Genomic DNA, 72089 nt, shown 5'->3' with positions numbered 1-72089 from the left:
ACCTTCCCGGAGAAGTTTAAAATCGGTGTTCTATACTTACTAAATTATGGGAGAAAGTTCTGGATTGTATAACTATGACTGTTCAGAAAAACAAAACAAAACTAAAAGCAGAGGATATTCTTCTGAATTTGCCTTATTTGGAGCCTTATTTGCCCCTACGGGTTCCCATGGTTGCGCCCGGTGAGAAAACATGGGAGCAGAAAAGACACCTGAGGCTACTGGCTTCAGAGAGAGAAAGATTTATTTTCTGCATGCAGAGGTACTTCGGTGTTTAGATAGCCAAGCAAGTACAAAACTAGTCAATTTTCAGACAGTTCGTATAGACAGTTCTCTGGCTCTGCCTTTTGTACATCCTTGTCCATTTAAGGAACATTTCCTGTTGTACATATAAGGCAAAAGGACATTTAGCCCTGAGTTGGTTCATGCGCACTTCCAGCAAGGCCATCCTATCTGTCACCAGTTCCTCTCTGTGCAAGGTCAGCCTTCTTCTGTTATCTCCAGACTCTTAAGTCATAGCTTGCCAGAAAGAAATACAATGCAGATCAAAGTTCACAGCTTTACATAGAGGTTTCATAAAGAAAAGCTTAACAGAGGCACTTTTATACTTCTGGACTAACAATACATTCAGGTAAATATATACAGGTTAGCTAATTAACCCCTTCCAATATACCTGCTATATGGAAGTTAACAACCGGACAACAAAAATGGATTTTATGAGCTCTAATGGTAGCTAAGAAGCTGATATTGATGAACTGGAAGAGTGAAGATTTGATCTCCTTTAATCGGTGGGTTGATAATATGGTAACACTTGCAACCTACAAACAGTCTGCTTACAGACGTAGACTCTGCTTGGATAAACACGACAATATTTAAACGAATTTATACAAAACGTAAACTATTAGTATTTCTATTAGTACAGTGGACCCTCGGGTTACGTTATCTTCGGGTAACATAACTTTCGGGTTGCGAACGCGGCAAACCCGGAAGTGTATCCTTCTGGGTTTCGCTTTGCCTACATGCACAGAAGCGCTCTGCGCACGCACAGAAGCACTCTTATCACGCCGTGTGTCTACGCAGAAGCAGCGCCTCTACTTGCAGATTTTTCGAAGTACTTACAGACCCCTGGAACGAATTTCATTTGTATCCAAAGGGTCCAGTGTATTAGGATAACAATATCAAATTTATCAAAGAATGTATGGGTTCAGGTGTTTTTGGTATGTATTCATATAATGTTTCCCTCCTTTACACAGTTTTGTGCTTTTTCCTTTTTGTATCACTTTACTGCTTTAGATTTGAATTTATTTTCAATAAAACAATTAATAGGGGGGGAATAAAAATCAGTTCATGAGATTTCCAGAGCACTCCTCCTTGTCACTTCTCCATCAGCTTTCGGTCCATTTAATCTGGGCCTCTCCTCTATACGGCTCCGGCTCCTGTTGTGAGCGATCGGCCTGCTTGAGTGATCTCAGCTTTTCCTGTCACATCACATTTGCATAAAAGAGGACGGATAACCAAATTTGAGCGCACAAATGAAAACGCTAAGCGCCGAACCTGTCACAGTTGTTGTCCAACTAATTGTGAAAAATCTGATTTGCGGGCTTTTGGCTGTTCATCATGCAGGCCCCCTTCTCAAATTTGCCGTGGCGTTGCGCTACTGTACCTGTACCTTTTAAACTGTCTGCATGAACCTCGCGCCCTGGGGATTACTTACCTCTCCTCCCAGCTTTTAATGTCGGCTCATCTACTTGACGAAATTAGGCCACCACAGCAAACAAACACATAATTAAAAGCCTGGTAAGACAACGGCAGTCGCATCTCCCTAAATTGATATTTGCGGTTGTGTGCTGGTGTGTTGAGTGCCCTCCCCTCTCTAATTCTGTGTGGGTTTTTTTATTGTGTTGGCAGAATGTATTTCTACTTGTTGTCATCGTTAAAGTTACTTCCAGGGTTCACATAATTAAACCCTTATTGGTAAATTTACCTGGAAATTCTGAAACCTTCTATCTCAAGTATCTTCTCGGAGATAAGACAAACGTTATTACCCTGGCTGTGTCAAAATTTCTCTCGGAGGTAATAAGAATTAGAAATCAACATCCTCTGGATAAAACCTAGTGGCTGCCTTGGGATGTTTTCTCTGTATTCCTGCTGCATTTTGCTTTAGAAACTGTTTTTGTGGGTCTTTGGACCATAATAAAAAATGTGTGTGATATCACTTCTTACATTCGGTATAGCGGTTTGAGTATTATAGATTAATATTAGTAGATATCCTCATGCCATATGAGTATGGCAGATCATTTTCTTCAAAATGTGTATTTTTTAAAAAAAACACAAACCCAAACCTATATTGGAAATTTCTGACGAATCTCTAAAATTCCTCTGCACTTAACTTGTTTCCCCTTATTGGTTGTTTTAAAGTGGTTTCATTCATTTTGTTGTGTTGTTGGCTCATGCATATCATAGAGACAAAAAGGATCACTTCCAATCTGCCTCTTCCAGCGGTTTTTTTAAAAAAAGGAATTCCTTGCTCAAAATCATCTCATACCATCCAAGCTCTTGTGATCCCTGCCTAAAAAACACATGCTACTAGGTGATATCAGAGCCTGCAAAGTCATGGGGGGTTGGTTGGATTGCTCCAGCCCCAGATTAGTGTTTGGATTATATTGACCCTTGTGTCATTCCTAGGGCTGCCATAAATCTGGAAAATCCCGGACATTGCCGGGATTCGGCTGCTGAAAGTCTCGTCTGGGCGGAAATTTCGGCTGCCGTTTAAAATTTCCAGGGCAACCTGGGCTTATGGCAACCCATTGTGCAAATTAAATGCTCCTGTGCAGGGTAGATGTTCTCATATACACAAAACTCAATGGTCCAGGGCAGGCAGCTTCCGCCATAGGCTCCACTGCCATTGTGATTTACCCCGCCGCCACCATATGCACTGACGTGAGTGCAGCACATCCAGATTCAGGTGCCCCACTTCCGGCAACCGCATTGAGGCAGAGTAGGATGCAAAAAGGCTGAGGCCAGGGGTAGGCAACCTAAGGCCCATGGGCCGGATGCGGCCCAATCGCCTTCTCAATCCGGTCTGCGTACGGTCCGGGAATCAGCGTGTTTTTACATGGTTAGAATGTGTGCTTTTATTTAAAATGCATCTCTGGGTTATTTGTGGGGCATAGGAATTCGTTCATTCCCCCCCCCCCAAAAAATATTTTCTGGCCCCCCACAAGGTCTGAGGGACAGTGGACCGGCCCCCTGCTGAAAAGGTTTGCTGACCCCTGATCTATCCTTTCCTCAGAACTCCACATACTGCCACTTCCGACTGAGTTACAGGGAGCAGTAGGATTTTCCTTTTATAGGGCCTAGCTGTGCCTCTCAAAGTTAACACATGGACTGATGAGACATGCTATTCCTAGAATCCTCCAGGATACATTCATTGCTTTAAGGACTGCTGAATATATTTGTTGACAAAAACCAACCACCACCAATTGGGACAAGTAGTCATTGCATTAAGGTTTGCAAAGATTGGCTCTGACTTGAATCTAATCCCCGCTTCGACAGCTATCTAAACCACCAACTTTTAACCTATTCTTTCTCTTATCTCGCTTGCTCATCTCTGTCTCAGCATTTCTCCCTACCTCCCTAACTGTTCTTCCCAACTGATGTCCTCTCCCTCCACTTACTCTGATGTCTCTGCCATTCAGTCTCCCCTGTTGCTAATCCTTCCCCTGATTCTTCCATTACAACGCTGTGCATCTCTGATCTCGGTAATAGCGTGATGCTTGAAAGGGGACCGAGGTTGGCCCATACTGTTGTATGAAGTCGTGCTTGGAAGTGACACAGCGTTGCTCTGTTGAAACAAGGCAGAATGGGCCCTGCCAGTCATTTGGATGGGAGGCGGCTTGGGAAACGTGTGTTAGCTTCTCGAAATGGCTGAACAGAAATATAAGAGAAAACATATGAAGAAGCTGCTGGTTCATCTAGTCCAGTGTCCTCACCGCAGTCAACCAGATGCCTGTGGGAAACCAGCAAGCAGGATTCGAACACAAGAGCACTCTGCCCTCCCATGGTTTTTAAAGAAGATTGGAAAATGTTTATTGAGTATGGGGGGGGGGATTGTGTACACTTGAAAACGTTGGCAGCATTAAGATAAATTCAACAGTGTAAATAAGTTTTGATGGATGTAATGATGGAATACTGAATGGTTTAGTTTAAAATAAGCAGGGATTTATGCAATGTTAAATGAACCATGGAAAGAGAAGAAGGGAAGCCAGTGATATTTTAAGGTTGTTTAAATGAATAGTCTAAATTGTAAAACAAAATTTAATAAAAATTATATATATATATATAAAATAAAGCCATCCACATTGGTGGCCATCACACCCTTTAGTGGGAGCTAGTTCCATATGTTAACTATAACTTTCAGAATAAATAGCGTTCTATTACACAATCCGTATTTGTTACATATATATACACATCAAAATTGAAGGCGTAAAACAGGTGTGAAGTATACCTTTTATCTACGGCCAATTCAGGGGTTTGACCTGGGCTGGATCTAGACGCATCAGAAAAGCATTTCAGGAAAATGCATTGTAAACCTCAAAGGGGGAAATCCCGTTGGCGAAAGACGGGACTCCACAGCGCCATTTGGCGTCACAGTGTTAGAACACATACAAAACATTTTTTTATTTACTAATGTAGCCAAGTCCCTGGTGTTCTTGGTTCAGTGCAAGAGGAGGAGGTGAACTGCACGGATGTGTGCACTTGCTGCCATGGAAAGGAAGTTGTTTGAGTCAAGATATTGTGGATATGGATAAATTCTTCATGGGATTACATGTGTGAATCCCTACAGTGCACAAAAGCGGACTTGTGCGGTGACAAGAAAGCTCGAGTCCGGGCCCTCTACACAGATCCTGGATCCAGGAATGAATATCTGAATGGCTTTTAAATGCCAGCCGCCGAAAGCTGAAGAATGTTTGCTGCAACACTTTTGAAAAGCACTTAATGCTCTGGTATTGTGCCTTAAGGGATCAGGGAGTTTTGCTGTTAAAAACGCATTGTTTGGCTTTTAAATTTTGAAAAGCGCAAGAGCGGATGACATCCGTTAAGTGTAAGGCTCTGCGTTTTAATCAACACTGAAAAATGAAAGGGGCGGGGAGCAGAACAACAGGTTTTAAGTAGACTCTACACACCAGTGGATTTGCCACATAAGTGTAGCAATTGGTGTTTGTCACACAATATCCAGACTTCATCTTTTTTTTTTAAAAAAGACATTTTATTGCTTTTACAAATAAAAAGTACAAATAAACAGAGATCAATAGAATCATACTGTATGAGGGGATTTTCTGAATCTCAAGACTCCCCACCCTCACCCCATCAAAGGAGTCTTATTTTAAACATCTACAACTGCATATTAGACCGTACCCCAATTTTTATATCGAACCATATTGTCCATAATATTTTTTACACTACAAGTGTGTCAAAATCCTGCTCTTGTTTCTGTCTACTTACAATGGTCTCCTAAATAAGTTATAAATAAGTGTCGGGTTTACGTATAAGCCAGGCATGGCCAAACTTGGCCCTCGCGGTTTTTTGGGGACTACAATTCCCATCATCCCTGACCACTGGTCCTGTTAGCTAGAGATGATGGGAGTTGTAGTCCCAAAACAGCTGGAGGGCCAAATTTGGCCATGCCTAGTATAAGCTAAACAAGCTATAGCTTAGGGCCCCACTCCCTTGGGGCCACTCAAAAAAAAAGGCGAAAAAACTGGATGTACTTTGATAAAATACATATTTTGTTATGTGCAAATGGCTTTTGATACCTATTAGGTCCATAAGTTACTATATAGCATATATTCAACACAAAAAACAGCGACAATTTGTTGTTGACAAAGGACAGCTGGACATATAAAGGGCCCCATTACCTTCAGTAGCTTAGGGCTTCATCAAACCTAAATCCGGCCCTGTAAATAACATAACTTTCCCCCATTTTTTATAAAGTTTTTATCCTCTTGGTTTCTGAGTTTTCCAGTCAGTTTTGCCATCTCAGCATAGTCCATCAGCTTGGACTATGTATGGAACAACAGCCGCTCAGATGTTCTTGGCCCAGAGTTGGAAAGATGACAATGTCCCTACCAGAAAAGAATGGCAAACCAGACTTCATCTTTTAAAAACAAAAAAAAGCATTGGCTTGGATCCCGTGTTGTCCTTTCACAAACACTTCGATCCAGCCGAGGTCAGTTTGTATCGGAATTCGCGAAGATCAAATTCCCCAAGCACCCCCAGACTGGGCAGAAAGAACAGCAGGTCTACACTGGAGTATTTCATTAGATTCATGTATTTCATTGCATTGTTGGGTTGTGGCTTCAGGCAGGCAGAATCTGAGCAGCATGCACAGGTACATCTGCTCATTCCTGGTAAGCTGTGTTAAACAGGAATGCTATGGGCCATGTGGCTCCATGGACCTAGTTTGTGGGCACCAAAGCAAAATGTTTAGGCACCTTGCCCCACTGCCAGACCAGGCAGCCAGGTGAGAGATGATGGAACCTGTAATCCAGAAACATCTAGAGCAGGCTTCCTCAAACTCGGCCCTCCAGAAGTTTTGAGACTACAATTCCCATCATCCCTGACCAATGATCCTGCTAGCTAGGGATCATGGGAGTTGTAGGCCAAAAGCATCTGGAGGGTTGAGTTTCAGGGAGCCTGATCTAGAAGAGGACCCACAGATTCTCCGCCCCACCTTCATATATGTTAACTTACAATGATTGATTTGATCCCCTAGCCCAAGTGCCCTGTATTTTTATTTAACTGATTAGATTTGGACCAGGGCATTTCTATTTTCCCAGTACTTAATTCAGTTTCAATGCTTAATAATAAAAACGGGCATCTATTGTTAATGGTACAAGGGACTGTAGGAGAGAGGCAGCGTTAGAGGAATCTGGTTTCTGCACGATTGCTTTCAAAACTTTTATTTAAGTGACTTTACTTGATTAAAAGAGAGGTGGAATGATCTGTAACTACTGAAATGTTAACAAACCGTCTATTCTAAATGTAGTGTTTCAGAGACTGAAGGGTGAGATCATTTAAGCTGAACGTGCATCTGTTTTTCACCCCAGATGGCCAGTTCTTAATTCCTAAAATGTACAAATTGAGCTTGTGAAGACTCATGATCCTAAGTTTACTTTTAGAGGATTCTATGGTATCTCCCCCCCCCCCCCCGCTCCTTGCCCGGTTGTAAAATTTCTTGATGGAATGTTTGTACAGAGCTGACACAAGGTATGTGTGGAGTCTAACGATCCATTTAATTTTTGAACCAATATTAGTGGGAAACTGTTTTGTGCTGTTCCCCTAGGTCTCAAACACACAGCTCCTTCTTACCCTCCTATTAGACATCTATTGACATTTGATTAACAGCAGTCCTTTTCTCCCGCTTCCATTAGTACCTCTGTGAATTGTGCGGGGATTTTTCTCATTTCCCCTTGTCTACCTGGGCAAATAACCATCCCTCCATTCTCTCCCTCTCCCTATGTTCTCTTGCAGAGCTAGCAAAGCACCCACACACTTGCAATTTGATTTTCTGCAAAGCATGTTAGAACTCTATTCTCCTATAATAAGCTCGAGCCCAGGGGGTCCCCAAACTAAGGCCCAGGGGCCGGATGCGGCCCAATCGCCTTGTAAATGCGGCCCGCGGACAGTCTGGGAATCAGCGTGTTTTTCCATGAGTAGAATATGTCCTTTTATTTAAAATGGATCTCTGGGTTATTTGTGGCACCTGCCTGGTGGTTTTACATGAGTAGAATGTGTGCTTTTATTCAAAATGCATCTTTGGGTTATTTGCGGGGCATAGGAATTTGTTCATATTTTTTTTTCAAAATATAGTCCGGCCCCCCACAAGGTCTGAGGGAAGGTGGACTGGCCCATGGCTGAAAAAGTTTGCTGACCCCTGCTCTAGCATGTGCAAAACTGTTTTGGTTTTTGGGTTTTTTCATGCTTGCTCATCCAGTTATAAAGCGAATTAGGTTTTTTCACTCCTATTAACGCCATAAGAATGCATGGAATTTAGGTTTGTCCTAGAATTTCTGAAGCAGGCATAACATAGGGATTAAAAGCCTGAACGTCTGCATCTAGAGCCACCTCAGTATAGTCATGGGCTCACTGAGTAGCCTTACAGTAGGGCTGCCATACGTGATTTCAAAGGTGGAATTGACGTCCAAGAGAAATTTCCAAAAGGTGGTGCTTTGTCCTGGATCTTAGGCAAGCCAATTGAAAATTTGCCTTTTGTAAAGAAAAGCTCAACAAGTAACCAATTTTTTGGGGGGAGTGTCCTGGTTTTTAGTTTTTGATATATGGCAACCCTACTACAAGTAGCTTCTGCTCATACTAGAGCTCACTTGAATAATCCACACTTTACAAATCCGAATTTCGGTGGTGGGGATGACAACAGAGGGAAAGGCAGGATAGCAAAGGATGAATGGAAGCAAATGAAGTTGCTGGCAGGGTTTCAATTACTAAGCAGTATTTATTCAGAATGCATAAGAAAACATTAGCCTATTAGAATATTTAAATGTTTCACTTAAATACTTGCAGCAGGAAAGATTAAATAAGCAGACGCTTTCTTGTCGGAGTATTCCTTTTAGCAGCGCTCCTCTTCTGACCCGGCTGAATCCCCACCCGAGATCTCGTAGGTTGCTATTTCAGGACCCCCTGTGCCTCACACCTGCCTAGTTTCCTTTTTATATGACCAACCCTGTTTTGTTTTTAAGAAAATATAAATACCTTAAATACCATTGATCTTTAAAGTTGAGAATCCAGATTTTGCCCATGTTTGTATTTGCTCCTGGGAAAGGAGCTATGAAAGTCCAATTAGCGTTTCTACAGATCATTGGTTAAAATGATTTAACCTGCCGTTTCACAACTGAATAAAGCCTCCTAGAGTAATTACACCCATTTTGCTCAATGTTGAGAATAATGAGATTATACGGAACAGATATATCATTGATCAGGCTGTTTAGATATTTGGGATGTTCCTCAAGAACATGTTAGAAAATGTGCCTGCTTTAATTGCCTGTTACACCCAAAATATAAAGGGAGTCGTACTAAACAAACAATAATAAATTGGAAGAAATTAAAATACGAGAGATGGAAATTTACGCCAGTCACAGATATAAGATGGTACAATTATGACCGTTTATAATCAATGGTTCCTTTCCAACCAGGGGCTGTGCCTGCTAGATTTGGAAGAAGCTGTTTGTTTCCTATCGTTGTAAGATAACAAGTATGTGTGTGTGTGTATATGTATATGGCCTTAATATTCTTACAACACTATAAGTAGGGATGTGGTGGGGAGAGTGGAAATAAAATGAAAAAGAAGAAAAAGAGAAAAGTGAGTTGGGCCAAATAAAAAAGAGCAGGTGAAAGGCAGGACACTAGAGGTGGGGAGAGGATGTGGAGAGGCCATGGGTAGTTCCAGGTGCATAAGAACTGAATGGGGACCCAGGTGGCGCTGTGTTCTAAACCACTGAGCCTAGGGCTTGCCGATCAGAAGGTTGGCGGTTTGAATCCCCGCGACAGGGTGGCTCCCATTGCTCAGTCCCTGCTCCTGCCCACCTAGCAGTTCGAAAGCATGCCGAGTGCAAGTAGATAAATAGGTACCGCTCCGGTGGGAAGGTAAACGGCGTTTCCGTGCGCTGCTCTAGTTTGCCAGAAGAGGCTTAGTCATGCTGGCCACAGGACCCGGAAGCTGTCTGTGGACAAATGCCGGCTCCCTCGGCTTATAGAGCGAGATGAGCCGCAACCCCAGAGTCGTCCGCAACTGGACCTAACGTTCAAGGGTACCTTTACCTTTAAGAACTGAATGAAGGGATGAACAAACCAGGTTTTAGATTATTACAGAATTTTTGCAAAGCAGACCATTCTAGGAATGTTTCATATATACCAGAGGTTTTCAAGCTTTGTGGGTCCACGGCTTCCTTGACCAACTCCATTCTTTGTGGGGCTCAGGAGACCAGTTATGTCACCCCTTTCCTGCAGAGCTGGCAGCCTCTCGCCCTTTTTCGAACACCCTCTCTTGTGGAGGGTTCCTTCGGCCTCCTCTCCTCTCCCCTCTCCTTGGGAGTCCTCTGGGCAGCCGCTGCTGCCACCCCTGGTCTCTGAGCTTCCCCCTTGCCCCAAAGAGAGGTGGCTCCTCACACTGCCCCAGAGGGGCCTGGGACTTGTCTGTCCATTCCCAACAGCAAGGGTTGGCGGACTGGCCGGCTGGGCTCCCTCCCTCCGAGGCTGCTTCCGAGGACAATTCAAAGTGTTGGTACTGACCTTTAAAGTCCTAAATGGTTAGGCCCTGTATACCTGAAGGAGCGTCTCCATCCCCATCATTCAGCTCCAAGGGTCTTCTGGCAGTTCCCTCGCTGCTAGAAGTGAAGCTACAGGGAACCAGGCAGGGGGCCTTCTTGGTAGTGGCATCAGATGTCAAGGAGTTGAGTAACTATGCAACCTTTAGAACAGTGTTCCTCAACCTTGTGTCCCCAGATGTTTTTGGCCTACAACTCCCATCATCCCTGACCACTGGTCCTGCTAGCTATGGATGATGGGAGTTGTAGGCCAAAAACATCTGGGGACACAAGGCTGAGGAACACTGCTTAGAAGACATCTGAAGGCAGCCCTATATAGGGAAGCTTGTTAATGTGTAATGTTTTATCATGTTTTCAAATATACTGGAAGCCACCCAGAATAGCTGGGGCACTAATAATCATAATCATAATCATAATCATAATCATAATCATAATAAATATCTTTAACGTTCCGATTAATGTTATCCTCACTTCCTTTCTGGTTGCACATTTTGATCTCAGACTGAAGCTCAACGGAGCCGATTTGAAATCCTTTATCTTTCCTTTCATGGTATGCAACTAAGTGCATTGCTGGGGTTAACCTAAATTGAGCAGTGATAAGTATTACCAAGATTAATTCAAAAAGACAGTAGAGTGGAAAATGCAGTGTTAAAAATCTAAGTGAGAGAAGAAACCACAAAAGGGGGGGGAGGGAAGTCCGATATGTATATGACTCTTAAGATGTGTACTTTGTAAATTCTTGAAAACTGAAAATAAAGCTCATCAAAATCCTTTATCTTTCCCGTATCAGCTTGGTATCTCCCACAAAAGTGCCCCCCGCCCCCGGCAAGGCTCCTTTTCAACCTGATGGCTGCCAGTACCATTTAGCAGAGAGTTACACTTTGCCAACCGTCCCGATTACCAAAGTACAGTAAAACAATAATTAGATAAGGGTAATTTGCATCAATACTATAAAGTTCCGAAGAACAATATCCCAGGTAATTGGTCTTGACCAATGTAAATAATGTGCGGCCTTTTTATTTACATTTGGTTTCTTCCATAAACTGCCTACTGGGTTGCAAGGAAGTTAGAGCCTAGCAAAAAACCGAATCCCCATCTATCAGTATTAATCTCACACTTTACTGAGGTGCTATCCATTTATCTTTCAGACACAAATTAGAAATTCAAGAGTTTTAACAAATGAGCCTGCAAATGTAAACTTATTAGGCCATATATTTTTTACTACACACTGTGCAGTGCCCTCCACAAAGCTGTCCCTTCAGAGAGCGTTTTTCTATTTTGTGTTATTGATGGCAGCTAACTAATCACATTTTTAATGTTGTCTTTGGGGAGGGCTGTTTGAGTGCCTGGGCAAACTAAACTACCCAGAATAAATCTACCTTATTAAATGCTTGAAATTATGTGTCTTTTACGATAAAGAAACTCTCGAGCATTGTTACATTTGCTAACCTGCTTCTTCTCCACCCCCCACCCCCCCAAGAAATCAAAGAGACTTGGATTAATTAAAATAATACATCAAAACTGGGGATTGTACGGAACATGTCTGGGTATGAGGGAACAGGCAAGAAAAAATGGTTAATTGGTCTCTTTATCCCTATTCACACACCACTTCCATCGAAATAGGCTAGCTTTTAAAGGAACTCTTAAAGCTAAACAAAGTAAATCCAGCAAGGAGCCAGATCTATTGAAGATTCGGCGGAAAGAACGGCTACAGAGCATCACCTCCCCAGCAATGTTTGCCTGCTTCACAAAACCACTGTGACCAAATGTACTCCTGAGCTCTTGCACAAAATATCCAGTTTAAGTGAACCTTAAATCATTCCACTGCAGCACCTGAAGTTTATTTCGGATTTCATGAACTAAAACAGATCATGTCTTTGTTGTTGTTGTTTAGTCGTTTAGTTGTGTACGACTCTTCGTGACCCCATGGACCAGAGCACGCCAGGCACTCCTGTCTGCCTCCCGCAGTTTGGTCAGACTCATGTTGGTAGCTTGGAGAGCACTGTCCAACCATCTCGTCCTTTGTCGTCCCCTTCTCCTTGTGCCCTCCATCTTTTCCAGCATCAGGGTCTTTTCCAGGGAGTCTTCTCTTCTCATGAGGTGGCCAAAGTATTGGAGCCTCAGCTTCAGGACCTGTCCTTCCATTGAGCACTCAGGGCTGATTTCCTTCAGAATGGATAGGTTTGATCTTCTTGCAGTCCATGGGACTCTCAAGAGTCTCCCTCCAGCACCATAATTCAAAAGCATCAGTTCTTCGGCGATCGGCCTTCTTTATGGTCCAGCTCTCACTTCCATCCAGTAGTGATGTATGGATGTCTTTACATTTGGTTTAATAGTCATTCCCTCTCCTTGAGGAATTCCGATGGCTGTTGTTCTTATCTGTGAAGTGGGCTGAATGAATTCTCAGCATCTTCTTCAAATTACAGTTCCCAAGATGATGTTGTCATTTATTAAAAACAGTTATACCTTACCTTACTGTTCTGGTTTTTGTTTTTGTTTCTGTTTTTTGTTTAGAAAAACCCAAACAATTAAGCCAACTTGCAATATCAAAATTAAAATAATACAACCTCCACACACAAACACAAACTGGCAGAGCAACCCACCACTTAGCATCACTTGGGGAAACTGCATTGATCAGAGGTGACCTTCCATCCATTCCTGCCATCCGTTGCCTTGGAGGTAATGTTGGTGTGCCAGCTTCCCTTCTGACCACTAGACATGTGGGCAGAAATGCCAGTGGCCAGTCCCAAACTGGGACATTCTGGGGGAAAGGAAGGAGAGGGTCTGAGCCAATTTGGGAACTGTTGGATCCTTGGCCCAGCATTCACCCTGACCCCCTTCTGTCCCGGCTACCGTGTGTGGCACGGCTGCTGATGTGGTGGCTGCCCCATCGCTCTGGTCAGCCCCACTGGGCAGTGAGGACTGGTAGAATTGCACCCAAAACAATAGATAATTACATTGAGAGAATAGGGTTGCCATATTTCAAAAAGTAAAAACCAGGACACCCCAAAAGTTGCTGAATTATTATTATTAATATTAGGAAGACCCCTTGATTGTGGAGCTTTGTTAAGGAACTCCCAAAGTTGTTGAGCTTTTTCTTTACAAAAACTGTGTCCCCCCCACCCTAGTCAATCACATTATGGGGCACACACACACACCATATGAATGGCAATATCCATTAACTTTGGGTGGGCCCTCAAAATTTTATTGGGGGAGGGGGCTAAATTCCCTTCGGCCCCTAGGAGTTGGCTCCTATGTGGCCCTATGAGTAGGGTTGCCATATTTCAAAAAATAAATACGACACCCCAAATTTGAGAGCCAGTGTGGTGTAGTGTTTGAGAGCGGTAGACTCATAATCTGGTGAACTGGGTTCGCGTCTCCGCTCCTCCACATGCAGCTGCTGGGTGACCTTGGGCTAGTCACACTTCTCTGAAGTCTCTCAGCCCCACTCACCTCACAGAGTGTTTGTTGTGGGGGAGGAAGGGAAAGGAGAATGTTAGCCGCTTTGAGACTCCTTTGGGTAGTGATAAAGTGGGATATCAAATCCAAAGTCCTCCTCCTCCTCCTCCTCCTCCTCCTCCTCCTCCTCTTCTTCTTTGGAAAGACCCCAAGATTGTGGGGCTTTTTAAAGGAACCCCCAAAGTTGGTGAGCTTTCTTCTAAAAAAGTGCCAAAAGAAACACAATTTTGACTTGCCTGAGATCCAAGACAAAGTGCCACCTTTCAGAAATCCCCCCAGATGTCAATTCCACCTTTGAAATCCCGGTAATAAGATAAGATTTATTTATTTTCATTGTACAAGTACAAGTACAACATTGTACAAGCGCAACAAAATTGAATGCCATCCCATAAAAACAAGACAAAAAACAACACATTTTCAGCCACACATGCACATACATACACACCCATCACAACTCTCCAAGGTCATATTATCTGGTTACAGCATTTAAGACTGTTACGGCTCTGGGGTAGAAACAATTTTCTGGGGGAAATGGCAGCCCTACCTAGGAGTGAATTTCTAGATGCATTTACCTGTTTTACCCTCACAGATCACTGTGTGCCTTTAGAGAACTGTGGTTTCTTTTTACCACAGGGAGGAATTCTGCTACTCACAACTTTGAAATGAATCTCGAGTAAAATCTTGGGCATTGCCAGCCTTGCTGAAGTTAGATTTTAACTCGGATTCCTAAATTGGAGCCACTAGCTCCCTATCTGTGCCTGTTATAAATTCAGCGTTCTTGTTTTTTCACTCAAATTGCCAATGCAGAGATCTCTATCTGGATCGTGACCCTAGCATTTGGAGAGGGGCTTTAACTCTTTGTCTCCACTATGGTCCTGATCCTGAGCCTCCCCAGCGACAATTTGTTTACAAGCTGTTCTACACTTAATGGTACTGATAGAGGCCAAGCTGAGATCAATGAGACAGAAAAACGTCCCAGGTTCCCTCTTGCAATAAAAGGGATTCATGCAGCACGTTGGCGAAAAATACACACACACACACACACACACAAACACACACACACACACGTACAATTGTTTCAAAAATACTTTAACAACATTTATCAATTTTGTAAACAAGAGACAATTACTAGCAAGATGCCACAAAAACTTGCGAACTACCCAAACTAAAATAAACTTGTGATGACTGATTTAGCTCAGTTCTTACAGATGCTTGGCTCGGTTTTCTGTTTTCTTTATTTTTTAAGTAAGTTCATAAGGATTCCAGAATTAGGTAAGTTCGATGTTGAATTCTGAATCTGATCTCTCAGATTAATTAGAGCCATGGGTATTGATATTTGTGTGTGACACATAAGTGATGTAAGTATTAGCAGTATCGTCTTCATTCTCTCCTTTACCTCCTCACCTCTTTACTAATGTTAAACACCTGTTGAGAAACCTATAATGAGAGCGTGTATTTAAATTTGTAACCAAACAGGGTAACCTTTGCTAAGCAATCCAGTCTCTGAAGCTTAAGCCAAGAATTTGTACCTTCAATGTTATGTAAGTACGTATTTATGGATTTCTGTAGCCAATTGGATTTTTGTATAATGTGTGTTTACTTTGTATCTAATTGAATATGTGGAAGTGTATTAAGTTGATTCTAATAAGATCTTGGTTGAATTGTTATCTGTTAATAATAGCACATGCGTCAAGGCTTCGAGACTAGACCACTGAAGAAGCCCAGAAAACCACCCAGGGAGTGTGCTATTCGCCAACCCCAGCAAGCTGGCCCCATCTGGGGAGAAGCAGCGGCCTCTTAATTACTTGGACTGCTAGGGCGAAACAGGGGTAGAACGCCGGCACACTGTCTTCTGTTCAACTTCAACAGCACCCCATGGCTACTGTGAACAACTTCGAACTTACCTAATTCTGGAATCTTCATGAACTTACCTAAAAAATAAAGAAAACAGAAAACTGAGCCAAGCATCTGTAAGAACTGAGCTAAATCAGTCATCTGATTTAAGACATTTGGAGGACATCTGAAGGCAGCCCTGTTTAGGGAAGCTTTTAATGTGTGATATTTTAATGTACGTATTTGATTTTTGTTGGAAGCCGCCCAGAGTGGCTGGGGAAATCCAGCCAGATGGGCGGGGTACAAATAATAAATATTATTATCTAATGTATATTAATATTTGTTGGAAGCCGCCCAGAGTGGCTGGGGAGACCCAGCTGGATGGGTGGGGTACAAATAAAAAATTATTATTATTATTATTATTATTATTATTATTATTATCACGAGTTTATTTTTGTTTGGGTAGTTCGCAAGTTTTTGTGGCAACTTGCTAGTAATTGTCTCTTGTTTACAAAATTGATAAATGTTGTTGAAGTATTTTGAAACAATTGTACGTGTATATATATATATATATTATATATATATATATATATATATATATATATACCGCCAACGTGCTGCATGAGTCGTATTACTTCTAACAAACAGCACAGGTTGTATTTTTTCTAATATAAAAGGGATTCATGGCAGATTCAGACCATCTGATTTAAAAACGCTCCAACTTTTTCACCAAATGCTTCCTAAGCAGAGAGCTTGCACTCTGCTGTTTTTACAAAAACCCATTCAGCAGCTGCCTCTCTATCCCACGGTAAATATTTTTCTTTAAACGCCTGGGAAAGCACTACCACGGGCAAGGAAGAGGAGTTGTACAGTAGTCATTAACAAATGGAAGAAAATCATAATGATGGCAAAGGGGGGGGGAAATATGGCACTTTAATTTTGCATCTGGAGGCTGCGGCAGACTCCTGAGTAACTGCATCATCTAGCGAGGCAGTTTTGCACATGTCCTTTATGCTTTTTCTCTGCGCGCTAATCTCTAATCTCACGGTTTTGTGTACTTTATGACGTCTTATTTATTGTCTGTGATTACTTTTGTTATGTCCGTAAATATGAAAAAATATAATAATAATCATATTGTAAGCTGCCTTGAGCTTGGTTTGAATTATGGAAAGGCAGCACATAAATAAAATGGTGATGATGGTGTACAGGTATGTATTTGCACAAGCCTAGATAACTCAGTTGGTGAGAGCATGAGGCTGATAACGCCAAGGTTGCAGGTTCGATCCCTGTATGGAACAGCTGCATATTCCTGCCTTGCAGGGGGTTGGACTAGATGATCCTCAGGGAACCTTCCAAATCTCCACTGCTATGATTTTGTGGGTAGTAGGGAACATGCAAAGTGGAATCCCATGGCTGCTTTTAGCATTATGCTTCCATACAGCATGTGGGCAAAAAGCATGCCCATAGTTGTTGTTATGTACTGAGTTGAATAGGATCTAAAATGCAGCAGGCTGATTGGTCCTAGAACAATAGGATTCAGAATGCAGCAGTCTGATTGGTCCTAGAACAATAGGATCCAGAATGCAGCAGTCTGATTGGTCCGCAGGAGCCACCCAATCCAGCTCCAGGTGGAAGTGAATCTGCAACCCAATTGGCATACAGGAGTATCCCGGAATTAGCCAATCACGTGGGGCCCATTGTGTAAATAGTGTATATAAAGCAGACCTGCATTCCTCGCTACAATGAGCTGAATAAAGAGCATGAAATCCACACTTGACTCCGAGTATATTTCAGTTGTTGAGCCTGCATTTCCAGTATACAAAATTTGGATTGGGTGATATATTTACCTACCGTATTGGCCCGAATATAAGCCGAACCCGAAGAGGAGAGTGAGGGAGGAAAAAGACAATACCCAAATATAAGCCGTTCCCTTAAAATTCCGCAGGTACTCACACCGGTTCCGTTTTACCGAAGGTCTGTTTCAGCAGCAATATCACAAAAGCCAATTTTTGCAAGGTCGCGAATAGAAGCTGCACTTTTCATGGTCAGATTGGGAGGTGTCTGTGTGTGGAATTGGCTTATATTCGGGCCAATATGCTAAATAGTCTTTTCTGCTCTCTTGGGATTTTGGCACCTAGAATTCCTAAAAGGAAAGCTTCAGGTTCTTTAGAAAATGTTATTTCAAACATTTAAGCCGCACTTTAACTTTTCACGATCAGAATTTGGAAGGAAAAAAAGCGAGGCTTATATTCAGGCCAATACGGTGTTTTTATTTGCTTCGTATGCCACTCTCATACTGCATTATCCCACGGCATATCCACTTCAGGGACTGCAGCTGGGGTGCCACTGGGAGCACACACAGATACGCAAGATAAATAAAGCCATCAACGTAATTTAAATTCACAACCGCATTAAAACCCAAAGACGTATTTTTTCCGAAATGGCACTCCCCACATAGACAGCTATTGGGTTCGATTTGCGAAGCCCGTGTCGTTTGTTTCCCCTTCTAAATATGAAAAGTTTTTTTAAAAAACCAGTATTAAACATTGCCATTTAGACGGCGCTGGGGGTATGTTTCCAAGCATTAACTATGTATCTGCTTGGAATCGTTTCTCCGACTTTCAAGGGGAATATTCCCAAATTAGGTGCGTCAGGAGGATAGACTAAAATGCTCGCTGATAACACGCCGGCTCTTTTGTTGCCCAAGGGAAATTTCATCTGTCACAATTTGGTTGCACATTTTCGTTGCTTCCTCTGTTTATTTGGCCTTTAGCTTTTTTAAAATCCAAACATGCCAATATTGGTGGGACAGCACACATATTTACAGCCACAACAAGTTGACTGTAAATTGGAGAGCTGGATCCAGTTTAGCTGCTGATTGCTTAAATGGATCCAAGCCTAATTTGGCTATGTTTGAATGAATGGGGGGGGGCAGAATTTTTTCTAAAGCTATGTCTCCCCTCCATTTTTTTAAAAAAGTGATCTGTGCCTTCACCCATTACACCCCATTGCACTGTTTCCCCACAAAAGATGAAACAAAAGGCTCCCCGTTTGTAGGAACAGGGATACACAGGAGATGACTTTCTTGCAAGGACAATTTGGCCAATTTGGCCTCAGTCACTGGGCATAAGATTGAGCATCACCAGGTAGATGCAACACCTGCGTCCCAGGAAAAACGCCAGCAAAAAAAGACCAAACTGATCCCAACTGGTGCCTGGTAAAAACTTACCTTTTCAGACCCTCCAAGTGTCCTGATTCATTCTCTCTCTCTCTCTCTCATCCTTAAAATACAAATGACTTCCCTTCTTCTCATTCCATGGTTCATTTTGCATATTAGCCCTGTTTAGGGAAGTTTTCAATGTTTGACATTTTATTGTGCTTTTAATTTTCTGTTGGGAAACCCAGCCAGATGGGTGGGGTAGAAATAATAATAATAATAATAATAATAATAATAATAATAATAATAATAATAATAATAATTTCATAAATCCCTCATATTTTACAAAAACTAAACCATTCAGCATTCCATTGTTACATCCACCAACACTTATTTACACTGTTGAATTTATCTTAATGCTGCCAATGTTTTCAAGTATACTCAATTCCCCCCCCCTTATATATTCAGTAAACATTTTCCAATGTTCTCTCAAGTGTCTCTATTTTCCAGGTACATCCCTGATTTAGAGATGCCACCCCAGTTTCTGATTTGATCCCAGAATGTCCTGCTTTTCCTTAGGATGTCCCTATTTTCATTGGAGAAATGTTGGAGGGTGTGGAGTTATCCGCCCCCCCCCCCCGACTGAAGGCAATCCTGTATAGGGAAGTTTTTTTAAAAAACAACAACAACACATGTTTAATGTTTTATTACGTTTTTATATACATTGGAAGCTGCCCAGAGCAGCTGGGACATTCTTTGTGTGGGGTATAAATAGTAAAATTATCATTATGAAATGGGGCGTCCCAATTTTCATTGGAGAAATGTCGGAGGGTATGGCTTTTCAGCCTCATTTCATCATCCTATGATCTCTATCCTTTCCCCCTCCACTCCTGTATCTTCTAGTCTTTCAGACTGTAAGCCTGGGGCAGGGCTGGTATATTGTGATTTATGTACAGCATAATGTAAATGCTGCAGAAACAATAACTTACCATGCATTGCATATCCCGTTGCCTGTAGCTATTGTTCCCACTGGGTGTTGGACCTGGGTCTTAGAGATGCAGGTCCACGTTCCGCCTCATCATCAACCTTCTGAGATGCCATGGTTCTTGACCTCTACCTTCCTTCTGAAAAATGGGAGTAATGTATAAGACACAACAAGCCATAATGCAAGAGCAGCAAGATGGCTGATCTATGCTTGCAGCGGATTTGAGAAGGTCAGTTCCTGGAATTAGAAAATATTTCAAGGGGGGGGGGGAGAGAGAGAGGCAAAGTCCTAACCTTCCCCCCCCCCATTTCGTTATGGTATTTTTATTTATTTAAATGAATGTACACCTTTCCGTTCAGAGCAAGAAAGCTTCTGAAAGTAACTTATAACAACAACTTGAAAACAACTCTAAAGCAAGAATAGTAGAGGATAAGAACCCAGTGCATTTGTGAAAGAATAAACCCGGGATACCTTTTCACAGCTGCCGAAAGAGTCCCATTTGATCCATTTCATCTCTCGGAATGACAAAGCACCCGAAAACCAGATTACGTGGGTCAGTGTCACTGATCTTGACACCTCTTGTTTAGCCATCAGCAGGTAGGGGGATGTGGGGGTCAACAGCTTCGTGCTATGAAATCTGATACATTTTTTCCAAGGTATTCTATCTAGGAGTATTTTTCACCAGACTACTTCCTTTGCAAAGAAAAGCAGTACATACAAGCATCTTTAGTGCAATTCTGTGTACAAAACCAAACAGCTAATATAGTATTTGGAATAATTGATGAATAGCAAACATTTCTGACATTACACAGCATCGTGGAGGCTGTTTGTTCCATTCATTTTCTCGGTGTTACGGCTAATTGCTTCTATTTAGAGTATGCACTGCTCTGTCGCTATTAACTTATACTGAGGTTTTTTTTTTAAGGAATAGAAGCTTCCTTCTCTAAATTATGAGGGCCGTAGCTCAGTGCGGGAACATAAGCTTTGGATGCAGATAGCCCCCGGTTCGATTGTTCAAAATTGTAGTGTCGATCTCCAAGAAAGATTCATAGACTTGTTCAGCTTTCTGTGCACTTTTCAGTATTATACACTGGGATCTTTCTTAAGGTTTAGGTCCTATTGAACTGGTTGGACACATCTTTGGATGGAGATGGGGGGGGGAGAGACTTGAATCTAGAACAACCAGTTGTGAAAGTGGATCGGAGCCTGTGTCTCCACAATGCTCCCTCCTTGAATTGAAATACAGCGGTACCTTGGTTTTGGGACAGCTTAGTTTATGAACAACTTGGATTAAGAACGCTGCAAACCCGGAAGTAGGTGTTTTGGTTTGTGAACTTTGCCTTGGAAGCAGAACATGTTCCGCTTCCTGTTGAGTGTGTTCCATTTGTAAATTGAGTCCCCCGCTGCTATGGGAAAGCACGCCTTGGTTTAAGAATGCTTTGGTTTAAGAACAGACTTCTGGAATGGATTACTGGTAAGTTCGTAAACCAAGGTACCACTGGATTCAGCAAATTTGCTATTCTCCCAAGAAGCGAAGGTGTTTCTAAATTTCTCTATGAGTTATAGATACAGAGGTAATTCCTTCATCAAGAACACCTTCAGATTCGCTACAACAGAGGGCAAGAGCAGCATTGCATCATCTTTTGGACATCTTGAATTTATCAGATTTGTTAGGAGGGTTCTGGCATGTTTTCTTTCGTTGTTCTTGGAGTCAGATCTCTGAACATGCAGGTAGCGAGCAGTGGCGTAGCATATGGGGGCACAGGGGCGGTTTCACCGGGCGCAAAATTGTTAGGGGGTGCATAATTTCAACACCTGGTGCTGCCTCAATACAGCTGTGTGCTTCTGTCACTGGGCTCCGTGCGAACAAGGAAGTGACCTTTCTAAACAACAGTATGACTCTTTTTGTCTTATCTCTGCGGCTGCGATTTCCTGGGTGACAGATGCCGTTAGGCAGTTGAATGTGCCTGTGTACTCCATTTTGTTTCCTTACCTCCCACCCACCCCCACTCCACTAGGCTCCGGGTGCTGGCAACCCACACTACGCCACTGATAGAGCAACCCTCAGCAGCAGGCTTATGGTAGTCCCTTGGACTCCTAGTGGTAGAGATACCATATTTCAGGAAGTGAAAATGAGAACACAAAAGTTGTTGAGCTTTTTCTTTTGCAAAAATCTCCCAAGAAGAAAACAGCTTTTGAAGAGTGTCTAGCACATTTCACAAACACACACCCCTTACACAATGGGTTGCCACATGCCCACGTTTTCCCAGACAATTCAAACGGCTGCCGAAATTTCCGCCTGGGCGAGACTTTTGACAGCGGGTAAGGTAACCTCATTGCCTCCATATATTTATACACGTGTGCGACTTTATTCCTGATAGAGGCAATATCTGATCCATATATATTTCCGAGACCACGGAAAGAATGCTACAATAGCATATTACCTAAAATTCATCTGCACCTTTGTTCATCTAAAAACTTCTTTCTTGTCTTGTTTTCCTCCTCCCAAGGAGCAAGCTGGTGCAGCTCTTGGGTCCGGGATCCAGTGAATTCTGAGCTGGATCCGGCCGTCTCGATTTGGGGGCTTTCTGCAGACTACCCAGGCAGGGCTTCCATCAGTGGTACTTTTGGTGGATCGAAGAGGAGCTCTGCACTGTTGAAATGATGCTGGTGTCACTATACAGGCAGAGACCAGCAAGAGTCTCGATTGCAGCCTTGGTCTGGATCCAAACCATAGTATCTAAAAATATGGCGTTTCACTGGAAACGCCACCGTTGAAACTAGCAACAGGGTGGTGGGTTCTCATGAACGAACAAAGCACATTAATTTCAATTTTAAACTTTACATTTAGAGGCCCAGTAGGGATCAAATGCATTCTTTAGTTTGACTTAAACACTTAGTACTAATGAATCTTTTATTTGAGAGATAATGGTTACTAATTAAAGAGCTTTATTTTAAGCTGCCTCCAAAAATACTTCACTTCATCATCGGAAGAAACAATTACTGTGTGTTGCACATAAAGGGAAAGTTCCTTTCCAATTTGCCCCTAAACTTCAGAGAAGTTGTGCTTTGTATCCTGCTTAGTAATTCATTTAAGGCCACCCAGAGTTCATGTGGCAAGCCAAGGCTTCCTAAATTTAATAGGAGAGTGGATTGGCACCACTAGATGTGACAGCAAGAGATTCATGATTGGACCTCCCAGAGTTTTTTGAAAGGGCAAATGCAACTGTGCAAGCCCCTGACTTAGACTGAGTTGCAAACATTTCTTCATGTACTGATTTTCTCACCTGTCAAGCTCTTTGCTTCCCATGGAAAAATAACCCATACTGTGAATATGATGGGTGCCATACAGCATTAGTGGTATTCAGAGTAGACCTATTAAAATCAATGGACTTAACCATTTTGTTTCAGTTCCATTGGTTTTAGTGAGTCTACTCCAGAAGTACTACTTAGCTAGATCTCACCCCGTGTGTTTTGCTCTGCAGAGAAAATGGCAGCTATAGCACAGGGGGTTAGCTAGACTGGTGGTCGCCGAGACCATATAACACTGGTCCTGAAAGACCTACATTAGCTACCAGTACATTTCCGAGCACAATTGAAAGTGTTGGTGCTGACCTTTAAAGCCCTAAACGGCCTCGGCCCAGTATACCCGACGGAGCGTCTCCACCTCCATTGTTCAGCCTGGACACTGAGGTCCAGCTCCGAGGGCCTTCTGGCGGTTCTCTCACTGTGAGAAGTGAGGGACCCGGCATTTGTCCGCAGACAGCTTCCGGGTCATGTGGCCAGCATGAGTAAGCCGCATCTGGCAAACCAGAGCAGCGCACGGAAACACCATTTACCTTCCCACCAGAGCGGTACCTATTTATCTACTTGCACTTTGAGGTGCTTTCGAACTGCTAGATGTGCAGGGGCTGGGACCAAACAACGGGAACTCACCCCGTCGCGGCGATTCAAACTGCCGACTGGCAAGCCCTAGACTGTGGTTTAGACCACAGCGCCACCCTGGTTCCCCTGAAGCAAAGTTCTTAACCCGAGGTACTATTTCTGGGTTAGCGGAGTCTGTAACCTGAAGTGTCTGTAACCTGAAGTGTCTGTAACCCGAGGTACCACTGTAAAAAGCTTTTCCACTCACCCTTGCTGAGCAAGTTACATATGAACTGGGCTTCAATCTACTATGTGCAAACTTTCTAAATGTTAGGCTGGTCATGCATGTTGGCTACTTGGACAGGTACTTATTTGCCTACACCACACCAGGGTCCATGAATCTGCAAAAATGCCCAGCCTACACTATAGGTTTCTATAATTTTATTTTATTTTTATATTTTTGAATTTTAATGGTGTAGGTTTTCCCCCCTGTGCTTTATTTTGCACCAGAATAGCAGTGACAGTAAACAGGAACAAAATTCCCAAAGTCTACAAATGAAATACAAAATGTAATCTTCATCGTTATTTTAACAATCTCAAGCTTTACTCCAGGTTGATAGCAGTTGCAGCTCAACAACATTTGGAAGGCTGTGGGTTCCCCGTCTCTGTTCTAAAGGATTTTTAGGTATTTAGGTACATTTTGTTTGGAAGAGGTCCTGGGCCGAAATGTTCCCTCCAGTTTCTTGGAAGTTTTATTCCCTGTAAAATAGGCGTCTACTTTTCCGCCTTGTTAATGTGACACTTTTTTGAACTCATGTTGGTGTGTTTGGTTTTATGCATTATACATAATTATTTAAAGGCATTCATATACCGCTTAATCATTAGCATTTCTAAGGGGTGGTGGCGTGTGATTTCAGCTTCCCTTACTGCTGCAAGATGGCCCAGAGAGGTGTGTGGAAAATGTGTGTTTTTCTTTTGCGCTTCCTGATCTGGGACGAGTTATCTCATGACATCTTCCTTTGGGCTTTAATCGAAGCTCAGGAAACAAAGGGAAGCCATCTGCCTAGAACCTCAGATTGGTGCAGTTGCCGGTTTTGTTATTTAGGGAATCTTTCCATTCCGATTTCTTTAAAGGTAAAACAAACAAAGAAAGAAAGAAAAGACCTTCAATGTTAAAATAAAAAAATATAAACGAACAGTTGCTCGGAGCATTATACCTCTCCTTCTCATGTTTCTGCACTTACTGGAAAGCCCAGCTGAGGAGGGTGGCACTGCAGAAAGCATGTAGACAACCTCACAACTCCGGTAAGTGTGACAGAAACCCTGCGCTAGACCCATGAGGATTTCACAAAAATGTTTCCTTTGATAATTTTCAAACACAATTTCTCTTCTCATTTGTTGACGAAGAGTGGGGGGGGGGAAATACAAAGTACAAAGGGAAGTTTCTTAAAGATGTCTCGTCTTTTGTCTTTTAGGTAAAAAAAAGAAAATTCCCAGGTTTCTCTGAGGAAAAGAGGTAACTGTGAAGCCAGTTTACATGTGTAGTGTAGGCGGGACTATTTTGCAGCCGGAACTCGCCGGAACTCTCAGGTGGGTGCCATTGCCCATTCTAAGAGAACAAGGGAGGCGTTCATGGTGAATTCTGGCACCTCTTTCCCCAGAAAAATAGCACTGGGTGTAGGTGTACCTCTGAACTTCATAATTTCTATCTCTCTCTCCACATGGTAAAGTGGTAGTCACAACACCTGCTGTCTTGGTACTGCAGTAGGCGATTAAAAAAAACCCTTGCCATTGATCGAGAGCTTCTTTAGCTGTAAAACAAGTGCCAACTTTGGAAGTGTAGACAATATTATTTTTCAGTGAAAGCAGAGCGGTAGGTTGACGTGTCTACAAAATGCTGGCATGGAAAGATGATTATGGCTGCAATTCTGCGGGTGTTGAAGATTCGAAGAGTTCTCACACAGTGTCCATCGTTGGAGAGACCTTTGTTTGTTTTTAAATCGATGGGCGGGAAGAGTGTCTGGTATTGTTGCCCTGGCACTGGGAGCAGGAATCCTGCACTGCAGGTGGGGGGCTGTTGGCAGTGCAGTGCCAAACACACCCTGAAGTTTGGGCTCTGCCACCCCCTGGTCACACATGGCGGTGCAGTCGGCTGTCGAGTTTCTCAGTCGCGCTCCTCTTAGGGGAGCTCTCTACAGGTGTAGTGAATAAGAGAGCATTATGCAAAAGACCAAGAGTTCATTAGCGGCGATCCAATTATCACTTGATGGATTTTGTGAGACTGCGGTGTTTTTTAGAGCTCATTGGTGATGCATAAAACTTGAGTTAACAGCCTCGTATCCAGCCGTTTATAATAGTTACTATTAATGGTGTGAAATTGCACAGCAATCGCCGCTATGTAAAAACTCAAGCCATGGTGGACTTCCCCCGTTGATTTCATTAAAAACATTTTATTTTTCATTTTTTGATTTAACAATAATAACCATCAATTACATTTATATACATACTTATTTTGACTTAGCTCCTCCCCTTCCTTGGTTTCTGATAAAAACATTCCCAAAACTGCATCTCCCCCCCCCCTCCCCGATCAGCAAATCCAATGAACTGTGGGTGGAATGTCTCACCTGGGCCCAGAACATGGGTGGAGAGTAGAGTAATCTCCACCAATGGCTATGTAAGTTGGCGTGGACGTTCCTGTTTGGAACTCTCCTACCATGGTTCCTGCTCCCTCCTCAGTGCCTTGACATGTTGGCTTCCGGTTGCCGAATGAAGGCCAGCAGCTACTGCCCAGGCTTCTAGCAGTAACGGGCAGGTGTCAGTCCAAGTGGACACTATATCCGGTGTACTGGAGATGCCAAACTTGGCTGCTTGTACTGTGTGCAGCTTGGCAGGATAAAACCCCCTCTCTTCTTTCCTTCGTTTTATGCAGCCATTAAAACACGTTTCCCCCCAATTCATTCTAAATCATTTCCCAGACGTCTTTTACTATCTCACAAGACCACCACATATGATGAAATGTGCCCCATTGATTTTGAGGCGACAAAAGTGTGACTAACTTGCAGAGCCAGCCAAACCACGGCCAGGCAGATGTTGAGCATGACCCAGCCACATAGCCGCTGCCACCTTCTTGTTTGCAGAAGGCATGGGGCAGGGAGAAGCTTACCCTGGGCTATGCCAGCCCAGGAGCTGGCATAGTGATCGACTCCGATGCTATCAAGGGATGGCAATGAGTTTGGCTGTGATACAGTGGGTCGTGGGTTGGCCCAGGTCATCCCCAATCCTGTTTCGTTGGGAATGCCCATTGGTGCCACTTCTGCCCACCCCACATTTGGTGGGCAGAATAGGGAGCCCTATACTTGCAAGGTAATACTGGGGCAACCCAGTCAGATGAGCAGCTTATGAATAACAAAATCATCATTCTCACTCCATGGCTGAAGGCTGTGGGAGCTTTTGTTAGCTTGGCAGAGAGAGACCTTCTCCTCATCCAACTCCCCCTCTCCCAGAGTCGTGGATCAAGGATGGCACCCTTAGTGTAGAATGGATCCGGTCCGCAGAACAGTGTCATATATCTTATTTTACTACCCATTACCAGGGCAAGAGGAGCGGGTGGCAGGAAAATGGACAGAAGCCATATGTAGCCCAAATGCGGCAAATGCTAAAACTTTATTATCTCGCTTTTTAAAACACAAACACACATGCAACAATCAAAAAACTTGTTTTTGTTTTGGAATGACTGTTTGAATATCATTTGCCAGCAGCAATTTGCCTGCGGTTTTTAACTTTTCCTTTTGTTGTACGCACTTTAATCTGGAGCTGTAAAAACCTCCCAATTAAGCTTTCTGAATAAAATATAAACGTTTAAAAGCAGCTCTCTTCGAGCGCCGCTGAAACAATGCACACAGGAGACCGTAGCGAAGGCCTTGCTTCCATGTCGAAAGTGCTTCCTAGCTTGCTTTGTAGGGTTGCTCAGAGGAAGTCAGGCCAAGGAAGGATATTAAAGAAAGAAAGAAAGGAGCCACTACAGACCTTCCCTTTGCAAATTTGGTTGGTTTATTTCTGTCGTTGCTGGCTCCCCTGCAATTCTCCTGGACGGTGTCTAAGCATTCCTTCGGAGTGCTGCATACCCCAAATTTCTCCTCACTTTGACAGAAGCGCAGGTCTGCAGCAATGCTTCTTGTGGGAATAATACCAGTTGCTGCAAAACGGTGTCAGGGAAAAAAAACCTTCAAACTCACGTGATTCTCGAAACATTGCAGACAGCCAATCTTCATCGGGTTCAGAAACAACCTCTTCAGATTCTGCATATCATAAAATACGGATGGGGCGACTTTCACCATGGCCAACCAGATGCTGGTAGAGAAGACTGCAAGAAGGACATGGTTTCAGAATTCCACAAAACCTATATTCTGTATCACGCTTCCTCTACCAATGCCCTAGTGGAACAAGTGAGTCTCTATTTGTCTCCTAGATTACAGTAATGATGGAGCAAGGCCATGGGGAGATCATTCAAGAGTTTTGGAGCTACCACTAACAAGCCCCTACTATGGGCCCACACACTCTGTGTGTCCTCAATTGGCCCCTGGCAGATTGGTATGGGAGGAGTTGCTCCCACAGATTACATTTCATAACCAAAATACAGTCTTTCTACTTGCTCCTTTTTTAAGGGTTGCCATATTCCCAAAAGTGAAAATCTGTACAAAGTTGTTGTGCTTTTTTTGGGAACATCTCCTCCCAAAAATTCATTTTTGATTTTTAAAGACTTTTTTTTTTAAGAATACCCTACTTGCCATATGTCCGGGTTTTCCCGGACATTTTTGCCAAATCAGCAAAAATCCACCCGGATACCATTTTGCTGAATGATTCCTGGACATGTCTGGGAAAACCCGGACATATGGCAGCCCTTCTTTTTGTTCAGTTTTTTTTCTTTTTATGCATATGGCTGCCTAGGTCTTTCCCCTTTCCTTCTTTCTGCCCTAAGTGGCTTCCAATTTTCCAAAAGGAATCTCCCAGGTTCTAGGCAGGCAGATCCACAGGTGATGATTAGTTCTTCCCTCTGTTGCTGCTTTAATTAGCATGAGGAATTGAACCTCTTATTAGCATAAACTTTCTTGATTGATTTCCCCCAAACCAATTGTCTGACAGTCCCTCCCTATCTGACTTACCAGATAATGGTTGGTTTACATCGCTAGGGATGCATGGGCAGCTTGTGCCCAATTGCAATGAGTTAAAGTTTTGAAAAGAAGGTAAGCCTGACAAATGGGGCTCTGAGTCCATCTACCTGTCACAAGAGTGTGCCGGCAATAAATCACACCGTTCGCAGTTGGAGTTAACTCTTTATTAGCAAAAAACATTTGCAACATATGAACAACTTGCATATAAATGCAGACTTGCCATGGACAAATTCAATGTTATTTGGAATCTGTTCTTACAAATACTGTAATAGGTTATGATCTGGTGAAGTACAATAGCAACTTTGTAAAGTATACACTTTTGGGTTTTTTCTCCTCCCCTCTTTATCTTCCCTTCTACACGGGTGCTGTTTCTCTTTTTCTTTCTTTCTCTTTTATTTACATCTTATCATGTTTAGTGCACATATAATGATGTACTTTTTGAACTTTCGATAAAAATGTCTGAAATAATTCAAAAAACAAAACACACACACACACACACAAAACCGTTTTATTAGTACAGTGGTGCCTCGCAAGATGAAATTAATTCGTTCCATGAGTTGTTTCGCATTGCGAAAATTTCGTCTTGCGAAGCACAGTTTCCCATTGAAATGCATTGAAATTTAAAAATAAATAAATCGCAAAACGTTTTCATCTTGCGAAGCACGACCATAGAAAAAATTGTCTTGCGAGTCACCTAAAAAAATGGCAAAACCCTTCTGTCTGGCAAGTTTTTCATTGCGCGAAGCATTCGTCTTGCGAGGTACCACTGTCTTCACAGACTTAGTTAAGTCTCAAGCCTGATGAGCAGAGCAGCTTATCCCTGGTAGGTCTGGCCCCATGAATCAGTTGCCAAGACTGAAAGTCCCTGCCTGCACACAGCCGTCTTAGTCCCCTTCTCTCCAGGGCTTCCCCCCAGCAATTGGAGATGGTGCCTTTGTGCAGCTAACATCTTCTTTGCCCTTTTCATGCCTCTTCTGGTTCAGGGAGACCACAGGAGTGGGGAGCTTGTCACAGCAGGAGGTGAAGACACCCATGACTCTTCACCAGTCTGACTCATCTCTGCCTCTCAGCCTCCCTTCTTTCCTGCTCCAGCTTCTGCAGATTCTGGACTTCTCTCTGCCACGGATTCTCCCAGCTCACTAATCCCTGTTGCCCCTTCAGCCTCTGACACCTCCTCTTCCCAGTCTTCTCCCTGTAACTACTCCTCATTGTCCCATCAGGACCGGTGCTAGGGCTTCTTGCGCCCTAGGCGAACCACCTTCTGGTGCCCCCCGCCCCCCACCAAAGCCTGCTTTAGCGGGAGGTGGGGGTGGTGGAGAGGCAAGTAGCAGTTTCTCCACTGTAGCGGAGAGCTGTTGCTCGTCCCGCCCCCCGCCCCCGCCAAAGCCTGCTTTAGCGGGAGCCGGGGTGGTGATGTAGGGGGCAAGCAGCACCTCTCCACTACAGCGGAGAAGCTGCTGCTAGCCCGTCCCACCCAAGCCTGGCCAGCGCCCCCTCCATTTTGGTGCCCTAGGCAATTGCCTAGTTCGCCTAAATGGACGCGCCGGCCCTGTGTCCCATCACCACTCCCTGGGCCCCAAGCCTTCTTCCCTTGGTGGTTCTCCAGCTGGCTCCTCCCACCATTCCTCTGAGTCTAACCAGTCCATGACACTACCTCAGGGGCAGGCGAACTTTGGCCCTCAAAGTGTTGCTGGACTCCAGCTTTCATCAGCCTCAGCCAGCATGGTCAATTGTCAGGGGTGATGGGAATTGCAATTCAACACATCTGCAGGTCAATGTGTTTGGGTTTGCCTGTGTGTGTGTGTGTGTGTGTGATAACACAAAATGGCTGCCCCCTCTAAAAGAACAACGAGAGAGACAGGATCACAAAATGGTGCAGGCATGTCCCAGTCCCTAATATCAATCTTCCTCTTCAATGGGGAAAAGGTTCCTATATCAGTCACTCCTATGGCCACTCACAGAGACAAACTCCTTGCTCCTCTCCTCTGTTCAGAAAGGGAGGGAGGTTGGATGTCCAGTCCTGGCACCCACTGAAATGTGGGAATGTTCAAAGGCTGTGTGCTCAATGTAGAATAGGCTGGAACACTGCAAACAGGAACTAAGCAGGATGAAAAGCAAACAGTTTCTTATGCATTGTGGACCCGCATTTAGTGAGATCTTTCATGGGTGCTGTAGGAGATGCTGGCTTGGGGATATTTACTGAGACCTCTCTGTTGCAGATACTAATATTGCGCAGTTTGAAACGACTGGAAGCATAAGAATTGACTCCTTTTGGAAATGAATCATTGTCCAGGCCCATAAAAAATATTATTCAAACTTTTACCGGCAGAACTTTTCAAAACAAAACGTAAGCATCGAACATACATGCATACAATATCTTGTGCTGTCCAGCACAGGCTCTGCATCTTTCAAAATATGAAATAATCCAAACAGACCTATAATTAAAAGTCTCTCTCTCTCTCTCTCTCTCTCTCTCTCTCTCTCTCTCTCTCTCTCCCTCCCTCCCTCCCTCCCTCCCTCCCTCCCTCCAGCCTCCATTGGCTTTAGGCAGTTTACTCTCCCTTCAGGAGAACTTAATTTACATCCTTATTCCAAGAAGTTTGGGAGACAAAGGACCAAAGGCAACTCCTTTCAAAATGTAGATTTGCAACCCAATACCTCTCACATGATCTAAGGTTACAACACTCACATGTTAGCTACCAGAGAACAACAACCAGTTAGTTAATCATTAACCCATTAAGGAGCTCAGAGTCCTTTAAAAAACAACATTGGAAAAAAACAACACTAATGTTAGCAACCCCTCAGTGATACACATTTACCCATTTTTTTGTTTCTGTGTGAATTAAATCAGTTATACTTAACACTCTTGTAGATGGCAAAGGTGGTACTCAGGTCCCATACAAAATCAACAAGAAGTTTCGAAGCAGAACAAAATGGTTAGGAGGCTCTCACATCTCAGCTTCCATAGCTTCCTACATCTGGCAAATTTCAGCAGGTAACGCCCCCGCCCCCCCAAGCAACTTATTTAGCCCCAGTTGACCCTACCAATTTTTCTTCAGTTGAAAGGTAAAGCAAAACTTCATAATGCGGACATCCTTTAGTTCCATATCAGCACCAGCTTATCAGCAAATCCAATGAATTGTGGGTGGATTGTCTCACCTGGGCCCAGAACATGGGAGGAGAGTGGAATAATCTCCACCCACAGCTACGTGAGTTGGCTGGCCATTCCTGTTTGGAACTCTCCTACCATGGTTCCTGCTCCCTCCTCAGTGCCTTGGCTTGGTGGCTTCCCGTTGCCGAATGAAGGCATGCGGCTACTGCCCAGACTCCTAGCATTAATGGGCAGGTGCCAGTCCAAGCGGACGCTGTATCTAGTGTACTGCAGATGCCAAACTTGGCTGCTTGTACTGTACGCAGCTTGGCAGGATAATAAGCCCTCTCTTCTTTCCTTCGTTTTATGATGCCATTAAAACTATCCATGACCAAATCAGAAATTGCACAGCTGTTTCAATAGCGGCAAAACTGCTCCGAACCGGGAGCCCCAAGTGCAGGGAAAGAGGCCTTGGTGAATTGAGCGCTCTCTGAACTAACTTGTTCATGGAAGCCCATGTATATTTAAAAAGCCTCTTGTTAGGGAATAGAGCCGTAGTTATGTGCTCACAATGTACATTCTTGTTGTTGTCGATGCTCCCGCTCTGTTCCCAGCTTACATCTTTTTCGGAGCTATTACCCAACAATGTGGCGTTATCAACCTCCAGCTATTGTAGCACATGAATATAATTGCAGCTTGGACTCCCTCCTAAAGTTAACTTTGCTTTCTCAAAATATGACTTCATGGTAGGTCATAACTGAGCCGCTCTAGTTCCAATGAACTTCCGAATGGAAATCCAAGTAGCAGAATTTCTGCCTTGAGGAATGACGCTCTCTAAACCCAGGCATCTTCATTCCTAATTGCGCCGATCCGCGCTCAATTGGAACACGCTCTCCCTCCACCCTGAATAAGTCACAAATTTTGAAAGACAATGTTTACGCCTGGCATTTCCCAGAACAATCAGAATAAGATTTATTTAATGAACCATTTACTTAGCAGCTAATTAAGTTTTGCATCATGAATAACACATTCGGATTGCTGCAGCATTGTGAACAAGGATTCAATAAAATCAGCAATTAAGATTCCAAGGTTCTGTTGCTTTTTTAAAAACAAAAATCTATAGGGGGGAAATGCCCCAGAGAACAATGTTTTTTTTAATATATAAAAAAGAATGCTGGAAATGATATTATCAAACAATAGTCCGATTCGCTCCCCTGCCCCCTCCCTCCACTGCAATTTTTCATGCCCTGATCACAAACAAATAAGAAACGGGGATATTTATTTATTTATTGTGTTTATATGCCTATTTCTTTTTTGTCAGAAGTATCCTCGCATTGCAAAAGTCAGGAATCATGTACCTTTAATGAAAAGGAGGAATATGCCTGGCTCTTTCCAGTATTCTAAACCTCGTTCACTAAAAAACCAACCCGTGTGTAATCGTTATATTTTCCTATTTACAGATGAATAAGAAATCTCTAATTTCCTCCTGCTTATCCAAATGCTGAATATTCCAATGGCTTGGATACAATATAGATAATTCCAGGAGCGAATGCCACTATCCTGCACCATGTCCCAGTAAGGCAATGTCTAGTGATGTTTTTCTTCTCCCTTCTGCAGCCCCCTTTGCACACACACCCCAAATCTGCACCAAAGGGTCCTTCAACCCACTAGGGCTGATTTTGGGGGTGCACACCACTGAATCCAATTCATAGCTTTTGACTCATATTTAACGTTTAACTGGATTTTGTCTGGATTACAGGGTCAAATGTATGCTGGAAATGTAAGGAAAAAGAAGGCACCTTTTATCATATGTGGTGGAAATGTAAGGTAGTAAAAGAATTTTGGGAAATGATACATAATGAGTTGAAAAAAAAATGTTTAAAATAACCTTTTCTAAAGAACCTGAAGCTTTCCTTTTTGGAATTCTAGGTGCCAAAATCCCAAGAAAGCAGAAAAGACTATTTAGCATATTGGCCCGAATATAAGCCAATTCCACACACCCTCTCCCAATCTGACCATGAAAAGCTAAAGTGCAGCTTATGTTCGCGACCTTACAAAAATGGGCTTTTACGATATTGCTGCTGAAACAGACATACGGCGAAATGGAACAAAGAACCGTTTTATTGCTGATTTGAGAGCTTGAGTGCCTGCGGAATTGTAGCAATTGAGTAGCGATTTGCAATTTTAGCGATTGTACAGTAACTTTTGTGGGCTTGCAAGATCAAAGGCTTAAATTGGCTCGGAGTTACAATTCTACCAACCACAGTGATTTTCAGCCTGTAACCCAATTTTAAGGGAGCAGCTTATATTTGGGTATTATCTTTTCTTTTCTCTCTCCCCCCTCCCAGAATTTAAAGGTGCGGCTTATTTGTGGGTGTGGCATATATTTGGGCCAATATGGTATGTATGCGACTACGGCTGCTTGGATGTTACTAGTCCAGAGATTGAGAGAAGATAAAGTCCCTAGCAGAGAAGAATGCTGAAATGACTAAAATGACCGGAAGAATCAGAAATCAGGAAGATCATTTTTTAAAAAAACAAGGAATGGGAAAAATTTTTCCATTGCCAAGTTTTAATTCACAAAAATGAGAAAAATCAAATTAACAAATGTCAAATCAATAAACATCTGTGCGGATATAATTGGCCCAGAGATGGAGAGAAGATAAAGTCCCTACCAGAGAAAAATGGCAGATCAAGTCGATGGATTATGCCGAAATGGCTAAAACGACCGGAAGAATCAGAAATCAGGAAGACCAAAATTTTTATAAGGAATGGGGGAAATGTTTAACTTACCTTAAATACCATTGTAAACAGTTAAAATCATTAGTAGGATTGGAATATCACTTGTAGTTTAATGGAGAATTTTGGACTCAATGGAGAGATAAAAGATTTGGATTATTATAAAAGGTGCAGGAGGAAATGATTAACAATCGGACTGACAAAGGGGATGAGGGAAGCCCAAGAGATTCCTTGGAATCTTGTTTTTATGTTGTATTTTGGACTGTAAAATTTTAATCTGGAAAACCACACACACACAGGGCTGGATATATATATATCTACATTTGAACTTGCGTTTGGAGAGGTATGCAAATATTAACCAAGGGATAAGTGTGAATGTGTGACCATTATGTGAGCTGATTCAGACAACACCTATGTGGAACCACAAAGCTACCCCAATGTGACATCTCAGCCTTGTCATCTTTATCAATGTTGAGAAGGCGTAGAGATACTTTGCCACACATCAGGAGTAGGTGTAGAACAGCCGCCTTGTATCTAAGGGCATTTCAAGGTTGTCACTATTTTGGGGTGGGGTACAATTGTTTACAGGAAAATTCAGTTTGCAAAATTAAAAGGGGTTTGGAGCCCTCCCCCACCCCAAAATTGGACCTTTTGCAATAAGTAAAGCATTGGGGGAAATGCACCGATAAGTTTGGGGTAGCATTTGCTTGGAGCAACGTTGTCTAACCTCCCCACAATCAAATGAGAATGAATGTTCAGTAAATGGCCAACATCATTAAAGCCACTGGTTCCCAAACTTTATTTTCCCGTGGACCACTTCAAAATTGCAGGCGGTCTTGATACACCACTTAATGGTTTTTGTTGGGGGGTTGTTGTTTTTTTTGGCCCCTTGTAACAATTGTAATATGCTGTGCTGGTGCTCTATGATTTTTAATTGTATTTTAATTGCTTCTTTTATTTCTTATGTGGCGTCTTTTATTGATTACAACTTGTGTTCCACGAAATTCAAGTTGTAACGCAATAAAGCACAATATAAGAAATGAAAGAAGCAATAAGAACACAATTAAAAATCAATGTGGCTATTTAATGTAGGCATGCCGTGGTCCATTGCAATGAAGCCTATGGACCACAGTTTGGGAGCATCTAATGCCAGGTAGGATTTGGAGAGATGCCTGCCTGAAACTCTGGAGAGCCACTGCAAGTTATTTTGGAAAATGCCCACTAACCGATAACTATGTCGAGGAGACACACGTGGAGGATACAGACAACGTGACAGTACCAACTAGCAGTGGGCATGCACTCTCCCCCCCGGCCGGTTCTTTCCTCCTTCTCAGACCAAAAGGCTGTCCACTCTACTGCTTAAGACCAGCGAAGCGGGGGGGGGGAAGAGTGGCAGGGACAGTCCTAGGCGATGGTAAAGGCCTTGACCAGTTTGAACTAATAACCATGACTTTGTTGTTGTTCAGTCGTTCAGTCGTGTCCGACTCTTCGTGACCCCATGGCCCAGAGCATGCCAGGCACGCCTATCCTTCACTGCCTCCCGCAGTTTGGCCAAACCCATGTTAGTAGTCTCGAGAACACTGTCCAACCATCTCATCCTCTGTCGTCCCCTTCTCCTTGTGCCCTCCATCTTTCCCAACATCAGGGTCTTTTCCAGGGAGTCTTCTCTTCTCATGAGGTGGCCAAAGTACTGGAGCTTCAACTTCAGGATCTGTCCTTCTAGTGAGCACTCAGGGCCGATTTCCTTGAGAATGGATAGGTTTGATCTTCTTGCAGTCCATGGGACTCTCAAGAGTCTCCTCCAGCACCATAATTCAAAAGCATCAATTCTTTGGCGATCAGCCTTCTTGATGGTCCAGCTCTCACTTCCGTACATTACTACTGGGAAAACCATAGCTTTAACTATATGGACCTTTGTCGGCAAGGTGATGTCTTTGCTTTTTAAGATGCTGTCTAGGTTTGTCATTGCTTTTCTCCCAAGAAGCAGGCGTCTTCTAATTTCGTGACTGCTGTCACCATCTGCAGTGATCATGGAACACAAGAAAGTGAAATCTCTCACTGCCTCCATTTCTTCCTCTTCTATTTGCCAGGAGGTGGTGGGACCAGTGGCCATGATCTTAGTTTTTTTTATGTTGACCATGACTTTACGATGCATCTTTAAGAGCATTAACGGGCTAACTACCCAGATGGACAAGCTCCTGCAAGCACTCTCAACTCGTCTACCTTCCCTGTCAGATCCGCCTAACTTACACCAGAGACACTCCTTGACTGCTGAGGTTTTAAAAGGCCCCCAGTCCCAGTCACACCAGCCAAACCAACCTAGTGACAGACCCAGGGGAAATTCTTCAGCAAACACACCAGGAACACAATCTCTTCTTCTCTTACCTGGTAAGATATGCTTATCCATATGCAGTGGGGGTCCCGGAACCCCGAGTTGGACTAATCAGAGATTGGTCAAAGGACACCTTCGTGCTCTCTTACGGATTCCCCAATCACAAATAGATCTTATCTCTGTGGCTCCTTTAAGCTACACTCCCAGGCACAGAAAAGTTCTACTCTCCTTTCAGACACCTAAAATTCCATCTCTAATCCTTGGACAGAAAGGGTACCTAGCCCAAAGGGGCATTTTCCCTACAAGAATTTTCAGAGATCTCAGCATTAAGCCACTTACTGAGCTAGAAGGGATGTCATTTGCTCCCACACAAACAAATCGGGATGAATGCTCATGAAACAGGTTGTCTGCTAGCGACCGTATTGAGCAACCGCTTACCTTTAGTGAAATAAACAGCATTTGCCCCATACCAAATCACGCACATCGAATATAGGGCACCGTGGCAGAACGGCAGGCCTCCACAGGATGGGTGTGAGCTGCAGCACCACAGGTCTCCAGCACGCACACAGAGTTCACAGAGTTTCCTCTCTGGCCAAGGGCTGCTCCGATCACTTTAACACCAGGGAATGTGCGGCTCGCGAAGCCGAGAGTGCGGGATGTAAAAAGCCAGATCATCATTTCTGGGAATGCATCAGCAAGTGTAGATCAAAAGCAGCTCTGCATAAAAGCCAAGCTGAAAACACGGAACGTACGCAAAGGCTCAGTAGGGGATATGAAAATGTGCTTTCCTATTTAAAAACGAACATTTCCCCCTTAAACTTAACGCTTCGCAAGGTTAAATGCGCTTCCTATGGAATGCTTAGAATCAGCACATGTAGCAGCTGATGCTGTCTACTCGATGCGCATTAAATTTGCAATGTAACTCCAATCTGGATTCCAGCGAACGCTTATTTGGTGATTGGTATGCTTCCTGTTCCGCTCGAGTCTTTCTGTCCTGATGCTTTACGAATGTCTGTGCATTTCAAAATCCAGCAATTGGTGGCAGGAGCTGCCTGGGGCAGAGTTGAGAATCTGCAAGGATCGCTATACGGATTCTATATCAATTTCAAAGCATTTTACAGTTTAGGTTGCAGATAACGCAATGGGGAAACAGTGCCGTGAATTGGCAGGATGATGGGGCAAAGGTGGAACAAGGTGGGTGCGGCCCGCCCCGTGTGTCATTCTGAGGGGGGGTGACATACGGGGCGCTCCCTGCCCGTGAGCTGGCAACACACGCTCTGTTGCCCCCACTTCCAGATGAAAGAGGCAGGCAGGGGAGAGGACGAGCTGCATGGCTTGGCACTCCCCTGGGAGCTCAACAATTTCAGTGGTGGTTTCCTATAAAAAAAAGCTCAACAATTTCGGGGGCTCTTGGCTTTTACTTTTTGAAATATGGCAGCCCTACTCAAGTGCCCAAGTTGATGGACCTCAGAGGGGGTTCAAATGGAAAGGCACCCCTAGAAACTACCACGTTGTTGCAGTAGCCATGTGTGCTTGCCACAAGTCATGTGACCCACATTCAGCAGATCGTTGCCTTGGGATGTGGCCGTTACGGTCCTATATCTCTGAACAGATCCCGGAGTGAGACTAAGGTGGTTTTTCTTCTTCCTCGATTTGTGCAGCTCGTCTCGTGTCTAAGAGAAGAACAAAAGATGTTATATATATAAAAAAATCAAAACCTGTGCCAGTCTTCGGGCTTTAGCTATAGATTTCTGTCAGCCGCTTTCAAGTGAGTTGTGGAAGGGGTAGGGGAAATATACATCAAGAATTTCTTTTAAAGGCAGAATGCCAGTAGGCCCTTCTCCTTGTTTGTGTTCCCAAAAAAAAAAAAAATAATGAAGAAGAAGGTAAGTCTGTGGCCTCCAGCTTTGTGGCGATGCTGAAGTCTGGCTCTGATCTGAAATCCCTTGCAGAGAAGACGATGGAGCACGAGGAGTACAAACTTGCCCATTTGCGTCTTCCCTCTGCATATCGCTGCAGCCAAGCACACGCTGATTAATTCAAATTGCAGCCAACTATCAGCAGCGGGCCACTAATGGGGATAACTTGCTCCGCTCTTTGTTCACCTTGCACAGCTGATGTTGAGAAGGGCTGTCATGCAAACAAGGGATGAAACCGCGGAAGGAAGGCAAGGGAAAGTCGACACAGATGAAAGGCTGGGGACTATACCCGGCTCTGCTTCGAATCTGGAAATACGAGCGAGGGAAAGGGAAGGACGCAAAGGGTCTGAGCTCACGCCTGCCTGGTGGTAGCTGCAAAGGTTTGTTAGAAAACAGCTTGCTGAATTCTGTGCCAGATACATGAAAGGTTCTCCCTTACCATGTCAAACCCTCCAACATTTCGCCGATGAAAATAGGGATGTCCCATTCCATAATGATATTTTTACTGTTTATATGCCACACATCTTACTGGGTTGCTCCAGCCACTCTGGGCAGCTTCCAACATATATAAAAAACATAATAAAACATTAAACATTAAAAAAACTTCCCTTCGGATGCCTTGGGGGTCGGATAGCTCCATACCCTCCAACATTTCTCCAATGAAAATAGAGACATCCTACCATACCCTCCAAGATTTTACCAATGAAAATAAGGACGTCCTTAGGAAAAGTGGGAAATTCTGAGATCAAATCAGAAACCTGGATGGCTTCTCTAAATCAGGGACGTCCCGGGAAAATAAGGGACACTTGGAAGGTCTGCCATGTCTCAATAACGGGCCTACCGCCATAATCTGTTATCCTTCCCTAGGACCAAACCAGACATATATAGGGCAGTTTTCTGTTTGATGGTGTCCTCTATTGAAAGGGCTGTCTAGTTCACATATAAAGAAACAGAAGAAGAAGAGTTTGGATTTGATATCCCGCTTTATAACTACCCGAAGGAGTATCAAAGCGGCTAACATTCTCCTTTCCCTTGCTCCCCCACAACAAACACTCTGTGAGGTGAGTGGGGCTGAGAGACTTCAGAGAAGTGTGACTAGCCCAAGGTCACCCAGCAGCTGCATGTGGAGGAGCGGAGACACGAACCTTGTTCACCAGATTACGAGTCTACCACTCTTAACCACTACACCACACTGAAGAAGGGAGAAACCAGCCAGAGGCCTTGAACCCACCATTAGCAGTTCCAGAAGACAGATTTAGGCGGCACCTGCCCGGACTTTCCCCACAACAATGAGATACAGTGTATTTGTAATTAATTACAGCCATTATTTCTAAACTTTTCTAAACTTCATAGGAATCCCCTCTGGCAGGCCGGCCAGAAGTCAATGGTTGCCCAGTGCCTATGCCAATCCTCTTACATCTGTCATCAATAAAGTTGTGGCCTTATTGGTCTAATCAAAGTGTGCCATGTCCATCATTTATACTCAGCCGGGGAAGGTGGGGTGTGTGTGCAGAGCCTGGGCATGCAAGCTCACATGCAAATGCTGATTCATCAAACTCGGCTGACTTTCATTGGATTTACTGACTTGGATTTAACAGGCTGTTGCTCAATATACCAAAGGCAGCTTCTCTAAAGCAACAGGGTCTGCCTCGCTCCAGTATTTATGCAGACACTGACAGGCAGCACAGAAAACAGATTTATTGAGATTTATTGGTGGGCTTGGGTCACAAGCTTCTGTGGATAGGCAAGATGAGAGTGCTAAAGTATCCTGCAGGTTCTCTGTGTACCAGTGGCATAGCGTGGGTTGCTGGTGCCCGGGGCTGCACGTTAGACACCCTCAACTGCCTCACAGCATCTGCATCACCCAGGAGATCACAGCCACAGAGATAAGAAGAGTCGTTCCATTGTCTGGAGAGGTCACTTCCTGGTTCTCACGGAGAAGCCATTTTCAGTGGTGCCCAGGGACAGAAGCATGCAGCTGTATTGAGGCAGCAACGGGTGTTGAAATTTTGTGCCCTCTAACACCACCCTTATGGTCCTCATATACTATGCCACGGCAGTATATTAAGAATAATTCTGAACCACCACCTGAGAGTCTCCTCTAAAGTCCTATTGGTTCAGTGAAGTTTTCTTCTGTCTCTAGCATTATCACAGTAAATCTTAAGAGAGTGCCAGTCACACTCGGCACATCTGCCTGGGAGTGAAGGCCCTTTCCAGTTACATCTGCTGGACCCGGCTCCTTATTTTATTATATTTTTAGCAAGACGTGCTATCGTGTTCATGTGTGAGAAACTGTAATGCATCTTTCACATTTAAAGTGCCCTCTTCAGCTTTCTGCTTTGCAACCTCTTGCCTGCTTTCACTGTTAGCCACTAAATTTTTTATACCATCTTGAGCATCTCTGAAAGAATTGCAAATTCCAGATAGGGCATGATTAATTTAGCACTGTCGTCTCCTACAATATAGCGCACAACCGTCCATCCTTTTCCTCTGCGGTGCTACATCTGATCTCCGCTCTTAGTGGAGAAGTAAATTAAGGCAAAAGGCTCGAGTCGCTGTTGTGTGCCACTCTTAAAATTAATTTTTACTGACAGTGCCACAGAGTCGGCAGCCTGGAATCGCATTATGGAAGGCAGAAACCGCAGATTAAAATATGTGTATTTGGGTTAGTCGAGGAAAAGAAAATCTGTTGCTCTTTCTGCGTTATAGTTGGTTTCCCTAAGGATGTTGACACTCTGTTTGGGAAGTGGAAGGCAAATCAGAGCTTTTTGTGTTCTGTTCTGCACAGCAGTCTCTCTTGTGCTTTATGTATAACCACATACCCTTTCAACATTTACTAGTCCTCCTTAACCCTACCATCAGCATTAAGAAACCCCACTGGGTTTGCCATGTAGTGGTCGTGTTATACCTATGGAATAACCAGCCTTGTATAATCAACATGCTTAAATCTAATTGATGCATGTAGGGGTTAATACCATGGAGTAAGCTGTCCTGCCAGGCTTTGGTATGTTAGGATTGCCATATTTACAAAAATAAAAATCAGGATATCCTGAAAGTTGTTTTGATGAGCTTTTTTAATTTATTTTTAAGGCAACCACTGTTGAGTTTTCTTTAGGAAAACCCCAATATTGTTGAGATTTTTTCCCCTAAATTACAAAAACGTGATTTTTGATTGACTTGCCTAAGATCCAGGACAAAGCACCACACTTTGGAAATTCCCGCTGGCAGCCCTATACACACCCTTTCTACATTTCCTAGGTCCTCCTTAATCCCACCATCAGCATTAAGAAACCCCACTGGGTTAGACATGTAGTGGTTGTGTTATACCTATGGGATAACCAGCCTTGTATAAACAATGCGCTTAAGTCTAATTGATGCATGTAGGGGTTAATGCCATAGAGTAAGCTGTACTGCTATGTCCACTTCCCTCACCCTGGGAGGAAATAGGTAATCAAGCCAATTGTTCAACCTCCAGTCTACCTGTGAACAGCAGCCGTAGCCGTAGCTGGGGTTGGGGTATCTAGCCAGGGTTTCTGCCCCAGGTGAAGCTTCCAGAGGGGTGCCATTGAGGCTTCCAGCCTCCCAGCACATCTGGGCTTCAGCAGGAGAGAAAGATGACAAAATGAACAGCAGCCGCAGGCTCCGCCCTTTCCCTTTCCCCATAAAGCTGAAGAAGGCTCATTTACCATGCAATGCAGGGAGAGGAAGAGTTGGGAAATCTGGAGAGGCTGCGTGGCTCCCCACAGTGAAGCAGAAGATAGGATCTCCTGTGGGCTTGCTACTGTGTGAGAAAGAAATCCTGCAGGGGCGGGAAGCTGAGGAAGAGAATCAGTTGGTCTGGATGATCCTTGGGGTCCCTTCCAACTCTACAATTTTATGATTCTGTGACCCCTTCAGAACTTTTCATGTGTTTAAATAGCTAAGGTTGAGTCACTTCACAGACTATACATGATCTAAACACAGGAAAGTAAGGGGTGGGTGTGTGATTAGGATTGTAATGGAAGGGCGCTTCCATTTCTTCACCTTACACGGAACCTAAAAGGTGAGTCATCAAGCCAAAATAAAAGGGAAAGGACTCTTGTTGAAGCTTACTCAGGAGTAAATTTACACATCAAAACTCATTGAAAGGGTTTGCATGGAACCAAGAAGAGGGGTGGGTGGCAAAAAAAACCTCAGAGAGAAAGAAAGGAGAGAGAGAAAAAGCATTTAAAAAGGAAGTCAGAGGGCTGATGTTATGCAAATATAGTCTTTTAATGATCCTAGGACCAAATAAATCCAATTCAAAACCCAAACTCAGATAGACAATTGCTGCATGTGGAAGTTCTACTTTTGAAAAAAATAATTTGCTTATACTGGAGGGATACTGATTTCCCCTTTGGTCATACAGTAATAATACTTATTAGGGATCCTTTGTATTCAAATGATACATTGCCTACATTGCATTCCCTTTATGAATTCACGGTGCTCCAGAAAATGATCACAGGGTGACATCTTGCCCATCTTTGGGGGTTCACTTTGGCTTTGGTCTTGTGCTCAAGAGGTATAGCCTCTGTGCATGTACAGGTGCCTGGAGGATTTGGAGTTATCCGACCCCCGAGCCATCTGAAGTTTTCTTAATGTTTAAAGTATTATTATGTTTTTGTACATTGTTTTTTTATGTCTCATTTTGACTCAAGAAAATCACCATTTTATAGTTCAAATCGGGGAAAATAAATACAGTAAATGGACAAAAGTACAAAGAACATGCATTGCCTCATATTACACAGCTGACAGCTCGCAGTAACTTCCACATTGGTATGAGGTTGTGTGCACTAACATCTTCTTGACTTTCATCAGTAAAACAACCCCACATCCACATTCTACACTGCTTCACACATTAAACGCTTGCCTCTGCCTGAGACTCAGGAAACACTGGGAAAGGAAAGGAAGTCACCATTGGAGGTGGTAACAACAAAACTGACCAATCACGGTGCTCGATTCCAACTCCTACTTCACACATTAAACGCTCGCTTCCATCTGAGACTCAGAAAACACCATGACAGGAAATGAAACCACCATCGGGGGGTAGCAACGGAACTGACGATTCACCGTGCTATTCAACGGAACTGACGATTCACTGTGCTAGAGAAGAAACTTAAAATTTCAATTTTTTTAGTTCATTCTCCTGTTAGATTCACAAAATGTTTAGGGGTATGCATACCCCTGCGTCGTCCCCCGAAAAGTACTGTTTTTATATATGTTGGAAGCTGCCCAGAGTAGCTGGGGCAATCCCATCAGATGGGTGGGGTATAAATAGTAAAATTATTATTATGGAATTGGATGTCCCTATTTTCACTGGAGAAATGTTGAAGGGTATGCATAAACTGAGGCCCCTGTTTGGGTCCTGGAAGCCGTGTATGGATCCTGGGTGCTGTATTAGGGTTATGTTGGGTGCAGCTGCAGTGTAACACGCCGTTTGCTTCTTACCCAGTCCTACAAATGGAAAGCTCTAGTTTTTCAAAAAGGTACTTTAAAAGAAAAAGAAAGAAAACCCTGCAATCACAGGGAGGGGGGAACTCTTAAAGGTACCCTCCAGAGGGCCATGTCGATATGCATTGTAATTCCATCAGAGCTGAATCAAGCGAATGAAAGGAGAAAGGCACAGAACTCTAAAGGGGCCCAAATCTCTCACGGCTGAACCATAAAAGGATGAAATATACAAAGGATATACAATATAAGCATCTGCCAGGGTGCCAGATTCGTGTTTTTTAATGGCTTTCCAGCACCCCCTGCCTGCAAATATCCGACTCTCGTAGTAAACAAGTATACGGGAGGAAATCTTGCTCATTTACCGACTGAGTTTGCATTTCTATGTACTATAAAGAAAATGCTATAAATGACAAACTGGTCTGGAGTGAATAAAGAGGGCTGTTTGCATTTTTCTCTCCCCGACCCCCTGGGTGGTAGAACTGATATTATTTCTTTGGGGATAAGAGATCAGTTATCCTTTTCCCTTATTCCCCAAGTAGTTCCACAGAAAACGAGAGAGAGAGAGAGGTGTTAGTTAATTTTGCTCCTGGGATGGCAACACACAAGAAGTAGACTTTCCAAACCTTTCCTTAGTGTCTGTGGAAATGAAGATGTTATCTGGAGTGCCAGTGTTAAGGGACTTGTAACAGAGACTGAAAAACTCCTGGAGTTTTTCGGATTACTTGGCATCTATTTAAAAATAAATAAATGCAACCATTCAATTTATGGTTTTGAGGCCAGGAGACGGCACACACAGAGAGATATTTCTATCATGGCCAGGGCTGAATCAGCAGCAGACATCGGGTGTAACAGCAGTGTACTATATATATGTGTGTGTGTGTGTGTGTGTGTGTGTGTATTTAATGGCTCAGTACAGCTGGCATTGGGCTAAAACCATTCCCCCGGCCATTGATACTACGAAAATATCTGAATCTCTATGACAACACAGCTATTGCTGACATCACTATTCTGAATCTACTCACTTTATGGTGCGAGCTAGAGAGAAACATGTGAGACAAGCACTTTGGGAAGTCCCCGATTCAACCCCCAACTTCTCCAGCTAGGGCTGGGAACATCTCCTGCCATTACATAATGAAGTTAAATAAGGAGCTATGGAAGATAGTTCCAAGAGGGATGAAGGCAAGCGGATGGAAGAGGGTGTTGATGTCTGAACTCTCCCTTTGATGCAGTCTGCAACAGTCCTGGGGGAGTGGAGGGATAATAATCATAGGAGGAGCCACCTGCCTTACAAAGGCATACCTTCCAGCATTTCTCCAATGAAAATAAGGATGTCCCCTTCAACATTTCTCCAGTGAAAATAGGGATATTCTATTTCACACCCTCCAACATTTCTCCAATGAAAATAAGGATGTCCCCTTCAACATTTCTCCAGTGAAAACAGGGACATCCTATTCCACACCCTCCAACATTTGTCCAATGAAAAGAGGGATGTCCCCTTCAACATTTCTCCAATGAAAACAGAGACATCCTATTCCACACCCTCTACATTTTTCAAATGGAAATAGGGACATCCTATTCCTTACCCTCCAACATTTGTCCAATGAAAAGAGGGATGCCCCCTCCAACATTTCTCCAGGGGTGTCAAGGACCATTTTTCTAGAAAGTGAGGTGCAGGAGCTCCTTTGTTCTCTTAAACAGTCATACCTCGTGTTGCGTACGTTCCGTGTTGTGTACGTCCGAGTTACAGACCTCCGCAACCTGGAAGTCCTCCACGGAGCCCGCACGACGCACGGGTGCGCAGAAGCGTTCTGCGCAGAAGCGCAAAAACTCACGAACTTCCGGGTTTTTTCTTTTTTCTTTTTTGTTCGTTCGCGTTACGTACGCCTGGGTTACATGGCCCGACCCGGAATGGATCACGTACATAACACGGGGTACCACTGTAACAGCAATGGTGCACATCTGAGAGTTGTCAGCCCCGAGTTCTAGTTATTTCCAGCTGAAAAAAAGCCCCAGGGACATCCTATTCCTTACCCTCCAACATTTCTCTGATGAAAATAGGGACATCCTAAGGCAAAGCAGGACATTCTGGGATCAAATCAGAAACTGGGACAGCTTCTGTAGATCTGGGAATGTCAGTGGAAAATAGGGACACTGGGAGGGTATGTAAAGGCTGCATGAGAAGAAGAACTTCTTGGTGATTGTTTGTGTTATTGATAGATGACTGACTTTTATTAAAGCATTTAGACAGGCATTGTCTTTTATATTAAAACAAGCAGTTGAGCTTCATTAGTAAATAGCACAGTCTGTTCTTACTGGAAGTCTGAGGATACCTCTGACTCTCTACAGTCATAACCTTTAAATGTAAAGAATATTTAGATGTAAAGATGGATGCATGGAAAGAAAGAGCACTGCTTGCCCATTGGTTGACTTTTGTGTGAATACAATTGGCATAGTCTCAATTGCAGAGCAGAATGGAGCAATTTTAACACAGAGAGGGATTGTGAGGACTATGCCAATTGCTAGCTCCTCTTTATTTCTGTATGCGAGGCCTGAACATGAGGCCTGCAAAATGGAACAGAGCCCACCAGCTGGGTATTGTGGCCCAAAAAGTGCGGCACCCCCTTTCTCAGGCAACTCCCTGATTTTTTGCAGTCCTGAGTAGGATAAAAGATGGAGAGATTTACTCAAGCTGCTGGTGGGATGGATTCTGCTTGGCGGGTCACTGAGTTGTGAGGGTTTCTCTGTGAACCTCCCTGAGACCTCCATGTATAGGGCGGTATATACATTGTTGTTGTTGTTGTTGTTGTTGTTGTTGTTGTTGTGTTACTTTGGTTCTTGAATGTAATACATTCCAGGAGTCCATTTGACTCCCAAAACCATTCAAAAGCCAAGGCGCAGCTTCCGATTGGCTGCAGGAGTTTCCTGCACTCAACCGAAAGCTGCAGAAGCCGTGTCAGACATTCAGTTTCCAAAAAACATCCGCAAACCGGAACACTTACTTCTGGGCTTGCGACATTCAGGAGCCGATTTGTTCAGGAGAACAAGCCTTTTGAGAAGCAAGGTACCACTGTAATAATAATAATAATAATAATAATAATAATAATAATAATAATAATAATAGTGATGTCATCGCACAACCAATGACTCCTCCACCGGACCATGCTTCATCATTCGGAAGACAATGTTTACCTCAACATTCACTGGGAAATCTGAAATGGGCCTCATGATACATCTTGATTAATATATTTAAAATTTGATTTGTATCAATTTTGGTTTGATTCGAGAATCATTTATAATTCATACAATAATAAATACGAAATGACAGAGAAACGTTTTGCAGGGATGACTATTCTTTTCAAACTTTTAGCAGCCTGAGGCGGAGGAGGGAGGAAAAATAGAACTGTGTTGTCAGCCACCCCCCCCCCCTTCAACTGCATGCTACCGGCAACCTGTTTGTAAGTCATACATTCAGAATGAAATAGTTTAAATGATGAAAAGGAACAAAATCATGAAAAGGAACATCATGTTATCAAATATAGCCCTATTTGGATGTTTGTTAACTGTGAACCTGATCTTCCCGCAATGAGCAGAAAGGCTGGAAGTGGGATTGTATTTACATTCAGCTGAACACACACTATGTTCTATGGCTTTCCCAGTAGTAATGTATGGAAGTGAGAGCTGGACCATAAAGAAGGCTGATCGCCGAAGAATTGATGCTTTTGAATTATGGTGCTGGAGGAGACTCTTGAGAGTCCCATGGACTGCAAGAATATCAAACCTATCCATTCTTAAAGAAATCAGCCCAGAGTGCTCACTAGAAGGACAGATCCTGAAGTTGAGGCTCCAGTACTTTGGCCACCTCATGAGAAGAGAAGACTCCCTGGAAAAGACCCTGGTGTTGGGAAAGATGGAGGGCACAAGGAGAAGGGGACGACAGAGGATGAGATGGTTGGACAGTGTTCTCGAAGCTACTAACATGAGTTTGGCCAAACAGTGAGAGGCGGTGAAGGATAGGCGTGCCTGGTGTGCTCTGGTCCATGGGGTCACGAAGAGTCGGACACGACTGAACGACTGAACAACAACAACAACAGAACACACACACAGGGGCGGAGGAAGCGGGGTGCGGTAGAGGCGGGCCGACCTGGGTGTCACCACTGAGGGGGGTGACAAAATGCCAGGCGGCACTCACTGTGGGGCCTGCAGCGCGCTCGAACTACACTTCTCTCCTGGGAGAGTCGTGGTGGCTTGGGTGCCCGCTGTCTCCACCTCAGCTGTTGGGCAGCTGAGTGGGAGGAGGCAGGCAGACTCCTTGGAAGCCCCGCAGAGCGTCCTGCCCCGGCTTGCCCTGCCCTGTGGTCGGCTGGCCCCACCCCTGGGTGCAGGGCACATGCGCCACCCCAGGCACCTGATTTGTTTGCTCCACCGCTGCACACACCTCCCTTAGGTGCTGCCTGCCCATGATGGTAAGGTTTAATGGATATTCTACGGTTGACATATGTCTGGAATTTCCTGGACATATCCGGAATATTGCAGATATATGGCAACCCTTGTCAATAGTTTCACTTTTGTCAATTTTCAATAAAATTTGGTCAAAACTGTCTTTTTTCAGGTTTTGCCAAAAAAGCTCATCTATCTATCTATCTATCTATCTATCTATCTATCTATCTATCTATCTATCTATCTATCTTTTTAATAATCTTTTTTATTCAGTTTTACAAACATACAATATATTTACAATTCATTACTTGTTGAACCTTTTGTATTTTGGCCTCTCTGGGCCAGGACTTCCCTCAAGCCTTCCATATGGTTTCCAAAAAATTCTTTCTTTGTTTTTATATTTATTCCATATATTATTGCTTTGATATTCATAACTAACATAATCATTGCTTATTTCATCATACAATAATATTTATTCTTAACTACAAAGCCTCCTGTAAGCCTACTAACGTATTTAATTGTGTATTTTTCTTCAAATAATTAACAATTTTTTTCCAATCCTCAATAAATTTCTGATCTCGCTGTTCTCTAACTCTCCCTGTCATTTTATCTAACTCCACATATTCCAACATTTTCATAATCCATTCCTCTTTTGTCGGCAATATGTCCTGTTTCCATTTTTGTGCCATTAGAATTCTGGCTGCTGTTACCATATATTGAAAAAGTTTTGTATCATCTTTTTAATTTCTGTACCTGTAATGCCTAATAATAAAGATTCTGGTTTTTTGACAAAATTATATCCTACTATCTTTTTCAATTCGTTATATATTTCATTCCAATAATTTTTAACTTTTTTACATTCCCACCACATGTGGTAGAAAGTTCCAACATTTTCTTTACACTTCCAGCACTTGTTGTCACCTTTATGCATTTTTGCCAATTTTGCTGGAGTTATGTACCACCTGTATATCATTTTGAAAATATTTTCCTATCTATCTATCTATCTATCTATCTATCTATCTATCTATCTATACATACAGGAATGTGTATACCATGATTTAATGCATGGACATAACAATTAAAACAACACAATCTCATGATAACACAAGAACCAGGATGTCAGGTTCTATTTGCCCAGAGGTTGAGGTCTTCTGGAGTTGTCCTATTCTAGGCTCCCCCACCTAGAAAAATGAGGCGGGTGGTTATCAGGGAGATGTCCACATTTGTGGTGATGGTCCATTTACGGAAAGCCTTTCCCAGAGAGGCTCAACTGGTGCCCATGCAGTGGTCTTTTGTGAATGAGGCGGAGACCTTCTTCCCAGTACTTTTAATTGCAATCTTAGTTTTTCTACTGAGTTCTTGTTTGCTGGATTTTTGTGCTGGTTCTAACCACGTGGTTTATTGTAGCTGCTGTGTATTATGCTGATTGTTGTTGGGGTTTTTAGCCAGCCTATTTTGATTTATTTTATCTTGTTTTTAGTGTTTTTATTGTGAACTATGACTTGTAGTTTAATACTCATGTGAACCACCCAGGGAACTTGGTTAGATGCACTAAATAAATATTTACCTAGCCGTATCTGGACAGATCCTGAAGTTGAGGCTCCAGTACTTTGGCCACCTCATGAGAAGAGAAGACTCCCTAGAAAAGACCCTGATGTTAGGAAAGATGGAGGGCACAAGGAGAAGGGGACGACAGAGGATGAGATGGTTGGACAGTGTTCTCGAAGCTACTAACATGAGTTTGGCCAAACTGCGAGAGGCAGTGAAGGATAGGCGTGCCTGGCGTGCTCTGGTCCATGGGGTCACGAAGAGTCAGACACGACTGAACGACTGAACAACAACAACAATCTGGGCAGTATTGGCCAGTTGTGGCCATCAGTGTCTGCCATCAATGTCTTTCCCCCCACCTACAAAGTTGTCGTCATCGTATTTGCTTGCGCTTCCGAAAGTTTTGCTCTCAAATGTTACTATTGTGAAATATTTACATCCCAGAAAGCCAAATTTCTTATTAAGGGAAGGCAATCCTAAACGTCCATTTATAGCGAGGGAATACATAGCCCTCTTGACTTTCTTCTTGACAGATAACTTCTCAGTGGATAAGACACTGTTTTCCTCAGAGGTTACTTAATCTTGAAGACTCATTAATCAACTGGGATAAACTTCGTGCTCCAAACAGGTGTTTAATTGAATAGGTTTTTCCATCCATCCAATTTATGTTAAAATCCCCTTGCTAATTAGTTCAAACTTACTCCCAAGTCGATTGCAATCAATTGTATCACTACATGTTTTGGTGAAAAAGTCATTGTTGAATTATGAAAATAGTAAGATTTGGCTCCATGCTTCTAAGTCCATATTTTGAAGAGGACCCTTAATGGTTTACAATGAATGTCCTTCCAAATTAGTGTGCATTGCAGATATTTGTGTGTGACTACAGTGATTTACGATGCTTCTTTTTTTTTACCATTGTGGCTAAAATGATCTACGGTGCCAGTTTGGTTATTATGTTCCAGTTGGCAATAATACACAGCAGACAAATTGTTGCCTTGGGCCCTTATTGTTATCGTATGTTACATGTAGAAACTAGGGCTGCCATACGTCTGGATTTCCCCCGTGATTTGAAAGAAGTTGGAATTGACGTCCGGGGAGAATTTCCAGAAGGTGTCACTTTTTCTTTGGATCTTGGAGCTCAACAATTTCGGTGGTTTCCCGAAAGAAGCTCAGCAACTTTCGGTGTGTCCTGGGTTTTCACTTTTTTGAAATATGGCAACCCTAGCAGAAACAATTCAGTTTTTGACAATGATCTCAATGAAAGTGAAAAGGTTTCGCTAGTGCTGTAATTGAATGTCACCTACAGCAAAATGTAGAGATGGACAGAGAGGGTCTGGCTTGGGTGAAACATCTTTGGAATTCTGACCTGAAGAGTTTTGATAAGCGACTTTTTGCAGGAAGGCTCTCAACAACAACAACAAAAAAACATCAACAATTTTGGGACCTCCCTCAACAGAATTTGGGCCTGTGAGAAAATGTGGGGGGGCCCTGGTGTCAAAGAGGTCCTCCCTCCACCTGTTCTAATGTAACATTGTAGTCAGTCTTATCTGAAGCTAGAAAGCAAGGCAACAATCGCAATGTTCCCCTTTTTGCTCTGTTCTTTTCCAAGGCATTCCTGTACTTCGAAAGACACACACCGGGGGGGGGGGGGTTTAAGATGCATTAGTACCTCTGGGTTGTTTTTCTTTAAGTGTAGATGCTGAGGGTTTTCTACAGCTTTGAGTAGTGGGGGGAGGGAAAGGACATTATTCTGTCCTCAAACATATACATTTCCTGTTGCATTTGAGATTTAGGTCATACTTTTCAGTTTGTTTTTTTAAAGGGGACGGCATCATTCTTCCAGAGAATCAGGTTTATTTTAATGCCAATCATACATTTCTACAGAATTGTGGAATTCAAGCATACACATTTTTATATATATATAAAAATATTAGTGGGACAAATGGAAGAGGAGGGTTTATTTCCTGCGCGAAGTTTAGTCCAATGGGATTAGAAACAGCTGAGATATTAAACCTTGAAAGGGGGATTTATAATAGAAAGGCTGACAGAACTTTAATTATAGCCAGTAGCACTTTGGCATACTTAAATGTACTCTGTTTTCATAAGGACACTCTCCGAAACCAGGAGAGGGAGAAAGTGAGAGGTTACACATGAAACTGCTCTGGAATAATTGTTGGGGAAATATAAGCTTTTAAACAAATTTTGAAAGACCCAAACACATCTACATTTATAGATAAATTACTAAAGTGATTTATCATTTCCAGCATCATTTACAGTGGTACCTCGGTTTAAGAACAGTCCAGTTTAAGAACGATTTGGTTTACAAACTCTGCCAAACTGGAAATAGTGTCTTGGTTTGAGAACTTTACCTCGGTCTAAGAATGGAATCCGAACGGTGGAAGGGCACCGGCGGCAGAAGGCCTCATTAGGGAAAGCATGCCTCGGTTTAAGAATGGTTTTGGTTTAAGAACAGACTTCCGGAATGGATTAAGTTCGTAAACCGAGGTACCACTGTAATGTATATAAGTGACACAGAGGTGTTCAGTTGCATGACCTCCCCCTCCTCACGTGCTCAGGTTCAGTTGCTGAAGAGGGCCATCTCCCCAAATTTCTGAGTGCTGAACCAAACCTTGTGTCAGGGACCGTGCTGAGGAGGGCTGCACTGAGACGATCGGTGGGAGCCACCCCTCCCCCTGACCCTGATTCTGCTCTTGAATCTTCCCAGGAGCAGGTGGACAGTATAGATTTGGAACAGTGGTTTGCAGAGGGGCATAGTTCAGAAGGCAGAAGCTGGGAAATACTGGATGGGGAACAGCTAGCAAAAGAAACACTAGAAGAGAGAGAGTTAATAGATTCACAGTCTTTGGACAGCATCTCCCCCCCCCCCCAGGACATGGAGAGCTCAGAATGTGTTAGAACAGAAAGCGCAGCAGGTACAAGCTCAGATTACAAGACATAGGAGTGATATAGATTAATAGGGATGGAGAAGAGAGTGAGCTTTAATTGGGAGCACCGCCATTCTAGGAGACATGTTTTTTGTTCTCGCACTGTGATTAGCAAAGATTCTAACTGGTAAGAAGTTCCTTTTGTTTGATCTTTTGTTTACTGCCACGGGGGGAAAGCTGATTCCCCAAAGCCTGACACCTTGTGGTAGCACAACACCCCTAATAAATAAAACCGACCTACCTATTTGAGGATGGTTGTTAAGGATTACTGAGATAAATCACCCAGCAAGCAAGCTATACAAATGCTAAGTATCATCAAACACACATGATTTTTATAAATGGCACTGCATGCCCATGTACATCTCCTTTTCTAAGCCTTGTGCATGACTATATCGGGGTGGGGAGACACGTTGTGTTAAATAACATTCCTCACTTTGAACCATTAGTGGAAATAAAGAGAATTTAGGGCCAGTCTACATGTTACTTTGGTCACATATCCCCACTCTTTGGGTTCATCTAAACAATCTAAGGTGTGAACTGTTAGCCCATTGATCCCAGTTGTGTCATGGTGCATTTCAGATTCCCACTGGACCTGGAGGTCGCAGCAGTGACAGCTTGACACCTCGCTGAAATGAGCAGGCAAACTTTGACAAGTGAAAACAGTATCCCCAAGTGATTTCAATATAATGTGTGAACTCCCTCTCAGCTCCTGGAGTTTGGTTGTTAATCAAGAAGATTGCTCATCTCCGACTCTGAATAGTCTTTTGTTGTGCTTTTAAAATCTGTACAGCAAGGAAACATTCAATAAGTGTATTTTCTATCACTATCTATTCAGTCACCCATTCAATAAGGATCAGTGTAGTCTAAAGGTTAGCGGGGTTTGGATGCAAATCACTTTGCCATGAAACCCATCTCTCAAGTCTACTCCACCTGCTATGGGGATAAGTGTGTGCTGCTTGGAGCTATTTAGCAAACAGGCAGGATATAATGGAATCATAGAATTGTATAATTGTAGAGTTGGAAGTGCCCCGAGGGTCATCTTATCCAACCCCCTGCAATGTACGAATCTCAACCAAATCATCCATGACAGACAGCAACCCAACCTCAGCATAGAAACCACCAATGAAGGAGAGTCCACTATCTTCTGACAGAGCCTTTCCAATGTCAAATAGCTCTTACCACCAGAAAGTTCTTCCCGGTGTTTAGTCGGAATCTCCTTTCTTGTAACTCCGGAGCTGAAGAAAACCAGCTTCCTCCATTTCCCATATGATAGTCATTTAGATGTTTGAAGATGGCTATCCTATCATCTCTCAAGTCTCCTCTTCTCCAGGCTAAACACACCCAGCTCCCTCAACCGTTCCTCATAAGGCTCCGTTTCCAGACCATTCCTGACAAACTTAGTTGGTCTCTAAGGTGCTACTGGAAGGAATTTTTTTTTATTTTATTTTTTGTTTTGACTACAGCAGACCCACGATTACCTACCTGTAATTGATCATGTTGGTTACTCTGCTCTGCACACCTTCCAGCTTGTCAATATCCTTCTTAATTTGTGGCCCAGAACTGGGTGAAGGGCTCTAGGTGTGGTCTGACCAAGGCAGAACAGGGCAGAACTATTACTTCCCTTAACTGGGACACTACACTTCTGTTGATGCAGCCTAGAATATGTATATGTATCATATACATATGTATATGTATAAATCTCTGCATTCCAGAAACACCAACAGCCTCCACTGACCTTTATCCCAAGAAAACCAAGCCCCAGGGAACATCCTGGAACCCTGGAAACCACTCACTGCCTGGAGACTGAGTTGCAGACCGTGCTAATTTTCTATAAAAAGAGGTGTTGGAATTCACCATGAACGCCTCCCTTGTTCTCTTATAATGGCGCCCATCTGAGAGGTGCCAGAACTGAGTTCCGCTGAGTTCCAGCTGAAAAAAAAACCCTAGTTGCGGATAACATTTTCTATAACCGTAAAGCACAGAAAACCATTTCTAGGATCAAGATTTGGTAACCGGACAATCTAGGCAAGTGAACACTCAGTGAGAAGATTTTTATTTTTGTCAAATTGCAATGTAGGGGAATCTAAATGTTCACCTTCTCCTCCCGCTTTATGTCTTTTACAGGTTTTGAACAACCACCACAGCAGCAGCCGCCCACACGGAGTAGAGCAGAGAGTTTAAAGCAGTAAAAGTTGTTCTTAATTTCCATTGATTCACTTTGCATATATCAAAGAACATTTTACGACACACCGTTGTGCTGATGGAGGTACAAGCAAGGCACTAAGCATAATGTATAGGCCATGCTGAATGATTTATTGAACTGACTGGTTAGTATAAAAAAGGAAGAAAAAAAAACAAGCAAGGGACTAATCTGATTTATGGTTCTAATTTTGTTTGGTCACAGTGTTCCTTGCCTTTTTGTCGGGTGGAAGAATTACCATGAATGATAAACTTCAAGTAATCATTACCTCTGGCATTTGTAAGTGTGCTTAAGCCGCATACTTAATTACAAAAAAAACAAAGATGTATTATTTTCACACAGTTTTATCCTGCTGCTGAAGACCTTGCGAGTTCGAGGTGTTTAAATATCAGTTATTAAGAGGCTAATAAATAGAGGTCCAATGTTTAGCCAATTCATCAGCTAGGTTAAATGATTGTGGCTGTGATCTGCCGCCAGGTAGGATATACGTAATTCCTTGGTTGTAAGCCCAATGGAATTCAGTGGGACTTACTACTGAGTAGATGTGTCTAGGATAGTGTTGGAAAACCCTTTTGATCAGATAAAAAAGATGCCCTATTAATTAGGCAATAGATATTAAAAATAAAAGTGAGTCCAGCCATTGAAGCATGGAAGAATTGATACAAGGTTCAACAGAATCTCTTCCATCCACCCCTCCTTTCACAGTGGATGTATAAACTGTGATGCATTGGTTGATACCAAGAATTGGAATCATAGTTGGAAAGGAAACCCAAGGGTCATCTAGTCCATCCCCCTGCAATGCAGGAATCTCAACTAAAGCATCTGTGACAGAAGACCATCCAACCTCTACTGAACAAGCAGAGTTCACCACCTCCTGAGGGAGTCCATGCCACTGTCAAATAGAAATACAGCATGCTTCCTATTTCTGCATTGAATGATCCTTCTCCAATGTAGGATCTTACTACTTCAATGTAAATTAGTTGAATTTTTATTATGATTCAGTTCCTAGATGAAACGTTGGGCTGGAAATGGAGGGTTGGACTAGGAGACAGGAAGCATAGTAAGGCTGGAAGACTGCTGCATTACCCATGTGCCAAGGAAAGGGGTAAAAATGGCAGAACCATTGGTCCCTGACCCACTACTATGTGCATGGTTGCACACTTTCTCAACAACTTTGGGGTAAATTCGAAAAAAAGCTCAACAATTTAACTCCTAAATAAACCTCAAAAACTTTGGTCGGCCTTCATGCACGTTCACTTCATCAAATCTGGCCCTCTTTGAAAAAAAGTTTGGACACCCCTGCTAAATGGACAAAAGTACAAAGAACATGCATTACTCCTATTGAAATACTGCCCCTCAACGAGGCCAAACTTTCATCAGTAAAACACCACACATCCACATTCCACACTGCTTCACACATTAAACGCTCGCTTCAGTCTGAGATTCAGGAAACACCGGGAAATGAAATGAGGCTGCCATCGGGGGTAGCAACGGAACTGACGATTCACCGTGCTAGAGAAGAAACTAAATTTTTTAAAAATGTTTAGTTTCTTCTCCTGTTAGATTCACAAAATGTTTAGGGTTTTGTGTACCCCTGCGTCACCCAGAAAAAAGCACCATTGCTTTGCCCCCCCTCCCCACCTCTTGGTTAACAGCAGCAACACAACTGACAGGAAGTCAAGCTGTCCCACCTCCACAACTATCTTTCAAGATTTGCACTTCTCCAGATTTTGCAGTCCAGTTCTCCAAACAAATAACGTCACAAAAATGTGTACATTGGGGAGATGTGCGCATTGAAATGCATATATTAGTGGGAATTAGCATATCACATATAATATTATATCTACTAAATATTAATAGAATATTTATTATATGAGGGGAAATGCATGCAAAAATTATTAGGAGAAAATTATTGCACTAAAATGCTGGTGAACTTTCCTGCTGACTTTTAAATAATTAAATTTAAAAAAAAACCCAAAAAACTGGAAATCGATGTGGAAATGTGGAGAACTGGACTTAATCCTTTAAAAAAGAGAAACAGAGAGAAACCAAAATAGACAGATCCATTCATCCCAAGTCATTGGTGGCACCCCACCCAGTTACCAGGAGTTTAGAAAGGAAAATTTTTAAACCCTAGAAAGGCCTGGTGGTATGTTTCGTGTTAACATACACATTTATTTTTGCTCTCTGAGACACTGAGGCCCAAACAAATGAATCTGTAATATGTTTCTGGTCAGTCTTATTGGGATTCATACAGTAAATGTAAGGCAATAATATAATGGAACTATATTGTCGTATCAAAATGTATTATCGCATCCATAAAGTTTGCTGTATCTGTCGAGTCTAGAGAGACAGAAAACGCCGGAAAGTTCAGGAAGATGACCATAAAAGAAGAAATGCTAAACCTTTGGAGACAGATGCAAATAATATTGTGAAAACCATGAAATATGTCATTCACTTTTCTTTTATGTAAAAAACAGTTGTTTCGATATTTATGTCTCTCTGTGAAAGTAATGTGTTTATTGAAATAGGATGTGTTTTGCACTGTGGATGGGATGTTATGTTTCATTTGATTTCCAGAAGTGATGGATTCTAAAAAGAAGATTGGGGCCATAAATAGATACCTCTGCCCAACATACCCCCCTCAATTCTCTGACCCTTTCTACTTGTATAATGTTGCTTGCACTGGATTAACCTTGTTAGGTTAGAGGCTAACACAGCAAGAAGGAAAGACCGCGCATAGACAGCTTTAAGACAAAAGGAAGGACCCATTTTCTCCGTTTTCTCAAGGCAACTCTTGCAAAAGGGTGCATCCTGCAGAATCCATTGTGATGGTTTGAAGGCCACCACTTTCTCTTGTCCCGGGATTTCTCATTGGCCGATGCCAAGCAGTGATGGGAATTCCTGGCTTCTAAGTGTCCGCCACTCACATAAATAATTTAAAACCCACTTCGTATCGGGTCCCACATTTTAAAATATGTTTGTTTGCTTGCAAGGGGATACATGTAAACAAGGGCTTCGATGTTTGCAGAAGCCATCTGCTCCGACGTCGCAGCATCGCCTGAAAAGCAGCCAACATGAACATTAGTTTCTCTTCTCTTTCTTTTCAAAATATTTTTATTCATTTCCCAAATGACCACAAATCAAACCAAGTTAAATTAATTTGAAACAATTTCTCAAAATCAGGTTTCTCGCTCCTTTTATGAACATATGATGATGATCATCATTTCCTCACATTGCCACATCATTTCCTGTTGATTCTGCTTAGCTAAATGAAGTACTACTGGGTCACTGCCGCCAGAGCTATACATGTTACCTCATCATTCCTTATTTAGAGTCCAGTTGATATCCTTCACTCCATGGACACTCAATCCATATAGTTATAGTTATTAAGGATGGGGGGGGGGGAGAGACCCAAAACACTCTGTGTCTCTGTCTTGCAAAGTTTTTTTTCTTGCCTTTTAAGAAGCCGCCCATAGCCTGGAACAGCTAGTACATGGAGACCACCCGCTGCCACACACTGAGAATAGAATAGAATGAGTCCCCCTGGGACCAATGAGACTTGGTGATGTTCTCAGAGGGAATTGCATGGGGAAAATATGATTGCCCACAGTGTTTTCCTGGACTGAAAAGGGGGGGGGGGGTTGCGGAACTGGGATGGATTGAACTATAATGGGTCCATCTATCCCCAGTGCCAGATCACGGTACTAATATCCAGTCTCAAGAATTAACCAATAAGTCACCTCAGAGTAGTTTTTGAATTACCAGAGGCCCTCTGCTGCAGACCCTCCAAGTGTCCCTATTTTCCAGGGACAGTCCCAGATTTACAGAAGCCGTCCTAGTTTCTGTTTTGATCCTGGAATGCCCCGCTTTTCCTTAGGACACCCCTATTTTCATTGGAGAAATGTTGGAGGGTATGGGAGGATTTCCCCGTTTTCATCGGAGAAATGTTGGGGCGTATGCTCTTGCAGTCTTATAACTTGTACACAGGGCTTTTTCTCCCCAGCCGGAACTCACTGGAACTGAGTACCGGCACCTGTTTGGTGCGTTCTGGTACCTCTGCCATTCACCTGTACTCGGGGCTGCCTGCCAGAAGCAAAGAAGAGAACCCACCTTAACTTTAAAAAGGTCAACAAGTTCCCTTTTCTGCTTATACATGTGTGGCAAAGCAGAACCATAGTTCAAGAAAGCCACGTATGCTTCAGAATTGCTTTTGCTCTGTCTTGAAATGTTAATTCCTCTAACATGGTTAGCTTTCAAGCTCTGTCATACTGAAGTTAAAGAGCTTTCCAGAGCCTTTCTAAGTGAAGGGCAAATTTGTATCCCAAAGCCTGCCAGTTGAGGGTCCACTGGAAATAGAACAGGTGTGCTGCTCTGCTGTCAATGAAAGAGGCCCACGACGGCAGGGTTGTCTTTCCCCGCTCCCCCAGTACACCCATACCAATTTATACATGTGATGATGATGATGATGATGATGATGTGAGCAGCTCATTTAAGGGCATGACTGTAGAGTCAAAGGATCCTAAGTCCCATCATCCCATGACAAATGCTAGAAGGGGCAAAATCCTGGGGCTGGTATAGCATCTTCCTTCCCTCTGGAATCAACGGGAGGGGGAAATGGAAATGAAAGAAATAGGTGGGAAAGCCATTCCACACGCTTCCTTCCCCTGACACAGATAGCTAGCAGGGCTTCAGATGGGGGTGACTGATCCATCGGGGAATGTTGCTGTAGCCTAGGGATGTAGAATCATAGAATGGAATCATAGAGTTGGAAGAGACCACAAGGGCCATCCAGTCCAACCCCCTGCCAAGCAGGAAACACCATCAAAGCATTCCTGACAGATGGCTGTCAAGCCTCCGCTTAAAGACCTTCAAAGAAGGAGACTCCACCACACTCCTTGGCAGCAAATTCCACTGTCGAACAGCTCTTACTGTCAGACAAGACATCAAGTCCAAGAGCCTTATCAACTCCTTCAAGGCCTCCCAGTCTAGCCCATCAATTCTCTGACAACTTTGCCATTTGCCTAAACAAAGCTCAACAATTCTGGTGGTTTCCTGGTGCGATTTTTCGATTTTCTGTTTACGAGGGCTATATACCATGTATGGCAACCCTCCCTAACCTTCAGAAATGGCTTTTGAGGGTGTTTGGGTTGGGATACAAAAGCCAACCAATTTCTTTGGCCCTTTGAATCCAAGCCACAGTCTGGTAACCATGCAAAAGAGATGTACATAGACTGCATCCCTCAATATTCCACAATGATGCTAAGTGAAATTCTGTTTTTCCTCCCCGAGCCTTTTCTTGTATAACAAATGAAAAACTAAGTTACCATTGATGGCATTATTCTGAACTGGCATTTCCACTCTTTGCAACCATACATATTCATAAAAACTAACTCGGTTAAAGAGATTAAAATCAATTGGGTAGCCGTGTTGGTCTGCCATAGTCAAAACAAGTCTAAGGTGCTACTAGAAAGAATTTTCGATTTTGTTTTAAAATCAATTGGTTATTTTAAAAATTTCTCCGCAATCAATTCATATATGAAATTTGACTCTAATAACACCCAAGTGGATCCATGTTGAAAGTTACTCCAGGGAGAACAGGACTTCCTTTTCATTACTTTTCTACATCTCATTGATTTTGATTCACGTTTAGAATGACACTCTCAAAAGAAAATGCCACAAATTAATATTCGTCAATTTACAAGAATGACAGCCAGTCCCAGGGAAGTGTGAACTCTTCATTTTCCTCTGCACATTCTATGCCTTCCATTACATGATACTGATGAATGTATGTTTAATTCAGATATACAGTGGATGCATCAAATGCCTGGTCGTAATTCGCCACTATAGCACAGGGGATGGAAAATGCTCATTGTTTCCCAAGATTTAGATATTTGAACAAATCATCAAAGCAATCAATTTTACTTTATTTTATAAAATCGTTTAACTGAATACGGCAACAGGCTTTGTACTTGGGGGAGTTGTATTGTTACGGATTTAGCTATCAGATGTATGTGAGTAGGAACATCACTCCGGGTTTGGCAGGAATGGGGAACCTCACTCCAAGGGACTGAATGAGGTCCTCCAATCCTCTCTGTCTGGCTTTTGTGACTCTCCTGGGCCACACACAACCAGCACTGGTACATGTCCTCCAGAAAACTGCCCAGAAAGGAATGTTGATCTCAGGCTGCAAAAGATTACCCATCCCAGCCTAGCCTAATGCCCACTATGGATGTTCCCCACATCAAATGGGGTGCGCCTTTTGCGTGGTCGCGAGTAGCCCCCTTGGATCACGGAGCAGCTCCTGGCGGTTGGTCCTGGCACCACCTTCCCAGGTTGGATACCTGTGGACTCCACCTACTCCAGCAGCCGCCCAATCCTGGCTGGGGAGGTGTTGCCGGGGGGATTGGCCAGGTAGAAGGAGGGATTATACAGTACACACAATAGAACTTGAGTCATACCTGGGAAGCGGCCGTTGGGTTCAGAGCTTCCCCACCCTCCACTCCCTCAATTGACCTGCTAGCTGAGAAGTATGGGAGTTGGAACTGATCAGCATGAGGAAGGCCACAGAGTTTTCCTGAGATGGACTTCGCTTGCACAAACCTTGTTGAAATGAACAGGAGATCGTGCCCTCCAACATTTATCCGATGAAAATAGGGATGTTCTTAAAAGAAGGAATGTCATTGTAATATGAAATTTTAGTGATAAGTTTAAATGTGATAATTTTAAGCAATGATTGATTTGTGAAGTATAGTTATTAGTGATCATAGAATCATAGAATCATACAGTTGGAAGAGACCACAAGGGCCATCCAGTCCAACCCCCTGCCAAGCAGGAAACACCATCAAAGCATTCCTGATAGATGGCTGTCAAGCCTCCGCTTAAAGACCTCCAAAGAAGGAGACTCCACCACACTCCTTGGCAGCAAATTCCACTGCCGAACAGCTCTCACTGTGATGAATGTTAGGATATCATAAGGAGGGTTTGATGGAAGTCATGGCCTTAAAAAGCCAAAATGCTAAGAATGGAAAGAGAATGTGATGGATTGTATTGTTATAAAACCAATAAAAAAATGATATGGCAAAAAAGAAAAGAAAATAGGGATGTTCTATTCCATAATCATAACCATAACCATAACTACTAGACTTTTAGAAGACATCTGAAGGCAGCCCTGTTTAGGGAAGCTTTTAAATAATAAATTATGATTATGATTATGATTATATTTATATCCTGTCCATCTGACTGGGTTTCCCTGACAACTCTGGGTGGTTTCCAACATATATAAAAACATAATAAACTATTACATTCAAAACCTTCCCTATACATGGTTGCCTTCAGAGGTCTTCTAAAGGTTGTATAGTTACATATCTCTAATAATAATAATAATAATAATAATAATAATAATAATAATAATATACCCCACCCATTTGACTGAGTTGCCCTAGCCACTCTGGGCAGCTTCCGTCATATATAAAAACATAATAAAGCATTAAATATTAAAAAAAAAAAACTTCTACAAAGGGCTGCCTCCAGATGTCTTTTAAAGGTTACTTATCTCCTTGGCTCAGGGGTTGCATAACTCCATACCTTCCAACATTTCTCTGATATAAATAAGGACATCCCAAGGAAAGGTGGGACATTCCGGGATCAAATCAGAAACTGGGACAGCTTCTGTAAATCTGGGAATGTCCCTGGAAAAATAGGGACACTTGGAGGGTCTGGAGTTGGCATCCATCGACATGCTGAAGACCACCGAGTTCTCCTGAGATGGAGTGAGCTTGCAAAAACCTTGTTGAAATGAACAGGACAGGAGCTATCCAAAGACACATTGTTCTTCTCTTGCTCCTATTCATTCCAATGGGGCTTGGGCAGGACTGCCAAACGGTTTTCTGCTACATAGGTGACATGTGCGTGTTACCCTTGATGGCACATAAAAACTGCCCATCAAGGCAGCTGCCTCACTTTGGCTCACGGTAGGGCCACTCTGGTATAACATACGAAGAAGAGAAATCTCCATGTGTTTGGTGGTGGCCGAAAATAGCCTGTGCATTGCAGACAGTCTAACTGCACAGTTTTATTGTTTGTGACTTGAAGAGGATTTGTAGCTTTCTGGAATAAAATATTCATGAAAATACATTGGAAATGTGTTAAAGCAACCATTTCTGAAATATATGAAATGAGGCTTTTTGAAGTGGAAAAAGCACTTTGGTTTTTTATTTTTTAAGAAGTGCTAAAATGACAGCGGGGTTTGTGGAAATTCAGTTAAAATAAGATTACTTTACTAATGCACTGTTATACTTTTTGCTTACTGGCCTGATGAATTTTTTGACCTGGCAATAATTTAATAAGGATGATGATGCTTGTGACAAATATAGTTTACTGAGCTCTCGACTTTTGTCTAAATCATTTTAATATTGGCAAGATCTAACAAAGATGCATACGGCTATTATGGGATTTATACAATGCTAAATATTTTTAGATTGATTTCAAGGGAAGAGCTTGGAGATTTCTCTCACTGAAGTCTCAAGGGAACTCTGCATTGGCACTTGCTTGATAGAAGTAAAAACCAACCTAAGAAGTAAAAACGAACCTAACAAATGGAATATAATTTGTTGCCTCTTAACCTCCCTGTTATTTTAGACCTGTCGGTTCTAACTATATAAATAATAATGGGTGGCAAGCTTCATATAATATAAATACAAACGGAAGCCTTTTTAGCAAAACTGAATGGTAACCGTGAGAAAAATAAAAAATAAAATAAACCAGAACAATGGATCAGACCCAGACCACTATTTTGTTTAATTCAACAAATGTCAGACAGAAATAGTGCACACTGCACTGATAATCCAGACTTTTTCTAATGTTATATTTGATGCTTAGACAAGCCAAATGATTATATGAATATCTAAAACACTGAAGAATTAGGTATCTAGCATGACTGTTGTTTCTATGGTTGATCAATAGCTTTAACAGGAAGGAGTGATGAAATAACTATGTGTGCTCCAGGGTCCTTTAGTTTCCTACCCAGAGTTTCACAGTCCCTTGCTATACAACGAACGGTCTGTCATTGTATAGCAACAAGGATCAGAAGGAAGGGGTAATGGTCAGTGGGCTTATAAGACTCTGTCGCATCTTGAATATTTCAGACCCTCCAAGTGTCCCTATTTTGCAGGAACAGTTCCAGATTTACAGAAGCCGCCCCGGTTTCTGATTTGATCCCGGAATGTCCCGCTTTTCCTTTTGTTGTTGTTCAGTCGTTCAGTCGTGTCCGACTCTTCGTGACCCCATGGACCAGAGCACGCCAGGCACGCCTATCCTTCACTGCCTCCCACAGTTTGGCTAGACTCATGTTAATAGCTTCAAAAACACTGTCCAACCATCTTATCCTCTGTCGTCCCCTTCTCCTTGTGCCCTCCATCTTTCCCAACATCAGGGTTTTTTCTAGGGATTCTTCTCTTCTCATGAGGTGGCCAAAGTACTGGAGCCTCAACTTCAGGATCTGTCCTTCTAGTGAGTACTCAGGGCTGATTTCTTTGAGAATGGATAGGTTTGATCTTCTTGCAGTCCACGGGACTCTCAAGAGTCTCCTCCAGCACCATAATTCAAAAGCATCAATTCTTCAGCGATCAGCCTTCTTTATGGTCCAGCTCTCACTTCCGTACATTACTACTGGGAAAACCATAGCTTTAACTATACGGCTTTTCCTTAGGACATCCCTATTTTCATCAGAGAACTGTTGGAAGGTATGGTAGGAAGTCTCTATTTTCACTGGAGAAATGCTGGAGGGTATGGGTTTAACCGGATGAAGGCAATCCTATACAGGGAAGGTTTTTTTAAAAAAATGTTTCATGTTTTATTATGTTTTTATATACGCTGGAAGCCACCTAGAGTAGCTGGGGCATAAAAAGCTGGGTAGGGTATAAATAGTAGAATGATGATGATGATGGAAAAGGATGTCCTTATTTTCATCAGAGAAATGTTGGAGGGTATGATATTTGCTCTTGGAAGACAGCACACCTCCTGACACATCCTTTCACGTCTGCACAATGCAGCTTCTGTTCCTCTAGGGAGGGAGTCACCAACCACCAGCTCATGTCTCTTCCTTCTCTGGTAAGTGGCAGAAATGCTTCCATCCACGGCACTTTCTACAGCTGCCTCTGTGCTCTCTGAAACCTGCAACTGCTGTCCCTGTTCTTCCGACCCAGACTATTTGCATGGCAAGACCCCGAGACCACTCCATTTCTAGATAATGAAACACACGGACGCCACTATTTTGGGTTAATGGGATAGATAAGGCCACAACTTTATTGGTTACAGAATGCGAGCGGTATTGGCTTAGGCATTGGAACTGAACCAACTATATCTGACTCCTGCCCGCCACGTAGGTAGACTCATAAGGGTCAACCACCAGTAGGGGGAGCCCTGTTGATGTACATCAGGGGTGGCCAACTCCGAAGAGACTGAGATCTACTCACAGAGTTTAAAACTGGCAGTGATCTACCCTCTTTTTGGGGGGTTCAGGTCAAAGTTGTTGAGCTTTTTTAGGAAGGAGAAAGGCCCATGGGCATCCCTCAGACCATGTGGTGGGCCGGACTATATTTTTTTTGGGGGGAAATGAACGAATTCCTATGCCCCACAAATCACCCAGAGATTCATTTTAAATAAAAGGACACATTCTGCTCATGTAAAAGCACGCTGATTACCAAACCGTCCGCGTGCCGGATTGAGAAGGCGATTGGGCAGCATCCGGCCCGCGGGCCTTAGGTTGCCTACCCCTGCCCTAGCCCATACCTGGGCTTCGGGCAGGATCCACACCCCCAGATCCCTTTAACGGAATACCCTTAAAAAGAGTGAAGGCCTTAACCTCCCCTCCGACCCAACCATCAAGATCCGACCCAGGCGGAAATAAGGAGAAAGAGCCACACACCCCGGACGACTGGATTGGTCAGCCGTGGGGCGTGATGTGGCCAGAACTCCCAGTGATGTGGGCGGCATCCCCACGCACCCCACTGTACATATGTGGCCAGCCTGCAACCCCGCCCCCATGGGAAGGTGAGTAGATTTGTCCAAGAGGAAGGTCTGGAAGTGAGCTCCAAAGACTTTCTGTCATCCCTGCTTCTGTGTGTCACTTTCTCCCAAGTGATTGCCTCCTGCGATTAGGGGTGTTCCTCCCCCCGAGAGGCAGCCCCTCTGTGAAATGCACCTTTCCCCCCAAAGTGTTTCACAATTGGGTGAGGGGGCTTGTCCCTTTGCCACTGCCCTCCCATCAACGCTACCTGTGGTCTGTTCACTAACGGGGCTCCTTAATTTTCCTGGCCCCAAATTAGAAGCAGAACACAACAAGCAATATGAGAGGTTTGTTCATAAGACTATGTAAACTTCCAAAATTGAGAACTAATTCCCTAAGTCGTCACCATACAAATACGGAGCAAAACCTCGCTCCCGCATCAATTGGTTTAGTAGGAACTAATTTGAAATATTACATTATTATTTACAATTCTAGCCAAAGAGGCAGAAACATAGATTAAAATTATTGTAATTTCAAATTCCCTCAAGAGAAAAAAAATATATTAAATGATTAACCCAATCCAGCCTCCCTCCAGGCAGCAATTTTGAACACTTTAAGATCTCCATTTTTATCCAAGCGAGTAATGATGAGAATTAATTCTAGATGAAATCGTGGGCTCCTCTACCCCCCCCCCACTTCATTGTTTACTGTTTAATGAAGTCAGTAGTCTACATTCTTTCATCAGTCAGATGACTATTTGCACCAAATTATACTGGCAAATCACAAAGTAATCCCTGTAAAATGGAACGAGACAGCCGAGGATTCATTGTGCGTTACGTGGAAGTGGAGAACAAAATGGATAATAAGTGTCATGTAGGTCATGGCTCCTGGCTCTTTAGGTCAGATAATAAGGTCATAAGCCACAAAGCGGTCATACCGCTTTCCTGACTGTTGTAACTGGTAGTTCATGATGAGAGCACATTATTTTTCACCTGCAGTGGGGAACCAAGCCAAAGGAGAGAGAGGAAGGGCAAAGGAAGGGTTAAATGGGTCTTAAATGCCTTGCAGCGCATTTTTGGCACATGGTGTCTTACCGAAAAATCCAGAGCCTGAATCCTGATGTTTAAACACCTGATGATTAAATCTGGTTTAAGGGAGCTGACAACGCACACCACATTTCCTGGTTGATTCCCCGACACTGTAAGTGATAACTCATGATGGGAATATGGAATACACTGAAGCAGCTCGACAGATGATGTGGAGCAGCTATGCCAGCTTCCCAGCAGGTGGGTCACCATTACTTAGCGAGAGGGAGAGGATAAAGGTGGTGGGAAGCCCAGCATGGCACAAATGCGCTGGCAGGAGTGCTGGAATGGCATTCTGTTCAATTACTGCAATGCATTCCATGAAGGGCCTTGGGTCTGGTTCAGAGCAATCGACGACGTCTCTGTAGATGATCTTGGTGATTGAGCTGGGATATAAGGGTTCAGCGGATCCCAAAGGAATGCTGCACCAAAGTTTTTCAGGGCTTTGTAAATTAATACAAAGTCCTTGAACCTGACTCGGTAGTAGATGGGCAGCCAGTATAGCTTGTTTTTTAATAATAATAATAATAATAATAATAATAATAATAATAATAGTAATAATAATTTTTATTAAGTTTCTTTTCTCATAACAAATAGCCAGTAACATTACTAAACATACATTTTTCAATTTCCCCCCTCCTTGTTGACTTCCCTCAACTCCCATTTCTGGTTTGTTACATCAGACGATACATTCCTGCTGTTTGTATACTGTAATATGTTATCACATTGTTATACTTCTTGTTCTCAGTAAATAAAGTTGTAAATGTTTATTTAAATCCAGCCAACGGGACCATTTCTTCTTGTTGTTTCTGCAAATATATTGTAAAAGGTTCCCATTCTTTCCCAAGAATTGTCCTTTTCACGCAATTTGTCCGTTAACTTGGCTAGTTCTGCATAGTTCCAGTTACAGGTGGGTAGCCGTGTTGGTCTGCCATAGTCAAAACAAAATCGAAAATTCTTTCTAGTAGCACCTTAGAGACCAACTGAGTTTGTTCCTGGTATGAGCTTTCGTGTGCATGCACACGAAAGCTCATACCAGGAACAAACTCAGTTGGTCTCTAAGGTGCTACTAGAAAGAATTTTCGATTTTGTAGTTCTGCATAGTTCGTCAACTTCCAGTTTTGAGCTATTATGATTCTTGCCGCTGTTGCGTGTTTAGACCTTTTACCTTTCCCTTAAATATAAATTCACACAGGAGACAGATATTTGGTTTGGTTTTTGGCAGAAATTTAGGCCACAACTTTACTGATTACAATCAAGTGAGTGGTTGCATAGGTTGTGGTTCGACTATCTCCCTGCACCCATGCAGGCAGCGCTGTCCCAGAGCCACGTTCGTAGGACAGCCAAAGGATGAACACCAGGGACAGCTGATGGAGGGAGCACCTAACAGCTGCCCTGATGTCCCCTGGACTCAGGCACGGGCCGAACCAGTGAGTCCCTGGATTCCTTTACCGGAATACCCTTCATTGCATAGACGTGGCCATGTCACATGCCATGCCTATCACCTGAACCAGAGCCTATCCACAACCTTACAAGTTGTGACGATTTGCTACACGGCAGGCGAAACCCAAATGGCACCAGCCAATCAGCCAAGTGGGGGAAATTCCTACCGTGCCTCTGTCCCAACGGCAGGCGACACACGACGGCATAGCAAGGTCAAGCGCAAGCCCTAAACACAGGGAGAGGTGCGCGGGTGTTCTGATGCGATAGCCCCAAAGAGGAAGCTCGTAAGCCTTGCATGGGTTATATAGCTCCCGTGTTGCTCCTTTTTTGAGGCACCCCATTGGTCAGATTGCGCCCAAACAATGCGGGACCCACCTATCAGTTGTTGTGGCTGTTCCAGGATTACCCACTCACAACACTGGGTCAGGTGGCCAGGTCGCACTGCAACACGTGCCCTCTTTAATGGAGGACCCAATTTGTCGCGTACATAAATACATTCCGTTTTTCTTTCGGCAATTCTTGTCCTAAAATACCTAAGAGAAAAGCTTCCGTTTTTTAAAAAAAAACAAATGTTATATTAAACACTTTTTATAATTCATTATATGTCATTTCCCAAAAGTTTTTAATGATTCTGCAATCCCACCACATATGATAAAATGCCAGTATAGCTTGTTTTAAAAAACGGTGTCACATGTTCTTGGCTTGATGAAGAAGAAGAAGAAGAGTTTGGATTTGATATCCCACTTTTCACTACCCGAAGGAGTCTCAAAGCAGCTAACACTCTCCTTTCCCTTCCTCCCCCACAACAAACACTCTGTGAGGTGAGTGGGGCTGAGAGACTTCACAGAAGTGTGACTAGCCCAAGGTCACCCAGCAGCTGCATGTGGAGGAGCAGAGACACAAACCCGGTTCCCCAGATTATAAGTCTGCCACTCTTAACCACTACACCACATTGTCCCCATCACCAACCAGCTGCTACGTTCTGCACCAGCTGGAGCTTCTAATCCAGGCCCAAGGGCAGCCCTACATAGATGTCAAGGAGCTGTCAGGGAGTCAGGTCAACCATAGGACACGCACACACATGGGAGGCAACAAATGTAATTAGCTCCTGCCAACCTAGCAGTTCAAAAGCATGTCAAAGTGCAAGTAGATAACTAGGTACCACTCCAGTGGGAAGGTAAACGGTGTTTCCGTGCGCTGCCCTGGTTCGCCAGAAGTGGCTTAGTCATGCTGGCCACATGACCCGGAAGCTGTATGCTGGCTCCCTCGGCCTATAGAGTGAGATGAGCGCCGCAACCCCAGAGTCGTCCGCAACTGGACCTAATGGTCAGGGGTCCCTTTACCTTTAACAGAAAATGACAACACAGCAGAGTCCTCTGGTTCATCTTAATTGAGCTGGGAGGTTGCTGAACCTGACCGCTAGCTCTACCCTTCCCCTCTAACCTTTCACTCTGGATTCCCCCCAAACAAATGAAGGCTGTGCCAAGGGGGTGAGCTCCTCCCCTGGGCCTGTCTGGCTTGTTGCTCAGCAACTTGCAGGACTCTTCTCGAGTGGGTTATCCCAGGGGGAAGAGAGTCCGCAGGATTGGCATTGTCCTGTTACTGTGTAGTGGGCCAACCTCTGACTCCTCTCTGTATGAGTCTGTACTCACAATGTGACTCTCAGCCTGTCCCGGAAGGCCCCCTTTCTTCTGCCCCACTCCTTGGTCACCCACACCCCCTGCTTCCAGCACCTCCCAGCTTGTCCCTTCTGAAGACTTCTCTTTGGTGGATCTGGGATCTGGGCTCCCACCACTCTTCCTCATCAAGCCAGTCGCTGACAATAGAGCACATTGCAGTCATCTAGCTTCAAGGTTACCAATGCGTGGACCACAGTGGCCAACCAGTGATGGTGAAAGTTGCTGCAAGCCCTAGATATCACCTGAGTGTCCATCTGCAAGGTCAGAGATAACATCACCCTCAAGATGCAGAACTGATCCTTTAGCCACTTTGCTGAAGCTAAGCAGGTCTGGTCAGTGCCTGGATAGGAGACCATCTGGGAATTCCATGTGTGCCTCCTTGAGTTTTATGGTGGAAGGATGTCAGGATGCGAAAGTAATAAATAAATATTCCATGGGCTCAGGGCAGCTTTACAGCAATTTCATATTTATTGCTGTCCCCAAAGGTCTCAGTTGTACTTAGAATTAAATAAACTCTCTTGATTGACTATGCCACCAACGAACAACTTCTCTGTCTTATATGGACTGAGCTTCAGTCTATTAGCCCCATCCAGATTATTATATGGACTGAGCTTCAGTCTATTAGCCCCATCCAAATTCAAAGCATTTTCATCCTAGCAGGGATTAAATGGAGAGAAATAGAGCTGGGTGAATCCGTCAATTATGGTTTCTCCCAGTTTCTCCTTTCCCCAGTCTTAAATTTATTCCCCCAGATTCCCAAGTCAGTTTTACTGCGTCAGTTTGTCACATGAAAGCTCATCCGCATTTGGGTGCAAATTTCTCCTGTTTGTATGCAATTTTGCCTAACACCGACAGTTTTGCAAAGCAACCCGCCCCCCAAATGAACGTATTTTTATGGAATTTTCACAGCTGTGTGCATTTTGTGTACACATTATGTGGCTGGAGACCCACACTGCAAAATTCTGAGAAGTTCCTGTGTTCTTACAGAAAGGTAGGTTCACCGTTAAATGTGAACTGAGTCATTACCATGACTTATTCCAAAAGCCCAAGCCCAGCTAGAACTTACAGTGATCCTCAGATAGAATGGTAAAAAATACAGGAAGAAAAAGGCTGTTGTGCTGTTGGAATAAACAGTGGCACCTGGCGGGGTGTGAACATGCCTGCACGCAGCAGCATAGTCTGTGTACAAAATTATCTAAACTGGATGACTCAGTGGGGTTTAATAGATTAATTGTGGTGCCCATATGGGAGAGTGCTTGAAATCCTAATGAGACCAGCAGCATTTACAACTGGAAGCTTGCAAATCTTGTAAAACTAATCACTTAAAATGTAAATGTGGCTGTAATTAACCCATTTAGAATAAATCATTCTAATTAACACATGTAAAT

The 72089-nt window shown here is 43.2% G+C and overlaps 1 long non-coding RNA gene across 1 annotated transcript; it reads left to right on the top strand.

Moving 5' to 3' along the window:
* The first annotated feature begins 19948 nt into the window (after window positions 1–19948).
* LOC117045103 lies at window positions 19949–55492 on the top strand. The gene is made up of 2 exons (XR_004426396.1): window positions 19949–20000; window positions 55411–55492. It is a non-coding gene; the product is annotated as an uncharacterized LOC117045103 (long non-coding RNA).
* Window positions 55493–72089: the final 16597 nt, after the last annotated feature.

Source organism: Lacerta agilis, chromosome 4 (genome assembly GCF_009819535.1).
Source record: "Lacerta agilis isolate rLacAgi1 chromosome 4, rLacAgi1.pri, whole genome shotgun sequence".
Taxonomy (NCBI): domain Eukaryota; kingdom Metazoa; phylum Chordata; class Lepidosauria; order Squamata; family Lacertidae; genus Lacerta; species Lacerta agilis.
This window is presented reverse-complemented; position numbering and strand designations above follow the sequence as displayed.